The sequence below is a fragment of the Myripristis murdjan genome, chromosome 14, assembly GCF_902150065.1.
Source record: "Myripristis murdjan chromosome 14, fMyrMur1.1, whole genome shotgun sequence".
Taxonomy (NCBI): domain Eukaryota; kingdom Metazoa; phylum Chordata; class Actinopteri; order Holocentriformes; family Holocentridae; genus Myripristis; species Myripristis murdjan.
In genome coordinates this window covers 13,149,593-13,209,184 of record NC_043993.1, presented here as the reverse complement: position 1 = coordinate 13,209,184, position 59,592 = coordinate 13,149,593, and the positions used below count along the sequence as shown (strand labels likewise).

At 41.9% G+C, this 59,592-nt stretch overlaps 1 protein-coding gene across 1 annotated transcript; it reads left to right on the top strand.

Annotated features, from left to right (window-relative positions):
• Positions 1–12,744: 12,744 nt before the first annotated feature.
• On the top strand, positions 12,745–52,560 carry ubl3a (ubiquitin-like 3a). Its single transcript, XM_030068864.1, has 5 exons — positions 12,745–13,461; positions 45,402–45,510; positions 50,072–50,158; positions 51,116–51,193; positions 52,126–52,560. Exons 1-5 carry the CDS (start codon positions 13,435–13,437, stop codon positions 52,176–52,178), a joined length of 354 nt encoding a protein of 117 aa, XP_029924724.1. The 5' UTR covers positions 12,745–13,434; the 3' UTR covers positions 52,179–52,560.
• The last annotated feature ends 7,032 nt before the right edge of the window (positions 52,561–59,592 follow it).

The window sequence follows — 59,592 nt, the reverse complement described above, 5'->3', positions numbered from 1 at the left end:
ATTTATAGTGTCTACAACCTAATTAATAACCATTCATACACCCTTTATAAGAGTAGTCATATTGTAAAGTGGTACCAATGTTTTTGAGGATATGCAACACAGCTGATTGGCAACAGACTGTAGCTTTTGAGTGAAGTCCTCCATTAAAGAGTTAGTCAACCCCAAACCCAGATCTGTGTGATGCCTGACCTGTAGTGGTGAAAAGCAAGGTGCCTGGTGTTTGGTGGTGACATCACAGATCGAAGGTTTCCAAAGATACCAAATATATCCTGCTGAGTTACAGGGAAATGTGCATAAAATAATGCACAAAACATTTATATATTTTTGTGGAGTATATGATTGGACTGAGATTGCGATGCTTTCTTGGTTGTCTGATTCATCCCAGTTGGATTTCAAAAAATGAGATCACACCGTTAGGAGTGGCCTGGAAAACTGGATTTTTTTTCTCATGCATGGACCATCTGTGTATAATTGTCACTTGTCAAAATTATGAAGCAAAGAAGTTGCCCATGGAAGCTTTATGGTATCTGGGGTTTGAATATTTCAGTCACTGTGAGTGTGATGTAGCTTCAGGGAAGTTTTGCAACCAGATACAGAATCTGTATGTGACACTGACGTACAACATGGGAAAAATGACTTCTTTTACTTTGAAGCTACTTAATTTACAGGGCCATCAGAATCAAGTCATTGAGTGAAATAAGATTAAGATGAGGTTAAGTAAGAAGGGATGAAATGAAGCAACATAAGTAGATAAATGAGTTGAGTCTAAGGGTGGGTGTAGCTGGTTGAGTAATGTTCCAGGCTGTTCCTGGAACTGATTTACAGCTGTTGATTGGACGGACCATTTCCTGCACTGTCTGCTTCTATCACGAGGAAGTGATCACTTAATTTGGGATCTATTTCACTGGAGTAATTTCATTATGTCAAATTTTGAAATAAATAACTAAAAAACTAGTTTCTTTGGTTAAGCTCCAAATAAATCCTCGTATAATTTTAGGTCATTGGTGCTTAATCTACTTATGTCTGTGTGTGTGCATGTACTTACACACACAGGCACAGGCAGACAGACAGACAGACAGACGCACACGCGCGCGCACACACACACACACACACACACACACACGCACACACGCACTCTCCTCCCTTGGCTTTAAGCCGGCAAATTTCAGCTGATGGAAACCAAAGCACCAAAGCAGGAAGTGAGGCGCCAACAGCAGAAAGAACACACACACACACACACACACACACACACACACACACGCATTTACACAATGGAATAGATATGGATTTTTTTGTTTATTATTAACCAGTTTTATTGTAACATCCTATAAAATTAATGTCTTGTGCATGTAATAAAATTGATTTTTGACATCTCTGTCATCAGATAGCATACAGTAACTAGGCAATGAGCCACTGAGAGAGAATTAAAAAATGCCGTAGATCAAATGTCAAAAGATGGACTCCAGATCATGGCATCACAAGTTCATGGTGTACATACACTAGCCGGGTTTTGCAATGTGTGAAACTCTGAGTGAAACCAGGGAAGTCTGCTGATTTACTGAGCTTAGCCTTGTGTGACCCTGGAGATTATGTTCCTGTCTGTGATGGTGAGTCAGGCTTGGATTTGGTTAGCCCTCTCGCTGTGTGTTTTTCATTACAGCTCTGCCAACACTTGGTGTTGACGAATCTGCTCTGCCCTGTTTCTGCACAAAACAAATAAATAAATAAGTAAAACTAACAAACAAACCAAAAACGTGCTGTAACACAACACAGCACCCCGACACAAACATCGATTAAGGGACCAACTGAAAAACAATGGCTGCTTGAAAACCACAAACACCAGAAAAACATGCTGTCCAAATATTTACCTGGTAGTTCATAACCTGCCCTTCAGATGATGAGATGCAGACAGTAAACTGAGTGAGCAGATCCCCGAAATGAAATGATCCTATTCAATTCCATTTCTATGGAGCAGACTCAGCCATTTTGCAGTATCAGTAATCTATTTGACGGCTATTGAAAAATGGTGCATATTTTTTATTTTACTCAGCCTTTTTTTATTTTATGTTTTTCCCCCAACAGAGACTTTTTTTAAGCACTGTCTTGAGGACATTATTTTTCAGCAGGGGCTTTAAGGATAAGTCTGACTGTAACTAAGGCAAGGAGGGAAAATATATTTCTCCTCTTTTTTCCCAGCCCGCCCAAGTGGGGGCCAGCCAAGAATACTGAATGTTCCTAACTGGGACCGTCCATGAGTGACACTCATTGTTGAGATGGATAAAAAATCCAGGTGGTACCTGAGGCAATCTGGCCAGCTACCTGGGCACACAAGAGGTAAATTGTAATTTCATCCAGTTTATCGTTTGGTGTGCATGCCTGCTAGTTTGCATGGATTTGTGGGAATATTTTCAGCTATGGATGAAATGCATTTGAAGCATATTTGGTAGAAGTATATTACAATTTACTGTCTAGTACTAATTATACTATGTACATTGTCCTAAACCTGAGTCAATCAGTGGGGGGCCAACCTAGTCACATAATCCAATTACAAAATACGTTACCCTTGAAACGTAACTGAAAGGGGGGGGCATAACTTCCAAATGAATACTCCAGATTTGGTGGGTTGTAGGCCAAAAAACAGGTGGTTATCTTTTCCTGCCCCTTGGCGTGGCAGTGGGCATGGCTTATCACATCGGCAGCTCATAACATCTGAAGGGCTCAACCCTGTCTCCTAAAAATTATAGTCTAAACTGAGTTTTTTATTACATTTAGAGGGAAACATATTTTGTTGCGGATTATTTCTGATGTATTACAAACGTGTCTAATCATCTTGTACATTTTAGTGAGTTTGGTTACCTTTTTAATTACCTTTAACCACCAAAATGTCTTGATTAAGGTTAGAGAAAGGTTAGGTTCAGGCATGAAAACAACTTTGTAATGTAATGTAACGTAACATAACATAATGTAACGTAACTCCATAGGGGGCCTTATGGGGTGATCTTTGACTTGGCGTGTAGCTGCGGACAAGTTGGATGTAACACTGCCCATTCTGGTTGTGCTATTTCTTATAAATCCATCATTGGTAGGGGGATAACATCTTTACTTTTTATTTTTACTGAGGCTAGCTAATTTGCTAACTGGGGCCACTGAGGGCAGATCCAAACATCTCTGCTATTTATTTTCCTAGAAATGACTCAGCTGGTGAACTCTCTTTAACTGTCTTTCTAAACTCCATGGTTGTCAGTGCAAACAAACAAACAAAACATATAACTAATTTAAAAAATATATATTTAACAGTGGCTGAGGGCTGCCATTGAAGGGAAACAGTGTTACTTCCCTCTTGCAGTCCTTTGTTGTGAGCTCTGGGGACAACCAAAGCTCATCTAATTACAGGTTTTCTGCCCCATAATGACTGGCTTCAATTACAGCCTCTCTACCTGCCTGACATCCTCATGATAGTTGTAACACAAGTCATGCATGTTTAGATGCACAGTCAGTTACCTCTGATAAACCTGCTTTACCACCCACTTTACAGCAGCCTAGTCACCATGACAGAGGGAAAGAGAGACTGGAAAGAGGGAGAGATGGAGAAAAGCAGAGAGAGAGGGAGAGAGAGTCAGAGAGAAAGAGGGAGAGGGAGAGAGAGAGGTGGAAGCTGACTCAGGTACATGGAGGTTGGCACCGCCTGTGGTTTGCTCTCATAACACAGCTGTGTGTCCACACCCTGGTACAGCATTACTGGTACTTTGTGCTGAAGTGTGAATGTGTGTGTGTGTGTGTGGGTGTGTGTGGGTGCCAAGTCTGTCTGACGTTGTAGACTGTTACTGCTGGAATGAACAGGGTTGGGACAAATTTACAGCAACGGAAACTTTGATTATGTCAAGTACAGTAGCAGGCAGGCAGGTTAACAGCTGGAAAAGCCGAACAAGCCTGACTGAGTGTGACGGTGACAACTGGCCCCTTTTACGCCGCTTGTTTATTCCTTTACAACACACACACCTCCAGGTTCACTGCCTTCTTGAGGTCATGTGATGAAATCCAAAGAGTTTCTGTGTGACACTGATGAGACAGAAAGGAGGAAATAAAGAAAGATAATCTCTACAAACACACACACACACACACACACACACACACACACACACACCCATACACAGATCCATCAGCCTCCTGCCCTTCAAACAATTACATCTTCACACTCATCCATTATTGACAGAATGGAAATTGAGAAACCTGTTAATCCACTTCATTCCATGACATAAATCACTAAGAGGATGCCTGACATTGCTCCGTGAAGTGTGTGACACATTTATGTATTTGCATGGTGTGTTACTCAGTTCCAGGAATCGCAAGTTTCCGCAGACATAAATGAGAAGAAGCAGGGAAAGCAAACAGAAGGACACAGCTGTATGGTACCCACTAATGTCCTCTAAGGTATTCCAATTGTAAAAAACATATTTTAGGTAAACCAAAATCTACAAAGCAAAAAAAAAAAAAAAATCCATTTTAACTGACTATATTTATCTTATATTCAGCCATATGGCACTTTGACACTCAACGTCTTGCTCAAGGTGTAGCCCAGGGGGAGTTCAACCCTGCTTCCTTTCACAGTTTTACTCTTTTATTTTAAGCCTGGGTTGAAGCAATCTTAAATCCCGTTGGCCATTATCTGGTGATGATTTAGTCTTTGGAGACAAGGGCCAATAGTTTGGGTTTTCTGATGTAGCTGCTTCTCACTTCCGTTCCATTTTTGATTGATTTCCGTTTCTATCATTACACAAGTCAAACGTTTCCTCACACAATACAAAAACATTGACACGTTTTATAGGTGTTAGGTCCAGATGACAGATTAAGGTTGTAGAGACATGCATTTTTAAAAAAAATAGTTATCAAAAATATCAAGTCTAGGTCACTGAGAACAGTGTAACCATAGTAACCTGGTATTAAAGTCTGTCTTTGAATATCTTGACTTTTCGCTTCACAGATATATTAGTTGGGGAACTCCACTGTCAGAACCAATTACCCTTGACATTTTATCGATTTTATTTAGCCAATCAATACCATTATCCAGAATAATGGCTTACAAGCTCATTTGTTGTCCATCAACTACTGGAGCTGCTCCTAATGCTGTAGACATGGGCTGAGCTCAACACTGTTGTTTTTCCAGAATTTTCTTGAATGTAGAGTCATTTTCTTAAAACCAGTGGGCTGATATTGACTTTTTATTTCAAAGATAATTCTGAAAAAAATTGAAACTGTTTTGGAAATGAGGGATTTTTTTAACTTGTGCAAAAACAAGACTTTAAGGCTGAACTTCAGACAAAATACCTTCTTTAAATTTTATATTCTTTGTCTGTTGTGTATTTTTGCACACCTGTTACTATGTTCACTCATATATTTGTGTATAAACTTGTGTAGAATGGTAGATATTGCACCCTTCAAAGGCCAGAGTGCACCAATGTGAGGCCTTTGGATTTGTCTGTTAAACAGGTTCAGAAACAGGCTGGATGATGTTAAAAGGCAGTTAAGTTACACAAACCTGAGCTTAGCTTGGGGCAACAAAAGCACTCTAACACCAGAAACTCTTGCACATATAGATATGCAAACAGACAGACACATAAAATGCAAAAGCCCTGTCACTCACAGCTCACAGAAATAGAAGAGACAAACATTTACACACACAGAGCCTGATATAGATACAGTACAAGTTGTGAATGTGCACTCTGTGCTCTCACTGTAAAAGACAGATGGCAAAAGGGCTCAGAAAAATAAACGTCAGACGATGACACATTATTTTCTCAGCCTAAAGGAGGACACTTAAACCATGACGGGTGTATGAAAGCTGCCACTCTCTCCTGCTACCACCCAACCACTGCACTGACACTAATGCTGCGTTCAAGACAACTCAGAGGCCAATCTCCAACCCGGAGACCCCTGACAACATCATTGTGTTCACGCTTGAGGGCTAATGCGGGGGAAAGTATGGGCAACCTTTTATAGACGATAACCATATATCATTCTTAGCATAAACGCCATGTTTGATGTTGTCACTGATGAGTTCTGAGACGACACCTGAATTTCCAACCTGTAGTTTCTGAATTTGATGCCATTTAATTAATTTTTAACAACTTGGAGTTCATTTTTTCCCCCCAAGTTGCGAGCTGCCTTGAACGCAGCATTGTTCAAACACAGTCAAACAATGTTCACATATCTCATAATTAGTCTCCCAGCGAAAGGCCTTTCAACCAGATCTCTGAGTAAATCCCTGTGTATATTTACCAGTCAGTGTGGGACAGGTGGGCAGATTATTAGAGCACCCCCCTCCCCTTCCCCCTTGTGCTAGATAAGTAAAGGCTTAGTCCCTCTCCTGATAAGCTTGAGCCAAATCTAACTCAGACTTAAGATATCAATCTTGAGAGGGGCCTGATCCTAATAATAATGGCAGTTCTTTGAGGATGGGTGACATTGTACCAAGAGCTGTCAGTCAAGTAAGAATTAATTTTTACACTAGAAAGAGAAGAGTTTATTTCCAATGCGGGCGGCAGATCAGATATGTAAATGCTGAATAAACTGCGATTAGAAAAAGAGGGAGATGTGTCAGTGCGTATGTTATTGATTTGTATCCTCAGTCAGGGGGCTGATGGCAGAGACGGCAGATGAGCAGGAGAGAGAGATAAAACAGCGTGGTGTGGGTTTGGTAGGGAAATGATTGCACGCGCCTCCTGTAGGGGAGCTGAACTGAATTGTCTCCTCAGTCAGGGGTGTTAAGAGTCATGCAGGGTGTTGTGCTGCGTAGGTGGCTCCCAGCACCAACCTTCGCTCCGCGGTCCAAGCTCAAGATACGGCGGGGGATCTCAGAATCACAAATGACACACTGCGTATGCTAATAACCTGTAGGAAGTATGGGCACGCTGCGGAAGCAAAGCAGTGGGGTGTTTCACTACAGCTACACAGAGTGTCCATTTTTTTATATATATATGAGGCAGCAACAAACACCGTGTGTGTGTGTGTGTGTGTGTGTGTGTGTGTGTGTGTTTATGTACTGTCCTTCAAAGCCAAACAACAGCAACTGTGTGAGTGGTGAAAGTGAGAAAAATGCTTCAAAGTTGACCTTCTACCCTCATGAAAGGTTGGTACACAAATGCGGCATATCTTTAACCCTCCTGTTTCCTTCACATTTACTAATGTTTTTTATCCATGGGGTCAGTTTGACACCAGTGATTTAAACCTCCAGGACATGATTAAAATTAGAAGTTTATGTTTATGTGTCAAGTACTTTATGTTTATTTGCTGACTACTTGAATAGGCCTTTGAATAAAACATAACCTTGTACCCTTATACATCACAGTTGTCATGGAAGTCATGTTTTTGCCTCCCCAGTGTTGTGTGAGCCATAAGTGGCTCTCACACTGCTACAGGTATAGTTATGTTAGGTAGGGCCTTAAAACAGAGGTTTTTCCTGAAAATTATAAATTGCTATATTGTTATAGTTCCCTCAATATCATCCAAAACAACCAAAACAAATGTGGGTAAGATGCTGATATTTCTTATATGTTTTACACAGTTAAAACAGCCTGCAGTCAAACAGACCCCAATGAAACACCTACAGGTACCAAATGTGTCCAGGACATAGAAAATGTGTCATCATGTTAATTTTATATTTACTTTGGGGAAAGTCAGTAAACATGAAGAAAAAAAAAAAAAAAGAAAGATATTAAACACTGAATATAATAGGGAGGTTTAATATCTTTTCCAGGTATGATTTCTGATTATCTGAAAGCTAAACTCCACTCATGCCCTTTGACCTTTAAAATGCACAAAAGCAGCTCCTGCTAATCCCCTTGCCGGGGCAGAGTGTACTGCATGTCTCTGTGTGTGTGTTACATGTGTTTGTCTGGTGAATATGTCAATATGTCCTCCACAGGTCTGTGTGTGGTCTGAGTGGGACGGCAGGTGCTCAGATAAAACCTAAATGGGAACATAACCAGGAGACTAAGAGGATTAGAGACTTGTATTGGCTTTACACAAAATGTTGCATTTATATTTGATCAGCAGACCTTAAAGAGGGACTAAGGGATTGCAAAGGTGACCCAGAGCTTCATATTACACAGACCTGCACTGTGTATGAAGCACATGCAAGTGCAGGAGTGGGGCACGCGCGCGCACACACTCACACACACACATACAGCCATTCAAGGCTTGGTGTTGAGTAGATGTCAATGGATTATCGGAACCTGATTGTGTTGGTCATTTTCCTTAATCTAATTTAATTTTGCCTGCTGAATTAATATGTTTGTTGTCACTTTTTATCATCAATATGATGAAATAGAGTGTGGATTTACTTAAAGCATTTTTCTAATTTTATTCTTATTTTTGTTTATTTACGTGTTTTATTAAATTTCTTTTTCGGTGATTTCTTTGGATAAGCCTGTAAAGGGCTGCAGTTACGTTTGACTGTGTGTAGTTATTTATTTTTCTTCATATCCAGGACTATTTATAATGTGTAAATAAATTAAGAAACTCAGCTACCTTTCTGTTTTATTATATGCAAAGATATGAAGTGTCTTATGAAGGAAGAGACACACAAAAAAAGCAAAAATAACCCTCGACAATGAAAATTTCTGGCATTTTCTCTCTCACATGTATGCTGTGCATGGACAGGCACATAGAAACACACACACACACACACACACACACACACACACACACGCTCAGCATGGTGCCAGTCATTGACTTCTCTCTCTAAGCTATAATCTCTCTTCTCTCCTCTCCTTGAAGACGTCTGGCAGACAAAAGCTTCGACTTCATTCAACAACACATTTTCAAGCCGCTGATAGACCCGTTTCTGTGTGTGTGTGTGTGTGTTTGTGTGGGTGTGAAAGAGACACACACACACACACACACACACACACAGAGAGTGATGCAGTGGCCGAGTATGCAGCCTTCTACTACAATATCAGGGACAATCAGTGTGAAAGCCTTTTCTTCAGTCATATTTGTATATTTGCATCATTACTTGCATTGTTACTTTCTGATAACATCAGTGTTCATGGACATTTGCTGTCTCCATCTTAACAAGTCACATAGTCTCATATTCAGTTATGATAGAAATCTGCCACTTGCTTTTAATGCAGTTTCACTTGTTTGGGGAATTTTTCTGGGAACAAGTACAAGGCAGAATATGGCAGATCAGCCCACAAGGATCAAGAAAATGACACTCGGTTCAAGAAAATTCTGGCAACAATGTTGTTAGCACTGGAAACAAGAGAGATCTTTCACTTGTTTTTAGAAAAACAAGATTTTAACACCTAATATGAGACTTAAAGACCTGTTATGATGGAGATTTTTGCACTCCTCAAGTGGAGTGTCTGCTTTGATGATATTGTATTTGCTGCATTTTCATCCTGATACATCATTTAAGACATCCCAATTTAGATTCTTTGAACATCTTGGACTTTAGCTTGTCAGTAAGACACCAGCCACAATGGAGCCCTTCCTATTGTACACAGCACTATGTGTGTGGATCTGCGTGTGTGTGTGTGTGTGTGTGTGTGTGTAAGAGCAAACGAAAAGGGTGGGTGTGGAGCCTTTACTTGCTGGACTTCAAGCACTAAAGAGTAACACCCAAACACTACCCAACACAAATAAACGCTCATCTTAGTCTGTGTGTGCATGCACATGTAGTGTATAAATGTGGTGCACGTGTGTGTGTGTGTGTATGTGTGTGTGTGTGTGTGTGTGTGTGTGTGTGTGTGTGTGTGAGTGTGTGTGAGTCAGACTCATTCCCCCCTCTTTCTAGTCCACTCTCTCTTCACGGGGAGGCATGGTGGGGAGATTAGGTGGTTAATCCTGTAGATCTCAGAGAAAAAGCCACTCCTGATGTCACAATAGATTTCACCCGGTCCCACCCGAGAGAGGACAGACCTGCCGTTAATACACATCAGAGCTGATGGAGACAGGCCCCACACACACTACACACACACACACACACACACACACACACACACTTACACTCATGCACGAGACAGAGTGCTCCATCAATGAGAGGCTTATAGGATATTACATTATGTATGTACTATACACATGGTATAAATAGACCCACAATCATATTGAAGGCATATTATAAAACTCCTATCTCTTCGCTATATCTCCCAGATGATAATACCAAATATATATTTCCTGAAAACAACCTCTCAGACAAAGCACCATCATTTTTGTCTCGTCAGCTCTGTATGACACGCTTCACTCCGCATGACACTGTGTATGAAAATGTGGAATAATGTTGGATGCTGACTGATTAATTGCAGGATAGATTGATTGTATAATTATAAAAAAAGATTAATGGTCGGGAGCCTGTTGCTTTGCCTTAGCATTTGGGTCACCAGTCATTTCTAATGGAGCGACTGCAGAGACGCATCAGCCCTGAGGTAAACCAAATAAACTAGAAACCTAGCAGGGGAGTCACGACACCACAATGTTGGAAGTCAAAAGCAATATTAGGTGAAATCCAACATTTCTCAATACTTGATTCAGTGCCATGTCAAAAACAGAAATCTCCCTTCTGAAGTGTCTACAGGCAAATCGCTGAACCTCCACCAGCTCCAGCGGTCCGTCTGTCCAGTAGTTCCCCCTGACCTTTGACCTTCTGGAGGACCAAGTGAGTGATAAAATTATTCCCATACTGGCATCCGTAAAGTGTTGCATTCTTATGATCACATTGTGTGCTGCCAGGCTCTGACAGAAAGCTCAGAAAAGCTCTAAATGAAGTTGCTCAATTGTCCGAGCCCTCTCTGTAGTTGCATAATGGTCGAAATCAGGGGTGGGAAACCTTTTTCCTGTAAAGGGCCATTTCAAAAAAAAATGTTCAATATTTTGTGCCATTTCAGTAATCTACTCAGTGTCAGGTTCTTCAAAATAATGGGGACACTTTGGAAGAATTTTACTTTGTCCGGCGCGAGCAGCTCTGCTGCACCAACGAGGCACTCGCTCACAAATTTTCAAGGTTTCAGCTTCTTAGTGAATAGCTCACTCACCACAAAAGTTGCCTGCATAACATTGTCTCTGCAAGAATGAAAGCTGCTTGTTGGGCACCTGAACTCCAATGAAGAGCGTTAACTTTTTCCAAACACATTTGTCCTTGCAACTCATCCAGTTCAGCGTGTTTCGAGATATCCCCACAAACTAGGCACACTGTCTTGCCTTTTACTTCAACAACAAAAGAAGTTTGTCTGTCTCTTGGAAATCATGACATTCTGCATGGACATTGTTTTTCTTGACAGTCGCCATGATGCATGTGAGCGATGACACGTACATGTGTGTTTACCCTGACCTTGACCCTAGCTCAGACCATTCAAAGTGCTTCCCGCTTCCTTTCGGCGCCCAAGTTAACCAGTTGGCATGCGATCCAAAACACATTTCAGTGTCTGGTCTGTTTTCTCCATAACAGGCACACAGCTGGAGGGGACCACCCGGAGGGATGTGCTCTATGTTATGTTATTTTCTTCTATCTCAGAAAATAAGTAATTGCTGTCTAGAGCATTTTGGAGTTGCTTTTTTGTATTTATGAATTGCCTCGTGTGCTGGATCAAACGATCTTGTGGGCCGCATGAGGCCCGGAGGCCGGAGGTTCCACACCCCTGGCCAAAATACTGTGATGCTTGTGTTGGGATAATGCAGCACATTGAAAAATCAAAAAGCAGTCTGTCATAGATTAAATTTTGAGATTAATTTACAGTTTTTAGCACTGCTAAGAATGGTCCCATTGATTATTTGGGGGCACGCCACCCCCCACCCTCTCTGCTTCTCTCTCTCTCTTTCTCTGTGCATTCATAAGAGGAAAAATCCCCTTCCCCACTCCTTCAGGAGGCGGGTGCAGTCATTTCCCCACCGAGCTCCACCATTCAGTTTTATCTTTTCCCTTCTCTGACACACACACACACACACACACACACACACACACACACACACACACACACACACACACACACACACACACACACACACACACACACACACACACACCTCTCAACACTCACTTCAACGCCGTTCCCCCATCTGGGAACTGCCGCCATGTTCTTATGGGGCTCCGTTGCATCAAGTCAAGCGCTAAAAGAAAGACTGAAACCGGAAACCCATCTCGCTCGCTTCAAAATAAGATACAAAAAAAAAAAAAATCTGGCTGTGTAGTTTTTTTTTTTTTTTTTGTGAAAATCCAAAACATTCATTGCATTTTTTTTTCGCACTGTGATAAATCAGCCTTTATACTGGAGTGTAATGTTATTGATTTGTGTCGCCATAAGTGTAGTTCAATGTATCTCGACTTGGCACAGGCCGACGCGTCAAACTGGCATTAACAGGTGCACAATCTGGTGCCCTGAATGGTGCCCATGTGGGTAGGAGCTGGACCTGCTGTCTGTTAGTTTACCACACTTCAATGTTAATGTTTTTTTTTTTTTTCTATTTAACGTGGGAGAGTTTGGCAAAGTAATTTAGTCAAGGTGCATTTCTTTTTTTCACCACACACGTCAGATCATATAACAGAGCTAGCACAACATCTAGATATCCTTCTCTATCTTTACAATATATGCTCTTTACTTCTATGCTTCCATGCTTTAGTTTGAATAGCTACAATCAGATCTGAAGAGTTTTATTGGGTAAAAGGTAAATTTAAATGCTTTTCATGTGAAAATCCCAACCGGAAGTCCCATTCCTATTTCCCTGTGTGGCTTAACACAGGATTTTTGAGGCAGGATGACAGCTGAACGGGTCCTAAAGGGACGGGGGCACAATCTGTGACATTAACAACAAGATTTGTAAACTCCGCTCTTACAGAATCCGACCGGCACATTTTTTTTTTTTTTTTTTTTTTTGCAAGTAAGACCTCTGTCCAACGCGGCGAGGCTGCTAGGGTTTGTCAGAAGACGGTAACCTTGCGGATTTCTTTTTCTTTTTCTTTTTTCTTTCTTTTTCTTTTTCTTTTTCTTTTTTTTTTTAACCAAGAGAAAGATCCGTGTCCGGATGTGCCAGCAATATTTGGTTTTTCGCATGGCGTAGGCACCTTTTGTAAAGCAGGATATTCTTCATATTTGGATGGTCGGAAGAGGTCCAAGGGTCGACTTTACACACACCTAACATCAGCTGCATTTTTGAAAAGACAGGTTCGCGTGGAAAATGGTGAAGGAAATGATTGTGCAATAGAGGAAACATTGTGACACTCGTCGGACTACCTCTGTGTTGTGACTGTGGAAAGAGCAATTCCAAGTCACCGGGAATACATTGTGATTTTAATGCGTGCCGTAAACTCCAAACAAACCGACGCATAGTAAGAGCTTGTGAGAGCTAGTGTAGGAGAGGACGAAAGGGGGAATATTTGTGTTTTCTCCTCTTGTGTGTGTGTGTGTGAGTGTGAACCCGTCCGAAGACCGGACTACCTTCAAAATGACGAGCAACACCCCGGCGGATATGGTGAGACAATTTGCATATAACCATTTTTCTTCAAGGTTTAACCACAGTGGTGCTTTATTTATTTATTTATTTATTTATTTATTTAAAAAAAGCCTTTTCTCCAAAACGGACACTCAGCTGATCCAAGTGCTGTCCCGAACTGCTACTTCAGGTCACATTAATTTGACTTGTGTTCTGTCTGCATGCAATGTACCGACTTTGAAGCCCAGTAATGACAGTGCTACAGAATCTATAGGTATTGGCATATAGCTCAGTGGTGCCCAAAGTGGGGTCTGGGGCTCCGCATTGGGTCATCGAGAATAGTCCCCTGTAAAACGTGTTTCATTTCAAAATCATTCTGGTTGTTGTTGTTGTTTTTTTTTTTTTTGGCAGCTCAGTGAAAGAATCACACAGAAATATCTAATTTGATCACAGCTGCAATCTAGACAGTCAAATCCCCCCCACATATCCAACACCAACACTCAGCTCAGATGGTGAGCCGTCACATGAAATCTTGTCAAACGCCGGTCAGTGGCTTAATTGGTATGTGTATAGGAGGAGCTTGACATGAAAACGTTTGTGAACTCCGTGACACAGTCGACACTTTACATTGAGGGAGGCTGGAGCGCGGATAGGAGGGAAGCGTCCACGCCGTCTCGCTGCTTTCTTGAGCGCACACTGCGCGCTACCTGCACTGCCACCATAGCCTCATTATGTCACAGCCACTGTTTGTGGGTGAATTAAACCGTGGGGAAACTGTGACCTCCAGTCGCCGCACGTCATTATAAGGGAAATAACCATCACTATAAACTACAGTCACATTCTGTTTCTTAAAAGCCCGAGTTAATGTTCCTATCCTCCGTCAACAGACCTTTCCCCCATGAAAGTTTTACACCACATTGATGTGTTATCTACTAATGCACATCATGAAGATTTATGTCAGCCTGTGGTGAGTGAACTGTTCCACAAATAAAATGCTGTATAAAGTGAGTTTAGGTGTGTTTACCCTCTGCTGCGGGCCCAAACATATATTTCCCCCTCAGTCTGGTAATTTCAGTGTCTCTCATTTTGGCCACCGTTGTGTTGTGGCTCTATGTATAGAAAGGACAAACCACATAATATGCCCCGTCCATTCAGAGATCAGCTATCCCAGCCATGTCCGTCCTCCTGTACGTCCAAGTTAAACTGATCCGCCTGCGCAGCAGGTCCATTATGCTGTCAGGATGTTGGGATAAAGCCATGAGGAAGCTGGAGGTGAGCTGGCCTTTGCTTGGCCCATGCAGTGCCATAGAGTCTAATTATAGCACATCAAAGAGGAATCTCTGTGGATTACTGGCATAATCATGAAGGGAATCTCCCATTTTCAGACCTGTTATGTGGTTGCTAGATAAGTCCTGCGTTCGAAAGTCTGTTTCATATACAGTAAGGTTAGGCTTACATCACTGGCTGTATGGATGTGGGTTTATGTGGGCTTACAGTTGTGTCATCAGTTATGGCGGTGTTGCCTTGATGATTATCAATACCCCCCCCCCATAAAGTTTTGCATATAGTGGTTAGAGGCACCATTGTACAACCAGAGGACTTAGATTAAAGCCTGTGTGTTGGCCTGCATTCTGCCCTGCACTGAATCCCTATCAGCTGTTTTGTAGCTGACCCAGAGTGCTGTGGACTAAGTATCACGTCATGCATTGACAGTGTCAAAAAGCAAAAACAAAAAGCTCACATCTCCCAGGATGAAGCCTAAAAACACATTTGAAATACTGTTGTTTCTTTGAAACACAAAAAGCTGGTTTCACATACAAGGAAGACTTGTCCTGGGTGGGAAAAAAAAGTCAGTGTAAGTCATCAAAACAATGCTCTCCCTCCGGGGCTCGGACTAATCTTACACGCATTCAGCCAGCTCATTTTTGTGAAGTATTAGTTGCCGTTAAAGTTTAATTTGCATTTAGCTCATTCTGTGCGGTTGAAGTCAGCGGTAGACACGCATTCTTCCTCTCTCTTTCTCTCTGTGTGGAAGGAGAGTGTGAGAGAGTGACTGTGTATATACACACACTTATAAAGGCTGTATAGAGTGGGAGTGAGAGTAGGAGGAGAGGAGAATGTTGGTGCAAAACGTTGTGGGTGAATGAATCTGAGAGAGAGAATAGAAGAAGGGATAGTCGTGCCTCTTGAGTATGGAGGATGGGATTTTTTTTTCTTCTGAGGAATGAAAAAAAAGAGAGAGAGGTTGCAGGGACAGGAAGAATGAAGGAGAGTCAGGGGAGGGAGGCAGGCAGAGGGCAAATTACTTCCCTTCAGGCAGGCCTCAGAAGAAGTGCTGACGGGGTCAAAACTGGTCGCCATGGCAACACTGGGACGCTTGGATCCTAGGTCTGAGAGTATGTGGATGATGAGAGAATGGGGGGTAGGGGTGCAGGTGTGTGTGTGTGTGTGTGTGTGTGTAATGACTAGTGGACTGAAAAGGGCAAGAAAGAAAGAGGGAAGAGGAAGAGCGTAGTACAGAAGCAGAGGAAGAATAAAGCACCTCTGTTCCCATAAAGCCCTGCTGCATAAACACACTCTAGGAAGGACTTGAGAGTCACACGGAACAGAGAGCGGATTTCAGACATCGCCGCTTTCAGCATGACCCAGTGCTGCAGACCAGACAGGCACATGTGGATACACACACTTAAACACACTTATATACACACACACACACACACACACAGAGGGATCTGAGGAAGTGAGAGCAAGGCTGCACATGACTGTACATGTGTGATCTCTTCACCTGGGTTGATTTAACGGGAAGTGTGTATGTTTATGTGTGTGTGTGTGTTTGTGTGCTTGTGAATGTTACATTTCAGAGATGGTGGTAGCACAGTAGCTGCTAAACAAGGCATATACGCACAATAATCCATAATGTCTGCGGTGTTAACACACACACACATGCACACACACTCTGGGTAGTATTCAAACACCCCATCATTTTTGCTGTGGTGAGTATGTGTTAATTTGTGTTGGAGGTGGCAATCACATATTCAAACAGGCCTGTATTTAACCAGACCAGGAAGTGCTGTAGAAGCGATTAACCCCTTAGGCACAGGTGAGAATGTTGCTCTGTGATTGGTTTGTCTGGATAATTTTGTCTTTGTTGAGGTGACAGTAGAGTGGTGAAGTGGGCAGAGTTATGGGTTCTGGAAGTATTTCCCCGATTTGGAAATTGCAATAACTACTAGGCCTATATCACTCAGTAGCACTTGGCATACTGAGCTGTAAGCTTAGTATGCCAAAGTGCCTTTTAGTGCTGTAGTACCCATGAGCCACATTGACTGGTAATATCAGTGGCCTGGTGTTACTCTAACCAGACCTAACACTGCGTATTTTGGCTGTGCACATGCACCAGGCCATCCAGTGTTAATGATCACCTGGGTGGAAAATCGCCCAATCTGACAACATTGTTTGTAAAATTTTCCACTCTAGATCCAGTTATTTTCGGCATGCACTGTCAACCAATCAGTGGCCACCAGGTAGAGCTGAATATGCTACACACATACCACCGGCGGACAGAGAAAAGTCCGGCTTTATCATTAGCCATTGTATGCCTTTATGATAATGTATGATTTATGTGAGTATAACGACACACACAGCACACAATAACAACAATGATTTTTCATTCAAATATGTATTTCTCAATTGGAAGCACAGGAGGGTTGTCACCCTAACGTCCTCAATGGACATCATGTTCCTGGTTACAAGGTGATGTTGCCAGATAAAGATGCAAAATCTGTTCAGATATATTGAATCTCTGCACCGTAGATGCTGAGACAATCCCAGAATGCCTGTGTAACGTTGGTTCAATGCTATAAAGTTCGGCTTCATCAGCGTGGGCAACAGAATTTCAAGCTCCGTGATTGGCTGGTTCTCGAGGCGATGCTCTGTGGGACTCATACTTGACTAAGGGACCTGAATTATTTCAGTGCAGTTGATATTTCTTTGTAATGATTCAACTGGAAGAGTTTCATGCCCATCTAAGTGCTGTAAATGCTCAGATGGGCTTCGTTCAACACCGCATTTGGGAAAATGAATGGGATTTTACTTAGCTTTACTTTACCTGGCTGCCCAAAAATAATTTCACCCACTTCGCAGCTATATTATGAATTCTTTTGAGTAGAATTTATTATTCACTGGCTGTTTGGATAGCCCTTTGCTGCCTTTTTGTCTGCTACAACAATAACCACAAAGAAAACAAGTCGATGACTTTCTCATCCTGTCCCTGTTAGAAACTTAAATGTGCTTTCTATATATTTATATATATATATGTATAAATTACTTCTTAATAAATATATATATCGCTCACTTTTCTGGAATGGTCTAAACTAAATAAGTAACCAATATGCGAGCTGTGCTTGCTCTGCCCACGTTTTACTTTAACACAATGTGTCTGAGCCCTACTTTTCATACAGTGTGCTTGGCTAATTATTGTTTTTTTTTTGTGCTGTGAGAGCAGTTTATAGTTCAGTCTCAAAGGGTTAGACTTGCCTTATTGCGCACAAAAAGGCAGGCACCCACACCCACACACAAAGGGGGTCAAAGGTCGGGGTCAGAGGTGAGTGGTGTGCGGGTCAGGGATAAAAGAAGAATGGAACAGGAATCCTTGCTGCTGAAAACGGCACACCATCACTCTTGTCCCACCCAAGCTTAGCTCAGCAGTTATTATACCAATTAGTTACAGGACAGGGGTCTGCAGCCGCTCCTCTGCCTCACGGGTGGGATGCTAACTGGGCTTTGATTGACACATCCAGACTCAGAGAGAGATAGAGAGGCAGACCTACAGAGCACTATTGAACACCAACAGTGTCGGCTGGACGAAGCATGTCACTGAATGTCTGTGTGTGTGTGTGTATGTTACCGATGCCATGTGTTGTAAGTCTGAATCACAGATCAGGATTACATCACCCTGCCAAACTAGGGGAGCTGATGTATCGACTCTGACATTGTCACATGTAGGCCCTGGAGCTCCACGGAAAGGTCTGGAGGGATTCGAGCTGGGCTCAATTCATGCTCGCAATTCAGAAAGTGGATCTTTCTTTTCAAACACTGAATCAAACATTGATATTTTTGCCATACAATAGCTATTGCATCCATTGTATTTAAGATAAATGAAAAAAAAAACAATATTCCGTCGTTATTGTTGCTCTTCTTCTGGTTGATTATTACAACCAAAAGCGATTGTTCTTTCAGTTTACATTTGAATTGAAAATTAGTTGGCAGACTGCAAAAGCTTACAAGACTGGTATTCCTGCAATGACCCACAAAAGATTGTGTAGTTGTACTAATTATGAAAGCATCATTTCTTTATGTATGAACAATTGTGTTGCATATTGGAATTGACCATTCTTGGCCTAAGTAAGGCTGTTGTCAGTGTTTTTTTTTTTTTTTTTTTTTTTTTTTTTTTTTTTTTTTTTTACATCTTCCACGCCTTTATCTGTGATTGTAGGGTAAAGTCAGAAATAATGGTACATGTCTGCATCACCAAGAGGAAGACCTATTGAGAGCTCATCCATTGATTGCTTATGCAACTGTTTGTGAGTGTGTGTGTGTGTGTGTGTGTGTGTGTGAATATGTGTGTATATGTTTGTCTCTTTGTGTGTGTGTTTATTGAGCATGGCATGTGTCTCCGCATGTGCTTGCAATGTGTTGTTCTCTATGAATATCTCCACCAGCGTTCCCCCTGCCAGGCTCCAGCCAGGTCGGTGCCGTCCCAACTACAAAGAGCCTGTCAGCACTCAGCATTTCCCTTCTGTCTGTCTGTCATTTTCTGCAGTTAATCTCTGATGTTTGAGACCAGTTTCCCATATTTCAGAGCAATTATCAATTGTGGCGAGGCTAGTTAGAGTCTGCGCTTGTGAGTTATTCATCACATGCTGTATGATCACATCACGCATTCCCGCAACTGTTCACGAGATCCCAAAATATCACTGTTGTTGGGTGAAAACTGTATCTCCAAAATTCCTGGAAGTAAGAAAATAATGCTTTGTTTGTAGCCTGAGCACCATGTAGTTTTGAGTTTATTGTATTTGCTTTGAAAAGGGTTCACTAACTGCGGGACTGTAGAATTTTCTGGACGACAGCAGGATATAATGCATCAAAAGAAGTTAAAAATAAAATCACCCAACTCTAAGCTGCAAGGTTTTCACCTGCATCCTGATAGCGGCCATATGTTGAATTCATGGCTGGGAAAATAATGGTCTGTTGTGATAATTTGGGCTGGGGACAAACTTTAAAAAGCAAACTTTAATGACCACCAAGATGTAATCCTCAAGAGGAAGCTAGCTATCAGATTTACTGAACCACCAGACTGCCGGAAAATGAGACTCTATTCTTTTTTTGTTCTCAGTTTGCATTTCTGATCAGCCCAGCTAGAAAAACACCCAGTAGTTCTGCTCTAAGAGTTGTCAGTGTGTGTGTGTGTGTGTGTGTGTGTGTGTGTGTGTGTGTGTGTGTGTGTGTGTGTGTGTGTGTGTTAGGGCTTATTCTGCTGGAAAATCCCCCTCATTTTCAGCAGTCAGTGTTGGCAGGTATAGCTTTGCACAGGCTGAGGAATGTGTTGCACTACCTCACCAGTGCAGGGGCTTCTGGAGCCCCAGCAGAAACAAAACTTGCAGGGAAAAATGCTGCTCTGCACATTGATTCTTGTGTTAATCTCTCTTAACAGTGAATAGGCACTTGTTGTGTTCTGGATGTCCCGCTGCCTTGAGTATTAGCACTGAAGGACGTCAGTAGTTATGGTGTATAAACACACAGCAACTGCTACAGTGCCAATTACTGATCTGTGACTTTGAGCACCAGCGAATGATGGCACAGATTCACCCCAGACTTGAAAAAAAAAAAATGAAATCATAAATTTGCCTTCCTTTTTCTACCTGTGTGGTTGGAATCCTCTTGATTTTAAGACAGTGTTACTGTGCACAGCTCAGGCTCAGTGCTAAAAACCCAGGACAGAAGTGATGCTGAATTCACCGAAACCAATCCTTGGCTTGTGTAGCACTACAAAGAATTAGAGTATGACATAAACGAGAAGGTGTGACTATGACTAACAGGTATAATTCAGATGGAGATGACACAGCAAACTTGTGTTAACTGGATCCCACACGCCCGTAGTCGTGTATATTTTGTTTCTGTGTCTTATGGTTTGTGTATTTTGTGAACGATACATCCTTGTACACGTTTTGAATCATAAAAATCAGCTGAGGTCCAACCTGTTCTTCCTGTTAAGTGTGACACGATACTGTGGGGTTGGCCCGCAGAGAGAACACCCACTCCAGTTTGCACTTGCCCCAGAAAACAGTACAAACTAGAATGCAGTCAAAAGGCCATTGTTTGCATATAATGGATTTGTGCCACTACTGTTGGCACAGTGTCATCTGCTCCCTTATATTCCACTGTTACCTCTAAAGCATGTGTGTCAAACTCAAGGCCCTTGGGCCCAATCAGGCCTGTGGCACACTTGCATCCGGGCCCTGACATGACTTTTGATTTTCTATGAATGCTTTCCCACAATGCAGATACAACAAACCCCAACACACACTGCAACATCATATGCTGTCACCTCCAAAAAATGTTAAGTTGCGTTTCCAGGGACAGCAATGGAATTTTTTACATTTGGTGCGGCCATTTTGGCTTACTGGGTAAAGTTAGGGTTAGGCATAAGTTGGTTGTAGCTAACATTAGGGAAAGGCTGTAGAGAATGAATGTGAGCCAATTAGAAATCTCATCGCTGTGCTTCGAAATGCACACTTGCTCACAAAGCAACTTTGTTCTAGTTGGATTTTTGCATACCAGTGATGTGCATGCATGAGTCATCACGTGTGACTGTGGATTTTTGGTCAGCAAAAAAGCATTCAGGGTAGGCTTGCAGATACAGTATGGCCGAAAATCACCTTCCATGGCATTTTCCACTCAAATGAATCAAATGAATGACCACTTTGGGTCAAAAGCGTTCAATAAGTATAGGCCCTCTTTTGGTCCTTGAATTGGAATTAATATGGCCACTTTAGTGACTGAGTTGCACACCCCTGCTCTAAAGGCTAAAACTCACGCAATCAAAACTGTCTGAAAACAGGACAAATTACAGCTTTTGGAAAAAAAAAAAGGCGCAAGCCACCAAAACCAAACCAAAAAGCGACCACTCCATAAAATATGTGAAAACTGAAGAGATAAAATTCATGGGATGCGGTGAGCTGACTGAACTGCAAAATTGGATGGAGGAAGAGGAACCTTGTAGCACAGGGGAGAGTTGAGACGTGATCACAGAATGACACCTGGAGAGGAGGTTGCAGAGCCAGAATGCATAAAATAATCCTAGAAGAGGATGTAGAGAGGTTTTGTTACTGAAAGGAAATTCGGACTTAATGCCATTTCTCTGCTTCTACAGATATATTCAGCTCATTTTTTTTGCTGCTTGCAACATGAGATGTCACTCAAAGGCTTATTACTGTCTCTATAAACTAGCTCATTGACAGACATTTTTGACAATGTGAAGCGATTAACCATTAATGCGCACCAAGGGGACGCTGATGCTATTAAGAGAAGCAGCTTATCTGTACCTTTTAGCTAATATCTTTCTAATGGCAGTGACTTTCCACATAAGTGATGTTTGAATCAATGTGCTCAGCGCACATATTGATCTTAAATCTTCAGTTGCCACGTGTTAATTGCATCGATGAAACTCGCGATCGCGACACAGTTTGTTTTATTGTAGTTGGCAAATTTCCAACAGATAATGTAAACAGTTTGAAAATGTACTGCCAGTGAAAAGGGCCAGGTTTTTTTTTTCGTTAAGTACAGTATGTATGTTCTGTAGAGTGGGTGCATTTGAGTGTGTATGTGCAGATGTGTGTGTGTGTGAGTGTGTATGTGTTGGAGGAAGGGTGGGGAATGGAGGGGTGGACTATCTCAATAAAAGGAGCCTTTCAGCAGCACTGGAAACAATTTCCAGCTGAGGGGACCTTTATATTAAAGCTACTCCATGCTAACGTTGTCTGTGTGTGTGTGTGCGTGTGTGCAGCTGGCAGGCATAAACTGTCCCTCCCCCTGATACATTTTAGGACAGACTGCAATTTCTAAATCAGTGTTTAAATCTGTCCTGATATTTGAGTGTGCTGTGCCAGTGCAGTCAGACAGACAATACGTACTGAGGGAATTAGAGGGTCAGTGTGAGACTCCTCGGGTCCCAGACAGGGCAGACATTAGCCACAGAGCGGTCAGCCAAAGGTCAGGCCTCATCTACTGGATGTTCCAACAGGATCAGCTGGCCTCCAGCACTCATACACAAGCCCCGAGCCCAGTAAGTTGCAATTTATTAGAACATTGCACCGCTTTCTATGGTTTCTAAATGTAAACAGTAGGGCTCCCCCCCTGAAAGCCAACAAGTTGAATCATCAGTCATAGACCTCTGCAGTCAACTCAGAAGGTGTAGCCGAAGAGCCATGATTTTTTTTTTTTTTTTTGTAAAGATACTTGCCATGCATTTAAATTTGACAGACAGGTGTGCGAAGTCAAGACATACCTACTGTGCCCAAGTAACACTGAGCTGGTGGAGGAAAATTGAGAGGAAAAATGTAAAATTGTGCATCGTGTACGGCTGCAGTAAATAGTCCAACAAGCGTTTCTACTTGAATCCAGGTCAGTATAAAGGGACAATTTACCCAAAACACCAAAAAGATATTTTCCCACTTACCCCCTGGGCAGTGTATCCATACAGATGGTTTCTGTGTGATTAGGCGAGGTTTCCTGTCTGGCGTGACTTTTCGTGTCTCCCTTCAACCAAATACAATGGGGATGGATGGGGATTCATATGAACTGGTACTTCTTGTGGGCGGATAGGTGCAGTTTGCTGGCGTTGTTTAGCAGGAAATAGTTCCTGGTGGAAGTCCTCACCCTTTAGAGCTGTGGGTCATGCCGAGTATCCATGTCATTGTTTTTGGAAAGAGATTGAGATTTTCACATGTTCATTTTTGACAGATAGATTTAAGGAAATACCTATCCAGCCTCATAGCACTCGGGAGCCAGGAGACAGGGAACAATGCAGTAGTCCGGAAATCTCACCAAATAACACAAAAGCTATCAAGATGGATGGATTATACTAGGGCTAAGTGGGAAAATATCTTTTTTTGTATTTTGGATGAACTTCTCCTTTAAGCCCATTGAGACATGTCATGTTTTGACTGGGTTTATGGTAGCGCAGCAACAAGTAGGCAGCCTTTCTCCCAGTTAGGCCTCATGAAACTTTTGGATTATTGCTACCAAGCACTAACCAAACAACAGCTTTAATCCTCAGCTGAGAAACACAGCCATCTTCAGGACTGAGAATGTAGGGTTTAGTCTACATACTGATGATCCTGCTCAGTTTAACTATCTCATGGTAGACTCATTATTCTACTCCCTGCTAGGCACAAGCACAACCATACTGAATGCCATAATGAAGGCACATAATGACAGGATGCTGGATATTATATATATATGTACAGGATGTAGCGTGGTTCATATTACCTAATAACTAACTACAGTCCTTGTGCATGGAGATGGCGTGTGTTGCTCCCTTGATTGTCGACATCCTTGCACCAAAACCACCGAGACACACCTCGGTGAATCAGATGCACTTGGGAAATAAAATGCCGCATAGTAGGATTCAAGTGCATCATCATGTGATTCAAAATTCATAAATCTATGTGGAGCCGTAATGTAACAGTATAATTACAGCATAGAAACATTAAGATTTTTGAGCTTTAATAGACAAGGGAATGGCAGAGGGTAAGATCGCCGACAGAAATTGGTACGTGTCCTTCAGAATACTGATGTATACATGAAAGCTATGTCTATTATCAACGACAGTGAACACCCGCTCCACTGTGAGTGTGTGTTATTACATGCTGGGCAACACTAGAACACTCCTGGCTAACAAAAAGATATAAGGGATCCTTTGTGCCAAGTGCAGTTACTGTAAGATCTTGAACCCACATTACTGATACAACTCTAGGCTAGGCTTACAGCAACTTCTTATTGATATATATATTGATATATATATATATATAAACATGTCCATCAACATGTCTATATGTGTTTACACTTGTGTGTTGCTACCTGCTTTCTATGGTTCAACAAACAACAAAGGTATATGGAAAAGTTGCAAGAAAGCGGTTCGCCCGTTTTGGTGTTTTACATAAACTGATTTTATGAGAGATGTGAAGGAGAGAAGAAGAAGACTTGGAGAAAGATGAGAAACGGAGAAGCCGAGGTCACACAAGAGTTAAAAGACACAACGCAGAGAGGAAGCAGCCAGAGAGAAAGAGAAGAGGAAGTGTGAGTGAGTGAGTGAATGAGTCAATGAGTGAGTGAGTGATATAGAGAAGGAGAGAGGAGTTGTGCAGAGAGGGTATATTTTGCCTTCATGCTGTTTTGCACAAATTTGTCATTGCATGTTGCGTTCTGCTGAGCACTCCGACTACGAATATCACTAATGAACTCAGCAGGGGTTGCGCATGCGTGTGTGGGCATGCGTGTGTTTTAATGTGGCTGTACGTGTGTGTGTGTGTGTGTGTGTCTGTGCCTGCGCGCTTATCTGTGTGAGCGAGCAGTAATGAAGCATTGGACCTTGGACCAGAATGATTGAGGGCTTTTCATCCATTTTATCAGTTTCTGGTAATGAGGAAGCATTGGTTTATCTGCAATGAAGCAGCAGGAACTTGCCCGCATCTCTGAAAGCAGCAGGAACTTGCCTTACACAGAAGATATGTGGAGTTATTGACCTAATAATAGCTAAGTTTTATTGCTCATTTTTGTCAAGTGGCCTCTCTAGCAGATGGAAGTCAGAAAAATGTCAACTTATCAACAGTAAACCACACACTTAACCCAACTTTGCAAAACAGCAAATCCTTGCAAATGTTCACTTACTTAGACGTGTGAGTTTTAGACCCCTTGGATGTTTGTGGGTGAGTCAGGCTTGCACAGTTTGGGTAAATTTAGCTCTCTTCAGCTTAGCTCAGCACAGTACAGCTCAGCCAGCTCATTTCAGCAGAGTACAGTACGATTCAAGGCAGGCAAAGGCCATGCTGTACAAAGATGGCAGGAAGTCAGGTATCGAGGGAGGTTGCACTTTTCATTTGGAGGTCACAGGTTTGATCCCAGCGTCCTTGTCTCTGAAGTGTCCTTAAACAATAAGCCGAGTCAACCCCAGGCTGTCTCGATACTCAGACTCCTCAGGTGAGCTCCGTTGTCCCAGAGTAGGCCTACCCAATATATCAATATTATATCGATATGCTAATAAGAGATTATATTGTCTGGGATTTCGGATATAGTATTATTGTGTTGTCTTTTCCTGGTTTTAAAGGCTGCATTACAGCAAGGTGATGTCATTTTCTGAACTTAACCAGACTGTACTAGCTGTTCTGTTATTTGCCTTCACGTAATTAGCTATCATATAGGCATTACCGATGATTATTTATCAAAAATCTCATTGTGTAAATATTTTGTGAAAGCACCAGTGGTCATGTCTGCAATATGGCCCAGCCCTATCCCAGAGGAGTATGTGAAGGAACAAATAGCTTGGCAGTTCCGTGGTCTAACTACCTTGAAGTTGCAAAGTCTCCCAGACAGCAGGCAGGCTGACCCCAGCCATGCCCGTTTCTATAAACAGACAAACAACACCCCTGGGCTGATTATGTCATCCGGGCATATTTTCTCATTTGCCTTGGCATGGGACAGTGTTTGCAGAAGATCTTGATTGGGTCCCCAAGCAGTCCCCCTTCACCGTTTCCCCTCCCGCCTCCCAACTACCCAGTGCACTGTTCCTTCCTGTTGTTGCTTGTGTAACCAGCTGACTCTCATGTCTCTCCACGGAGGCTGCCTTCTTCCTGTTGTGACAGCACAGCGCAAACACACCCAGTTGCTCAGATCTTTAACTGGACAACAGGCACGAGACGTGTGTGTGTGTGTGTTCATGTTGGAAACACATACACACAAGGTTTCTGTCGGTGTTGATCAGCAAACAGTGCATTGGATGATCATTATTATATTAATTTAAATGGAAGTATATTACTTTTTAGGAGAGGAATGTGCCTCATTTCCAGACACATTACTCAGAGCTGGGCCGTCCCGGACGCTTGGCAGTCTTGGGTGCATTCTCTGCTCTCTCTGCATTGTGTAATTTTTTGGAAACGGCTTTGTTGCATGCTATCCTGTGTCTCTTCCTGTCCTCTGTGCTCCGCCTAATTAATAAAAGCAGAGATTCCATTAAAATGATCCTGAAAACTGAAAAATATGTCAACACTTATTAGATTATGAGAGTAAATTCAATTGTGTTTATGAGTAAGTAGGCATGTGTTTTTTATGTGTGAGGTTGTGGGATCAGAGGTCAGGGGTGAGTGGGGGGGTTGGTTGCCTAGAGCACAGAGTGTTGGACAGTTCAGGGACAAACCAGGATATTGATTTATTTTAGGTTGATCTGTTTTTAAATATACATTACTGGTGTGTTACTGGACTGTCTGCCTCCTTGCTGAATAGGCATAGAAGATGCACTTTGTGTATGTGTTTGTGTGTGTGTGCGTGTGTGTGTGTGTGTGTGTGTTTTTGTGTGTGAGGTAGTAGTAATGCCCCTGGTTGTTTCTGTCCAATGCCATCTGGTAAATTCCAGCACAGAGGGCATTTTAGCTTGCCAGCAACCCACCCCCCGCCCCCCACCCTCCTCTGTCTCTGTCGCTCTTTCTCTTTCCCGTGCGCGCACACACACACACACACACACACACTCCTCTACACACAGAGCATCACGTGGGTTGTGACTGCAGGGCAGTACTCTGTTCTGAAAGAGTGAAAGAAAATACAGCGTTATGGACGTAACTGCTGTCTCCCAGCCATTGCTCCTCTCTAGTCTCATGCTCATTCTCTCCATTTTTCAGTCTCACATGTTACATCATTCTCTTCTTTTAAATGTCTGCCTAACCTTTGTTGTAGTACCTGCGGAGTGAGTAAAGACAAGAAAATGTGTGTTTGTGTGCTCTGTCTGTGGTTGAAAATAGCCTTCAGTTCACACTGGTGCTCATGCACATCTCACAGTATTTGTTTTGAAAGCATTTCTTAAGAGTTGCAAATTTTCCACCAACATTTTACCACCTGACAACAGCAATATAAAAAGACACATACATTTACATATATGCCAGATGAAGGCTGTATATAGTTTTAACTGCATGTAAGCAATAGGTATGTTCAGAGGATAAAGTTAGAGTATGGAGGCTTTTTAATGTACCAAAGGCCCATTTCGACCACAGGACTCTCCCCAGGGACTGGTGACCTTTTGAGGAATTGTATGCGTTTCAGTGGCTGGGACTGGGGTCAAAATGTCAAAATCCAGGGGACATTTTTTTTTTTTTTTTTTTTTTTTTACCCCAGGAGAAATCCCCACGCAGGGGTAGGAACTTTTGAATCACCCAGGAACTTTGGGTGGTTGGGGCTTGCATTGCAGCATCTCTGGATGATCAAACACACACAAAGCGCCACTTCAGCTCGTTACCACTTCATTTCTCTTTGTTTGATAACAATAAAAGTAAAGTTAGACTTTGCTGTCAGCTTCCCGACTCATTTTAAAAAAGACAAAAGAAAAGGAGAGATAGAGAGCGCAGGCAAGCAAGGGAGTGAGAGAGAGAGACAGCACTGGTGCTGTGCATAAGAGAGCCAGTGAATGAGAGAAATAAAGAAAGAAATAAAACTTTATTTTCTGATGTTTTCGCAGCAGTTACATTCTAAAGCACAGATTAATAACCATCAAACACTCAGCAGATGATTAACTGTGGAGACACTAGTTAGTTAGTTTCCTCCTCTGCATCTCTCTCACACACACACACACACACACAGCTGGCGGGCTCTGCTTCTCTCCTGTAGCCAGTAGAAAGTAGGGCTGCTCGCCAGAGAAAAACGCAGTAAAAAGTGTCAGAAAGGGGTTTAAAACAAGTTAAATAGCCTGATGCCTCACGACTGTAAAAATTACATGTAAGACAGGTTTTGCTGTTTCATACGTCAGTGGACTAATTGATCTCATCTTTGTGGGCCTTCAGACCCCGGTGGAAATGCAAACAGCAAGGGGCTGAAGGAACCTTTTAGTTCCTTGAAAAGTTACCCTGGTAATACTTTATCCAGGTAATTTGTGTGGAAAAGCAGCTCAATATCATGAGTGACTGAGCCTAGATATCATCTGTGATTTTGGATATTGTAATATCGTGATATGGTCTAGGTGTTTGTTCCTGGTTTTCAAAGCTGCATTACAGTAAAGGGATGTGATTTTCTGGACTGATATATTTAATATAATGGTATTATAATTTTCTAACTTATATCCACATTACTAATCATTGTTTATCCAAAATTTCTTAAGTGCTGTATCCCACAAAACCATGACCATCCTAACAATGTTGTCACATATTGATATCAAAGTCCATCCATCAAATACATTGTGATGTTTGATTTTATCCATATGGTCCAGCCCTATTTGCTGCTACATAAGTAACACATGACTTTGTTTTAGCTTTAATCATAACTTGTCTATTCCAAGCCTGATGCTTCACGATGTTACTTATGTGTAATAACAGCAAAAATGCACTGATAAAGAAAAAAGAAATCATTACTTTAAATTAATCACGCAAATACATGCTGGATCCAGTTAAGCATTTTGTGAACCACAGTTTTAAACTTGAAAATCTATCTTGTTTCGTTATTGTTTCATCACCAGCAGTCATTCTTATTTTGCTATAAAACTCTCAGTATAATCTAAATTATGGATGCCTTGGGCACAAGGGAAAGCCTGTGCTTGGCTGTGCATTCAAGAGATGAGCTGAAAGGTTACACATGAAGCCGGCCGACTGCAGGAGCAGCAGCAGAGACCACCTAGGAGGGAGGAGGGAGTGGCAGGGCAGAGACAGAGCGGAGGAGGGGAGAGAGAGGCATGGGAAGGCAGAGGTCACTGCAGGGCATGTTGTTCTCTTTGGAGCTGAAGGAGAAGGGGGAAGCCCAGCGGGGGAGGCTTTGCTCGACTCCAGGGGTTTCACTCGGCTGAGCTCAGGGAATCGTGGGGGAAGACAGAGGTTAGACACCCTGTGATGGAAGTGAAGGACAGAGAGGAGGTCAAAGCAAATGGACAGACGAAGGGGTAGGAGGTCGCGTCATCACCACCACCACCTTCATCTTCATCATCATCATCCTCTTTCTGTGTGGTCCCTTCGCACTAAGAGCCTTCTAACATGTGGCATGTTGCCCTTCAGCTCTGTGTGTTTTCTGCCAGCTGCTTTCAGCGCTTTCAGAGCGAAAGTAGCAGAAACACTTGTAAACCTGCAGCAGCGCTCTCACAGGAACTGAGCCGAGGGCACATGGACGATGAAGTGGGAACCGGCAAATAAACATCCAATCTTTCAATACCGCCTTTGGGAAGCAGCGGCATACAAAACAAAACAACAAAAAGTTTCTAGTGCTCTGATTTTGTTAACAAAGCAAAACACAGTAGTTCTCCAACTTAAACCAGCCATTTCTTACCACAGGGTCACACTTCACAGTCATCTATTTCCTGACACCAGGGTACATATAGCAAACACTGTTACATAAAATAGACAGAGATAAGAAACCCATGTAAATATAGTGCCAAATATATCACTGCAAAACAGTTTCCAATGCTTTTTATCTAAATATTTATTTAATATAATTTTGCAAAAATGTTTTGTTTGTTTGGGTTAATTGTAAACTTTGCCACCCCCCGGCAAAGGGTTAACAAGTTTCAGGCGCCACTTCTCGTGTGGGTGTAAGAAGACTTGTGGTTGTCAAACAGATACCTTCTGCCACAGATGCTTGAGGAAATTGCAACCTCATGTTGCTCTACATACAAAATATCATGCCACTTTTTACTGATTACCTTGATGTCGATATTGTAGAGATGACTATTAGTGATTTAAAGAGATATTACCTACGTACAATATATTTTTGACAAACTATCATTAGTAAAGTGGGTATGATGACCAAGCAGGTAGAGACAAATAATACAGCTTGAACAGCCTATTAACTTCAGAGGATTGCATCCACTTTAAAACCAGGAAACGACAAAACGTATGCCATATCTCAATATAATGATATTCAAAATCCCAGAGTGTGTGGGTAAAAGCCCACATGTTGACAAACATCTGCCGTTTTTGTGAGACAGTGAATCCCTACCAGCTGCAGGGGTGCTGCTCTCTGTCCGACCCCACGCTCTGACCTCCCCGTGGCGCAGCTCAAACGGACAGGGAATGCTGCAATCTCAATCAATAAGGTATCAAATTGTTGTCGTTATTTTTTATTATAGCTCATCTGGCAGCACTGTGACCACAGGTACGTCTTCATGTGGGCGTGCAGCTGCGTTTCACCGCGTTACTTCATTGTCTGCCTCACTTCTTCTCTTGTCTTTCAGCGGCAGGGAGGGACAGATAGTCTAGACGCTGACAGAGGGATGGGGAGAGAATCGATTGAAGCATACGAGAGCGATTTCACGTCTAGCTCCACAGCTTCAAAAGCAGAGCCTCAGCAAATACTCAGCAGGCAGCCTGTGTGTGTGTGTGTGTGTGTGTGTGTGCGTGTGCATATGTGCTCTCACGTGTGTGAGTGTAGTAGGTGATTCAACACCACGTAGTTGGATGACCGAAAGGACAACGTGACATTTCTTCCCCTTCTTCACCTTCACGTTTCCTCTTCTCGCCGCCTCACTCTGACCTTCATTGTTCCCTCCTGAAGTCCTCTCTGCTTCTCTCTCATTACCTCGCTCGATCCCCTGGGCTCTTCTCTGGAAGTGTCAGCGTTTCCTCGGCCCTCCTATAGCATCAGACCTCGTCATCACTATCATGGCGTCTCTACAGCATCAGCACTTCGCCTCTGTTGCCTGATACAGAACATTTTGCTTTGTCAATCTTTCTCTCTCGTGCTCTCTGTCTCTTCTCTCACTGTTCAATCCCTCTTTCTTTCTCTCTTTCTGCATCTGATTGTCTCCTGGTGTGCTTCTTTCTCCGTACACCCCATCTTTCATGTTTAATTTCCCTCCCTTGAAAATATTTATTGGAGTTTTGTTCTCTCTTTGGTGATGAGGAGAACGGAGCCTCCCCTTTCCTGAGGTCTGATGTTGAAAGCACAGGGCTGTCTTCAGCCCTTAAACTGTTACAGATGGTAAGCTTTAAGACCCTGGAAAACTTCATGAGAGAAACCAGTGGAAATACTCAAGTGACAGTGGCATCTTTTTGCTGCAAAGTGACATCCTTGCTCGCTTTGTTTCTGAGCGCATACACACGCCACATTTGTGCACACACAGACATGCTTCTGCCTTTACCTCATTTCCTCCGGTAATTTGTAAAGTGTCTTCTTATGGACAGATCTCATGTCTTATAATGTCATTATCTTTACTTCCTGTGTCAACTGTGAAGACATAAAAAGCTCAGACCTTCATCCCATCGACCAGTGACAGGGATGAGTATGACAGTCTCCTTTGTACTATATAAAGGCAGATTTGAACAGCAGTGTGTGTCTTGTGCTGCCAGCAATAATGTTCTGTATTTATTAATAATTGTTTAATTAGGCAGAGGACCTAATTAATCATGGGAAATGATTAATTGGAGGCTGAGTGTGGCAACTACAATCTTTTGTGAGTTTGAGTGTCTGCAATCATTGTGGGACTGTGGGCAATTAAGCGAGATTACTTTGTTTGACTGCGCGTGTGTGTGCGCATGTACTTGTGTTTGCAGGCCGGTTTGTGAACTGCTGCATTGAGTTTTTATCTGTGTGTTTAACAATTAGCAGCAAGCTGAGGAATGTGCGGTGTCGCCGAGTGTTGCGTCCTTAAATCTCAAGAGCGTTGCAGTTAAGTTGATGTTGTTGATGCCTGGCAACAACTAAAACAAGATTAAGATCACACAGCTGCACAGCTTCTGAGCGACTCCCTCGGCTCTCGCCGGACCGCAGTCAGGTAAAGATGTACGCCCGCTGATATCAAATGATCCCGAGATGCACTGAGGACAGGCAGCAGCCACCAGGATGGAGTGTTAAACTGTGTCTCAAACAGTACTCATGATCAGTAGGTAGTGGAGTCAGATGGGGTCTGAAGGTAATGTCAGCTGTTCATACCATGGGAATAATTCTGTTACTTCATGTAAATTCAGTAACAGGCCATCGGTGTCGGGTAACTCATCACTTTCTACAAATTGTAATCACATTACTTTACTAATTACTCTTTTTGACTACTAATTACATCAATTTTGTGTTACTTTCTACAACCCAGATTAGCCCCTATCTGAGGAAGAGCGAGGTACGAGAGCACAAGGTTTCTCTTCATTGCATACCGAGGGTTTTCTGGTTGAATATCATAATTGATAATGGACTATTTTTCAATCACAACTGGAAGCGAGTTCAGTTTATAATTTTAAATGATCCAAAGTGGAGAGTAGTTTCAGTGTTTTACTGTGTGGATTACAGGCTGTTTAAAATGAAACTGCTTGTTACCTTTAGCAGACAGGAGGCAGACCGGTCGACCAGATTAACCTCATCTCATATTATTTTCTCCCCGCTAAGCAATCCGTCCACCTCTGTCACTGCTCTCTTCTCAGCCGTTTACTGATCCAACCCACTGCTGTAGACGACATGAAAGCATGCAGGGAAGAAGAGTCATTTTGATTATTTGATGTGATTTCTGATGCATTCAATTTGCCACAACTCCACTGAAATCCTGCGTTCAAGTAATGTTAGTTACTTGATTTTTATTTGAAAAGTAACTGTAATCTGCTCAGCGAAAATTCAGACCTACTTAAAATGTCACTGCATTACCCCCAACACTGCAGGCATTGTTTGCACAAATTGTGCATTGTTATTAGGAAAAGCAAATCCTTCCCTTTCTTACATGGCATGACAAAAAGGTAGCTTTGCACACAACATTTACTAAATTTGCTGTTAAAAAACATCAACCCATGTCATCAAATCACACCATGAGAACCTTAAAAAATACACTTTGAAAAAGAAATGCTCAATGACAGTCTGATTTAAACATGCTGCAAAGAATACATCCATGCCGTCAAGGTCTGCTTATTTTTTCCAGAAATGATGGCGCAAGTAGCTCATGAGTAAATCGTCTTGGCTCCTTCCTGTTTCTGGTGAACTGTCCAGGGGTCCGCCATTTCCTTGGGATTCCTGTTGCGAAATTTGTTCCAGTTAATCGGAGAGCGAGCTCCATATAAAATTTGCATGATGCACCGTAAAAACAAGTGACACATCTAAGCTCACCATACTCACCTAACGGAGACAACATAATCAAACACTGGCTAAATCTTTCATTGAATAGATGTAAAAAGTGACACGCTTTACATTTTAATTATAAATGTAAATATTATCAGAGGACAACAGCACATGTTTGTGCAGGACAGACACATCAAGGAGGCACTCGTTTATCTCATCTGAGGTTTATAGCCTTATTTATATTGTTTCCCAGAGATACTGTTCAACCACTGTTAATGTTTATGCCACTCATCATGATCATGTGCATCGTCAGTGACTCATCACTGTCCAAATGTTCCTCAGCATATTCAGTAGCCCTGCTCTCTGATTCACAACGTACTGAATTGGGGTGTGGTTTGAGACATAACCTCACCCCCTATTCACACCTGGCTTTAACACACCTCTCAGGTGATCCGAACACACAGAATCAGGCGTTGCGGCACCGTGCGCAGTTTTGTGAGCAACGCAGTGTGACATCGGGTTGCGTGAAAGCTGATTGTAGGTCAACCCCCTGTACCACGCACTGCCTCTGCCAAAACGCACTACACCCATTAAAGTAAATGAGATTCCTTGTGCTTTTTTTCTCGCAATGCCTGATCCTTTGTGAGCGCGGCCTAGGCTGACCACTTGTGTTCGGATTTCATTACTGCCACTTCATTCACTACGTCCTTGTTGGGGAAACATTAGCATTTTCACTACAAATGACGGGGTCAAACGTGTCCCATACCACCGTGCTGGCTCGAGTGATCACAATGTGTCTTTGTGGTTGTTCACACTTGCATGTAGCGGTGTTCACTTGTGATCCAGTCACCTGACATGCATATTAAAACAGGTGTAAACTTACTGACAGATACATTGTGACTCCACTGAAGCCAAGCATAAATACAATAGTTTACCCTTCGTGTGCAATTACAGAAGCAACATAACTAGTTGTTCTGCACTTGGTTCTACTTCCTGATTTGAGTATTGTGTTCTGGTTTTTGGAAAGGGCAAGTAAGTTGCAGATCAGCAAAAACCTACACATACCGCCACTAGCACTAAGATGAAGGGAGCCAACTTGCTGACAGTCGGTGTAAATATTTAGCTGGGCTTGAATCTATAACTCTTTATGGATACTGCTGCCCAAACAGTTGTTAGCAATGCAGGGTGTTAACATGTAGTGTGGAACATGAGCTCCTGCAGGATCTGAGAAACACAGGTCGATCACACCTTTTGCATTCTTCACTGAGTAATGCTAGATAAAGATGCCTTTGATCTCTGTGCCTCCACTCACTTTCCCATCAGTGACCGTGGATGTGTGGATGGATAATGTGGTTCCATCTAGTTTTGGCATCACTCACATTTAGCATGTTAATTCATTTGGTCCCCAAGGGTATTGAACAGCCATTTGAAGTGCAGAAAGAAAGACAGAGACAGACAGACAGAGAGAAAGAGATAGACAGGGGAGGCAGCCATGCATAGCAAACTTGCATCAACTTCTTATGACAGCGCTGATCACGGAGAGGAAGGGGTAGCGAGAACGTTTGATCAAAGGCGCGTACCTGGCATCTGTCAGGAGACAGGAATGCAGCACTGTGTGTATGTGTGTATGTGTGTGCGCAGGTCTGTTTGTGTGTGTGTGTATGTGTGTGCACAGTATATGTGAGCGTTAAGAGGTGAATTTTCAGAGAGGGGGTGAGGAGAGATGACAGCATGAGAGGGACCTCTACCTGTTTCTGGAGAGAGGAGGAACGACTGATGGATTAAAGGGTTATCTGTGAGTAAACGGTGAGAGGGAATGATGAGGAGCGAGGACAGTGAGCAGGGAGCTGTCAGGTGCAGCGACGAGTGTTTCGGTGCCTACTGTAACACAGGAAACAGCCAGTCAGTCTTGTGACAGGAAAGAGAAGAAAGGAGAAATGAAGAGAGGGAGCGAGTTGATTCTCATTTTGAGGAGGAGGTAAACATATGAAAGGATAGACCTTTTTGGGTGTCAGTAAAAGAGGACGAGACCTTGTAGAAAGTGATGAGGTTTGATGGGGCGAGTGAGTGACGACTGACTGAGATGTCTGACTGATAGTGGTGCGAGAAGGGAAAAGGAAGACAGAGTTGTCTTGCTTGATCCAAACTCCAGTGATAACTTCAGCAGCAGAATAATGATGCCTGGGTTTTAAGGACGGTTCTGTCTTTTCACTGCAGAACCTAAAACAGAGAATGCCTCTAGAGTGACATTCCTGAATGGCAATATGGCGTCTGTCATAGAGTCCTTTGCAAGTCTAACAAAGTTGCACATGCAGGAGACAAATAAGGTCAAAGAAATACTCACATCCTGCAAAGTGATGATTTGACCTCATAGAATTACCATAACCCTCAAATAACCTTTCCCTCAACCATTTAACGGCAAATGCCATATAATGTTTGATGATACTGAAAGGGAAATAAACTTTGCTGGTTTTATTACACTTCTAAAAGAGCCATTTTAGCTGCGGGAATGTAGCTTGATACTCCAGAAAGTGCACTTAATATCTGTGAAATTCACACATAATTCTGATTAATAACCTTATTTCTAACCAGGCAGTAAGTTATTCAAGTCCACCTTTTTTAAAGGAGCGCTGAATAGTCCACTCACCTTTCACAGAGAAAGGGAAACAGGAAGGAAAAATTCTGCTGGGATTTGGAGCCATGTGCGGCTCCAGAAGTAGCAGACTTAACAACTCAAATATACAAGCATGCTATTATGCCCGGCTGCCACATACCCGTAGCCTCAAAGCCTGGTAGTTGTCGTCAGTTGGATAATGGCTCAGTCCTCAGGGAGATGCACTGAAAATCAAAGCGACCGGGAAGAAAACCCTTACAAGAAGCCGTCCATAGTTTGGAGATGTTTATGGTTTGCAGACGTGTAGATGACACTACACATGAAACACGGGAGACTGTGCTCTTTTGTGGAATATAATGTCAGTCTGCCCAAGTACACCACTTGACACAACACACTGATTTAAAAAAAACAAAAAAACAAAAAAAAAAAAAACAGGGTGGCAGTTTTATAACTATTCACCTAATTCAGCTAAATTACCCTCAAATTAAAGGTGACATTATGCGCTTGAAACTAACAGTCACTGTGTCAAAACCTACAGCTTCAGCCATTTAGAAAGGAACTGTGAAATACACAAGCAATAAAGATGTGGCCCACAAAGGCTGTCAAAGTGAGCCGCTTTTGAAAGCATATCAGCCTTAGTGTTATGTAAGTAAGCATAAAAAAACATCTGTCATCAGGGTAGAATCCATCGCCTCGGAGATTTTTTCTTACAAATGTAACAAGGTGTCCGTGCTGAGTGTTCACTTCTGCTGCTGGACTTTAAACTGGAGGGCTGATGTCCTGGTACAGTCTGTATGTTTTCACTAAACTGTCCCTATTAAATATTTGTTAAGCCACGTAGTGTGAGTCGCGTTTTCACGTAAGCAAGCCCTGACGTCTAGAGAGCTCTCAACTACCCCTCTGACTCCGGTCTGTGCCTAATGACGGTAAAAATAAATTTGTAACAGCGCACAGATCTGGGGAGAGGGAATGATCAGATCTCTATTAGTGAACTTTCCTCTCGAACTCTGTGTACCGAGTACAGTATGTGATCTATTTTTAGTCACGTCATCCCACTGCTTTTAATGATTCTTCCTCCCACCCCGTTTATACCTGCAACCGTTGTCCCAAAGAGCACCAGAACACTTTTAGAAATACAGATTTCTATTTTGATTTCCTGCAAAAAAAAAAAAAAAAAAAAAACTTTCCTCATTTTCCAGGGTAGTTATTTCACCATGCTTGGTAACTGTGAGATCTGTACAAGCTTTGGCTTCATTTGAGTTGTAGCTACAAAACTGAGCAAGAAAGAGTCAACAAGAACCTCTAAACAGTCCAGCAGACTAATGTAGCAAGCACATTATAGGAGCAGAGCTTACCAGCTTTACTGAAAAAGAACAGGAAAATACTTTTCTTTTTTGAAAACACTGCTGTTCAAGATACATCTTTGTGTATGTTCTCTCATTCATGGCCTTGTGTGTCAACAGTAACATAATGCAAAACCTTCACTTTCACAAAAGTATTAATATCATAATGGAAAGCTACTCCAGTAACAGTCAAAGTCCTCCATTCATAGTCACGCTGAAGAAAGAGTATATATGTATTAGCAGTAAAATGTGCTGAAGTCTGAAAAATAACAGTATGGAAGAATGGCTCCTTTCAGAGTGTTAAGTCATTGATGTAAGAAGCTTTTTTAGTGTTTGAGGTCTTACTGCTTCATATACTGCTTAGTTTCAACTTGAACAGTGCATCATATTTTATGTTTTGCAGGTAAAACCACATTCTGCAAAGTCACCAGTAACTATAGCCGTCAGAAAAATGTAGTGTAGCGCAACGTACATATTTTCCCTTCTGAAATGTGGTGGGGTAAAAGCATAAAGTCTCCAAAAATGGGAACATTTAGACAGATAAGTAAAGTGCCAGTAGCCTAAACCTCCAAACTACATTAATTGGGTAAATGTGCTTAGTTACTTTCCACGTCTGCATTAGGTGAAGATGTTGTTGAAATCTTTCTCAACTGCAAATACGGACATTATATGTGATTTCAGTATAGACTAGCTCCAAAATCTAACTAATGACTGAAATTGCAAAAATCATACCTAGAAGGCTGTCTTTCAGCCACACTGGAGTGTCTGTAATTGCGGCAGAGAATGCCTCCTGTTATTATGGCATTGTGTCTTTTATGCGATGATCACCAACACGTGTACTGTCTAAAAGGATTTCCACGTGGTGCACATGGCCTACACAACAAAAAACAAAACAACACAGGAGAAAACAACATAGATGACTAACTAGCGCCCTGGTTACCATGAGAGTTGGCATAGCAACCAACAGAGCATGACTATGGGAATTATCAGTGCGGTTGGAAGGCGTCTTTGACCAGTCAGATCGCTTGGCTGAAACTACCTGTTGTATAACACTGAAAGAGACTATTTATCTGAAGATCAAAACGTGGAGGAACAGTGGATTTGCTTGCTCTCACAGCCAGTAACATTTTCTCTCTCTAGGTGTGTTTGACTTAGCTTATTATCGTGCCTTACTATGTACACTCTACCTCTGTAGATTAGTCATGCGCTTGTGCATAGTTGTCTAAAGGCTTAAAAACTTTCTTCAACCTGTTTTCTCCCTCTCGCTCATGACATTCAAGAGGAGAACTCGGTCAGGGATCGCTGCTTTCACCTGACCTGTTTTTGTCATGAAAACAACAGGTTCCTAATGTTGTCCACACCCTTTGTCTGTAATACACGCTGTTGGCAAGTGGGACAAAAACAAAGCATGACACACAGGCCGCTATCGATAAGCGCCCTGTGAAAATGGTTAATGATAGTCGGAGTGGAGCTAGGTCAAGGTCCTACTGTTTATTTCTAGATCTTAACTACAGTGGAAAGGTCTGTCACGTCCCTTGGCGGACTAGAGTGAGCAAGATGTTTGGGCTACGCATGCATGAGTACTGTATGTGCCTTGACAGCAAAGCTATATTTGGACAGTGTAGCCTACAAAATGTGCTCTTTTTCTGCCTACTTGTTTTTCTTGACTCCTAAAATGGAAATTTGATGTCTTTATTGTTTACCCCTATGATGAATGTTACCGCGCTTGAAAAAAATGATGTTAATCTAAGTCTCTACGTATCTCTTTCCTGTGTCTGTGCTGCCAATCTATCTGCCAATATGTCATCCAGAGTGAGAACTAAATACAAAAACACCAGAGTGAGTCATTTATAGGTGAGCTGCCAGATTATTGTCACTTCTTTGGCCTGAGCCGTAGCCGTTCAGTAATAAACACTCCCTCCTCTCGCAGAGACACAGACTGTGCAGGAATCTTTGCCTTGGGAATTGTTTCTCATATCAGACTCTCATCAATCAGCCACTGTTTCGTAACTGCTTTGTCTGTGTGGTTGTGTGTGTGTGTGTGTGTGTGTGTGTGTGTGTGTGTGCACAAATGAAAAAAAAAAAAAAAAAAAACTTGCACAAGTGAAGAAGCTTAGCAGTCGGCAACAGACAATATAATATCACATATGATGAACTCAGAACTGGGCTCCATCATAACAGTTGATTTTCCTGTGGGTGTGTGCTCACAGCAAAAATATCTGTGGAGGCGAGGTGAGGCCACAGGTGCTTCTGTTGCCACACGCAGTCGGCTTGCAGATCCATCACATATGGTCAAGCCCTTTTTTTAAAAAAAAAAAAAAAAAATCGAGTTTGCAAAATCAACATCAACAATCGGCCGCTTTCCAGTGAGCAGAGACATAGGAGCGCCAATAATGGGTAATAATTTGTAAGCTTGCTAAAACCAGTGCGAATAAATCCATAAACGAGTGTGTTTTCTGGCAGCTCTGTTTCTTCCTTTTCACTCCGCAAATTTGGTCTAATGAAGCAAAAAGCAGCGCCACAGTAATATGTCTGTCTTGCTGTCTACACTGATGTGCAGCCAGTGGACAAAGTGCCTTCAAGTACACATCGGCGAAAGCATCTGTTGACAATTCATGTGGGATTTATGCTTTCAAAACGGAGCGCTCTTCAAACTAAAAACATCACATTTTTAAGTTCACAGTTGAATTTTACAGTTTGCCCTGGATGTATTGGGTAAGATGCACCCAAATCGCTGCTTCATCCAGCCTATATCTCTTTCAAAACAGACCACAGTCTTGCCAGTCACCCACCCCCTCTCTAAATATTCATTCATAGAATTAGACTTCCATATTGACAGTAGCAGCTAACCTTACTGTGTAAACTATGCATGAGGCTGCTCTAATATATTCCCACAGGAAAGCTTCCCACTCTATAATTTGTTGACTGCTAGAGAGGGTCTAAAGAGCAGCAATATTCTTTAATGCTCTTGTGCGTGCACACAAGACACACACAGGCACCAGCGAATGCACACAACTACACAGACTCATACACACACGCGCCTGGGATTGCCTCGAGGTGAATTTGAGAGTGGTACTCAAGTAGAATAATTATAGATGGCATTGGGTATCCCACTCTCCACCGTGTGATGTGTGCAAACAGTGTTTAGCCGTGGAGTGATTGCTTACTTCACATGTTTACATCATGACTCGCCGCTGTAATCAGCAGGCTCACGTCGTCGTAGCTCAGAGTATGTCTAAATGTCTGCTCTTGGAGGCTTGGCAAGCAGGCAGTCGAAGCGCCACGACTCCGCGCACAAGCAGCGTGTTTGTTTGTCAGGGTTTTTCAGAAGTGGCCAAGAATAATGGCTACTGCACCAGCAAGTTCCAACATCCTGTTACACATTAGCATATCTCTGAGACACTTTCACATCCTCTCTCGCAAAGCTGTGATACAGTGCCGTCAGAGAATAATCTGTCCTTGAGAAGGCACATCGGAGAGGAGGCATATTCACCATGTTGTTGATTCCAATTCTCCACAAGCACAAAATTGATCTTGGCTTCTTAGAGCTGATCTCAGACTAAAGTCTACACACCACGAGATCACAGTGGCAGCTGGAACGTGCTGTGTATGTATGTGTGAATGCATGAGGAAGTGCATGCTTGCCTGTGCGTTTGTGTGTTCGGTTGTGTGCATGTATGCATCCCCGGAGCTGATGTATCTGTTTATAGGGAATGGATCGCAATTGAATAGACTTCCCTGAGCTAGCTGTGAAACCTCGTTACAAGTCCCTCTGTGGATGAGGGAACAGGAAGAAGGCATAGTGACCCTCAGGGAGAGGGGGAAGGGAGAGAAAAAGAGCAAGAGACAACCAAGACCTTACCTCAAAGGGGGGAAAAAATGAAAAAGGGTGACATGAAGAAATGCAAGAATAGTAGGCAGCAAAAGCCCACCCTAGAGATAGGAAGGAGAGAGAGAGAGAGAGGGGAGGGTGGCCTGTTAGGACAAAGAGTGCACAGAAGGACAAAAAGAGGGACAGCGCAAATAAATGGAGACTAAAAGTTGGGCAAGGTGATGATAAAGAGAGAGGCTACATTTACTTCATCTAATTAAAGCTAGATCAGCGCGTGCTGTTATTCTAGCCTCACGTGTTCTTTCTTATGCCGCATATTGTACAGAGTGGGAGATTGACAGGGCGGGACGGAGAGAGAGAGAGAGGCAGAGAATCAGAGACAGAGAGGGAGGGAGGAAGGGGATGCAGAGAGTGCTGCAGGAGTGGAAGAGAATATAAAGGGATACAGTGAAAAGGTGTGTGTGTGTGTGTGTGGGGAGGGAGGTGAGGGGCGCTGTACTGTTGCATCTTGTAGGTGTTATCAGGTTAAACCACCCACCACTGGCTGTTGTCATGGTGACACCATGGTAACGACCAGGTGTTCATCCAGGAAGACGGAGTGAGGCTTTCCTTACGGGGCGAGGGGCTCTCCACACGTGTCATTTTCCACCACAGCTCTCGATTTTTGCTTGTGTGAGCACATTAAACGGGGCCGGTGTTACACAAAACAGGTTTTCCCTATTTTTTTTTTGCATAGATTTTGCAGTGTAGGATGTTATTTTAAAGGGGGCTTTTTTTTTTTTTTTTTTTTTTTTTGTTAACAGGCCATTCATTATTACTAAACCACTGGCTGTTGATTGGCTGTTAGTGTTGTCAGCCCCGCCTACCTCCTGTCTGCTGCCCCACCTGATTTGTGAAAAGCTCGGTTGGACTGATGCAAATTTAAAATCCTAAATGACTGACTGATTTTCGAGGAGGCCCAGTTATGACAAAGCAGCTGCAGCCATTTCTGATTCCCTTGTGTTTCTGAAATTATTCTCGCCAAAACTAGTAGACACTTGTTTGCTGTAATGCCCTGTTTTTAAAGGATTTTAAAAAGATGGTGGCAGTACTCCTTACTATTTCACTTGGTGCGCTGTGGGAAATAATGGAGCGTATCAAATTACCTAAAATATTTCCTCACTATTTTCTCTCATTTAACTGTCACATATGTGTTTTTTTAGACAACAGCTCATCACATAAAATTGCCCAAAAAAAATGATAACCCTCTTTCCCCGAATCCCGCTTTAAATATAAGTGTCACAGCAGATGTGATCATGTAATTCTTCGAGCCACTCATTACGTTACTGCAGCCATATTCCAGATCGTAAAGCAGCTCCGAGTGGGATGACAGGTGAACTGCTGGCAGCTGTGAAGTGCAGCGCATATGATGCTGAGATAGCAGCAGACACGCCGCAATTACAGGTAGACAGACAAGCCAGAGCAGAAGAAGCAATCCCCAGTTAAAAAGTGATGTTTATTGTTTATGTCAGTTTGAAGAATGGAGTGTCAGAAGTTGTTGTGGGTAACAGCTGATGGGGTTGTATGTGTGTGTGTGTGTGTGTGTGTGTGTGTGTGTGTGTGCGTGTGTGATGTATATGTGAATGTGTGTGTGTACGGAGGGCAGCAGTGGTAGCAGCAGTGCCATATGTTAGCAGCTGACTCTGTACAGTGCATGTGTGTGTTTGTGGATTTGTCTGTGCATTTACTACTGTGTATTTATGTGTGTGTGTGTGTGTGACTGCCTGCCTGCATGTGTTTGCATACAGTGTTGTCCTGTACGGCCCAGATCCTGTGTGTGCGTGTGTGTGTGAACGGTTCTAAAGAAAGCCGAAAAGTATCGAGTGATCTTTCCTGAGCTGCTTTAGCTCGCTGTATACTATGTACTGTATGTGAGAGGGTGTGTGGGGTCGGTGGCTAGGTCAACAACTGTTTGTTTTTTTCCCCTGCATATCAGTTGGTGTGTATGTATGTGTATGTGGCGCTGTGTGTGTATGTGTGCGTCTGTGTATGGCTCTCCCATCCTAAGAACTATAAGCTGATTTGATAACATGCTTAGAGAGATCTCTGTTTCAATCCGTTGGTGTTAGCTCTCTTACATCACTGCAGTGGCTGTGTGTGTGTGTGTGTGTGTGTGTGTGTGTGTGTGTGTGTGTGTGTGTGTGTGTGCGTCTGTCTGTGTGTGTCAGTGTCACTCACAGGAGTCAGGGGTGGTGGTGTAGAGGGCCGACAAAAGCTAGGCACATGGGAACACACCATGAACAATGTCACACACGTGCCTGTGCCATGAGCACAGACAGCAGGAGCTAGACACACACCACACACACACACACACACTGTACACAAAAGCAACACACAGCGACCAGACAGACCTTTGCTCTGGCTCTTAAAGGCATACTGCTGTTAAACACACATCAGGCTAGTTAAGAGATAAGCTTAAAATAACCTCTGTTCTGCATTATAATGCCAGGCAGTGCTCTGCAGTGGATGATATGCAAACACTGGTTGTAAATGCTGAACAACACACGACGTTTAGTTCACCTCCGTGTTCTCTAAGCTGTTTTTGGGCGATTTGAAGGCAGCAGGGATAAATGCAGAGATGTGTTGTTAGGCAAACCCGTCTTTGTACTCTCCTGCCCTGTATGGCCATGAAAATGACACCAGTGTAAAGGGTTTTTTTTTTTTATTGTTTAAGAGTAATAATAATAATGATACTCTGTGTTGTTGTTGTTATTATTATTCTTGTTATTGGTAGTCATAGTAGTAATAATATTATACTGAATACCAAATTATCAGGAATTAGTTATTTAAGATATGTCACTGCAACAGAGTGGGCTGAGAAAGCCGGGCTGAGAAACATAAAATATATAATCAGGAAGGTCCTTGAATGCAAAAATAGTATTTTAATAAATGCCACTATTTTTGAATTCGAGACTTCCAGACTGTATATTTATATATATTTATATATATTTTTATTAAGGACAAGGTTGGTAATGCTACCCTTTTTTAATGGCAAACCCAAAATAGCATATTCATATTTTGTGTTATTTCCACATTGCCAACCAAATGTGCTGCTGTCGAAATTTTGAAGGCACTCATTCTCTGTCTTAATAACACAAATTAACAATCTGAGTGCGCCTTATGTCTGCCAGCCTGTTTATTATTGGGATTTCAGAGTTCACCCAGTTCAGGGAAATTAACTAGGTTGGACCTGGAATAAAAAAAAGTGCAGTGAGCAAGAGCAGCAGGTCCTTTGAGTGTTGTAAATGACGGTGCGTAGGAGAAGACCAAGTAGCCTGCAAAACATGCAAACAAACTGCTGCATGCTCTCTCTTATTTTTGGTCAAAATATTTCACTGATAGAACCTACATGTTAGTCAAATTATCCTCAAGTGGGTCAAAAATATTTGCAGACAGTTACATGAATAGTTTTTATCTCCGGACAGATCCAAATAAAGTGAAGGAACAAAAAAAATAAGAAGTCACTTGTGAGTTGTAGAGATGAGAAGGTGAGAAATTACTAGGGAGTGACAGAAGTTGAAACCAAACAGAGAGACAGAGGGATGAGAGAAAAATAAAGAGGAAGCGAGAGAGACAGATGGGGGTGATCCTGCAGAAGGAGGCCCATCAGCCAACACGGATTTCTGCAGGGTCCTAATGTCCCGCTTTATTTCTGTGCTGTGACATTCTCACTGTCGACTCCGCATGTGAGCTTTATTGTCGGAAAGCGCATACAAAAGGAAATTGTTGTGGCCTACTTAATTGTCAGCATCAATGTATTCCTAGATTTACAACATTAGGATGTGACATAAACAACATGTGTTTATATAATATGCTGTTTGATGTGTCCGTCAATGTGTTTCCCATACTAATGCATCCTCTGTGTGTGTCGTCTGTGTTGCAGATTAATCTGCGGCTGATTTTAGTCAGCGGTAAGACAAAAGAGTTCCTCTTCTCTCCTAATGACTCGGCAGCAGACATTGCCAAACATGTCTATGACAACTGGCCGATGGGTGAGTAACTGTCCTCAACTACCACAGCACTTATTACTGCTAATGGCAGTGATAATTATAAAAGTGTCAGTAATTATATCCAGTGAGGCAGTGGAAACTGCATTATATAGCACACTTCATGTGAAGCTTTGTTTTTTTCCTGTATGGTGTGTGCAAATATGGGTAGAAGTTATCCAGACAAATTCCTTTCATTTATTTTATTTGGTAAAAAAAAATCTGTTTTGATACAATCATTTCTTTTTCTTCAAGATGCAAATTCAGGTCACTTAGACAGGATGAGACGCTTCATTTTTCTATCCCGAGTGCCATCAGACTCCATCACATTCACAAAACCACATTCTACTAATCATATCTGTTCTTTACTCAGCAGTATCTATGTAACAAAGCAAAACAAGACAGACAAAATGACCTAAGTTTTACATTTTTACACAACTTCCATAATCCTCACATTACATGGCAGAAGCATTCATTTGGTTGCACAGCTAGTTTTCATGCACTAATTCACTGCCAGTCCACATTTCCCAGGGTAAATCTGGTGAATGTGTACATTTTTACACCCTTGCACTTGTCTCACAGTGGCTCTCTCACAGTCTTGTGACTATGATTTTTTTTTTTCATGGGTATGGCGAACCATGTGGCCAAACGATCTCTTTCAAATTGGCTTCTGTGGTAAACTGCGATCTGTGAAGCGTGGGATATTCATTCATGTAACACCACATCAAATGATGAAACACATCTGAAGCCAATACTTCTGTATTTTTTATGCCAAACTGGTGCATATTGGCATATATACCTCATCGCTGTTGGTGGACAGATAAGGCGTTGCTGTGTTAATAGCCTACATATTCAGTGTAGATGTAGTTTGGTCAAGAAATCAATGCCTGATTGATCTAACATTTTAATTCAGCTGTGGATGCACCAAAATACAATTCTCCTTTACATCCATGTGTAAAGCAATGGAGATGTACAAAACATATTTGCCTCTCAACTGTATTCTTTAAATGTGATATTTGAATCTGGTGTAATGTAACTCCATAAAGCCAATAACCTGTTCTCAAGGCCCTACTCCATCAGTTACTTTTCAGTCTATGTCCTAATCTCATTCATTGAAATTGAGCGAAGTGAAATGCTCTCTCCGATGGAAAATAGTCCCGGAGCCACTTCCGTGATTAATGAAAGGGGACGACTTTGTTAGCTGCAGAGGCGAGGCACATGGAAGATTTTGATTATATGTTTCAAAATCTTTAGTACGCACACGTGATTTGCAAAATGGTTTGTTGGAGTGTAAAATGTGGGTAAATGGGTCAAATAAAGGGTATGCTCATTTAAAAACAAAATCCCACACCCAAGCAAGTTGCTGGCCATTGGAAAAATCACACAGCTAAAGACTGAAATAGAGCACGCTTCTCTATAGGGATGTCACGAGAACTGATACTTAGCTGCCAAGTCAATAACAAATTTTTTAAACAATACCGACACCAGTGTTTTTAGTGTCAATACTATTAACACAGCTTTGCCAATGTTGCACTTGTAACTTAGTGTTCCTATTCTAATGTAGACTGTATGTTTAAATATTTGACACAGATGAAGTTTCTGTATACTTGTTAATGCAGACTTTTTACATAAAGTGAAAGAGTGTGTGCTGCATGGGATTTCTGCTTTGCTGTGGTATAAAGTCAGGCATCTAAAATTGTGAAATATCACAAGTGTTGGTGTCAGCTACCTACAGTAAATTCTGTTATCATGATTTCCCTACCTCTCTAGCCAAACATGTGGGAATAAACCACATCTTTTATTCACTCCAGAGGAGTGTGCAGCAATCTCTTTCTGGCTCTTGAACCATTTTTCCACATTTTCTACACATACATATTCTGGCATTTTATGATAAATCTCACTATTGCATAAGCAGTGCTGCTGTGTGTATATGTAATATACTCCAAGACAAGGTGTGTATGTTTGCTGGTGGAGCAGTGGACATGGGACATGGGACTGGGATGCTCCATAGAAGAGAGTAAAGCAGGAAAGCACCTGATCAGCTTGGGTGCCAGGGAAGTCATATCATATTCAAATAAACCTCTAATTAATGAGGTCTACATTGCACTGTGGGACTGCACAGAAACTTTACGTGCTGCGGTTAAATGGAGTGCACTCACCTCTCTGCCTGATTGCTGTTGGACTATCCATACAGGATTATGAGCTCACAGTGCAATGCCCCTGCACCCCTGTAATAACACCCACCTCTTCAGCTACCACTACTCCACTGGCAGCATTCATTCACTACTGTGTTGCTACTCTTCTGCCAGCCTGCATGTGAGCAGACTGTTGCCTTTTTCTCCACATGTTCTCCAAACAAATTTCCATCTGCTGCCGTGACTGTGCTGCAATTAGATAACACATTGCAATAAAAGTTGTAGGTCAGAGAAGAACGCAGACATCCTTTCCATGCGCGGTGTCCCACAGTTCACAGGAAACAGGATACTGCAGTAGAGTCTAACGTCTACAAAATGTATACTCTTCATGTTTTTCTGATAATCTTTTCCCGAAGCAAGCAGTCGTGTTTTAGATCTTCAGCATCATTTTCTTGCCTTTTATCCAGCCATTGGTTTCTACTCATTCCACTACGATATGAAAATGAACTTTCGTGTTGAAATTTGTCAGAGTGACACGGTCTCTCTCCCAGAAAATAGTCCCCAGGGAAATGTTTACTTTACACAGAGAATTATCAGTTCCATGGCTTATGAATGGCAACGGCTTTGTCAGCCGCAGAAGCAGAGCACTATAAGGTGGGTGTTTCAACCAAATATTCAAATTGAAAATCAGACAATTTTGATTATATGTTTTGAAATCATTAGAACCCCCACTTGAGTTGCAAAATGGTTTGTCGCAGTGTAAAATGTGGGTAAATTGTAGTAAATGGGACAAACATTCAAAATAAATGGTGTGCTCCTGAAAAAAACAAAACAACACCCAAACAAGTTGCTGGCCATCAGAAAAAATCACAGAGCTGAAGAGTGAAATAGAGCACGCTTTTCTTTAGAATGGATATTCAGGTGTCAAGTCAGTCGTGGAAGTTTTAAATAATACCAGTACCAGTGTTTTTAGTGTCAGTAGCTTTAACACAACTTGACAGCTCACTCTGTAACTCAGGGTTGATAGTCTGCTTCACATTCTGGAGGGTAAAATCTACTAATAGAGTGTAGGTAAAATATAGAACACAGACAGGGTCATTCACCTCTGCTTTGGGTCAGTTTCGTTTCATTCCAATTAGTTAAGGAAGAACCCAAAGAAAGCAGATCTGAACCTTGGAGGACCCGGAGCCGGCTCAGCACCAACACCTTCTGCTGCAGTCGGAGATGCACATCTGGCCGCCAGACTCTTCTGCCTCACAACTCCTCCCTCTGTTCTCTCTCCCATGAAATACTCTTTTTTTTTTTTTTTTTTTGTCTTTGGCTCTTCAAGCGTCTCTTCTCACGTTCTTTTTCCTCTCAGTCTTTCTCTGTTTGGGGCTTTCTCACTGTTCTATAACACATCCTGTAAAGCACACATATGGTGTAGCAGGGCTGAGTGACATGGTGAAAAAAAAAAAAAAGCATATTGCAGTTATTTTGACAGACATCGTGACTGCTTTATGATCATTTTTGCTTAATGAGTTTCATTTTTCACCGACAAAACTTAAAATGATGACGTGATTTTCACTTGGGTCTGTACCAGGCAAACATGTTTACTCACATGTGGAGAATACAATTTTGTAGGACCTCGTCATTTATATTGCTACTCCATGTATAATGCTGTTCTGTCACACATTTTACCTTGATCAAAAAATTGCAGCTTGTACATTGTGGGTATTTCACTATATTGCAATTCTGATACTGTTTTGATTAATGTTCACCCTTGCTGTGTAATTTATTGATGCAGTGTGGCGGTGAAACTGTTCTTATACCATTCTTACATGGCCTTTTACATTTTTTTACATTCATCAGCTATGTTCAGTTGGAAGTATCTTTGTTTTGTTAGGTTTGGTTCTTTATTTTGATTTGTAAATGCAATTCAGAATTACTGAGGGCTCATTGAAGTAAGGACCATTAAGGCTCAGTTAACAAAAAAAAAAAAAAAAACAGCAACAGCCATGGAATAAGTTGACTGTTGAATCTCAACAGCCCTCACTTCATTTGACCCTCGCAAATTGTGTGTTGTGCACCTTTAATTGGCCTTAAAGTCCATCTCAGGAATCATTAAAAAGGTTTTCAAAAGGTCTTAAATTTAGCTGTCTGGAACCTGCTCATATCCTGTGAATGAAGATGATCATCATCCATCATCATCATGATAGGAGAATGCAGCATGTGAGACAGATGAGAGGACTGTGACCATGAAAAGGAAAATTAGACTAAGAGAATGATGACAAGAATGAAACAGAGGCAGGACAAAGGGAATACCGTACATAACATTGCCTGTCCCTCTTTCTCCATGTAATTTTTGCGTTCAACTCTCTCTCTCCCTCTCTACCCCCCTTCTCTCCCTCTCTCTCTCTCTCTTCCTCTCTATGTATGTTTTTTCTTCTCAGATTGGGAGGAAGAGCAGGTCAGCAGTCCCAACATTCTGAGGCTGATCTACCAGGGTCGATTTTTACACGGCAATGTAACGCTAGGAGGTGAGAAAACACACTTGTGGACACACACATGCACAAAAAAAATACACCCAAAACCCCCCGATATACTCATAGACGCACAGAAATACACAGCAGTGTATTGCTGGAAAGTTCTTTGCCGTTCCCGTCTTTTCCTGAGCCGCAGAACAGAGGTACCTCAGTGCTCTGGACAAGCCCGCTTTGATGGGGAGAGGGAGGAGAGAGGAAATACAGAAAAAGAGAGGAAAGAGATCGGTCAGAGAAGGGGGAAGACCGGTGTTTGAGTAGACCTCAGGCAGCAGACCGAGGGAGGGAGGGAGAGAGAGAGAGAGAAAGGAGAAGAAAAAGAGAGGGTGGAGGCGTGACAATGAGAGCTGTAAGTGAAAAGAAAAAGAAGATGGTTTCTTTGGAAGCGGCCCGCTTCACTTCTCCCTGGCTTTTAGGCTTTTTGTCTACTTAACCCAATTTTCATTTGACCGTTTCGTTTTGTGTGGTTAATGGGGATATGGCTGTGCTTAACCCTTTTACACTCATCCCATTACTGCCATCTATCTGATAAATCCCTTATCGTTGGTTTAACATGTTTGCACGTTTGATACAGAATCCTCTTAAAGTCGAGCCAAAACTCCCTGTGGAAAGATAAAGCCCAAAATTTCTGACAGAGTTGTTGCCAATATGAGCAGGCCGTTCAGGATTATATTACTCCATAGGGGTGAATTTCAAATGGTAGCATCCCTGGAACACAAGGCAAGTGAAAGCACTGCTTATCAGGGTTATAGTGGGATGAATATGGTTTTGTTGGTGTTGCAATGCAAACACACACAAACGCACGTAAGCACACTTCCCTTTATTGTATGATTGATGAGTCAGATGATACTGATGGACTATGACTGTGTGACTTCGTAACCATGGATATGCTTCACTGAATAACCTGTACACCTTTTCTCTCTCTTTCTCTCTGTGACTTTCTTTCCCCTCCAGCTCTAAAACTGCCCTTGGGGAAGACCACAGTGATGCATTTAGTTGCCAGAGAGACTTTGCCTGAGCCAAATTCCCAAGGTAACCGGCTCTCCATCCAACCCCTTCCCTTTCAGAAGGCCTTTCACACGCTAAACAACTCTAAACGTCTTGGTCCCAGCCATTATTTATCTCTACACACGGCTTCTCTTTGAGAAACAGCCACTGGTGCAAATAATTGGCTCCCTCAAGTGCATCCACAGGACACAGCGCGACGTGTAGAGGATACTGCTAATATAAGTCATATCGTGTGATAGGTCTTTGGAAAGCAATTTTTATACAAGCACAGTCGTAGGTAGGGCTGAGCAATATGGACAAAATGAAAGACCTTGATATCTTTGACTAAATACATCATTTTTGTTTCTTGATAATCACTGGTAGGCTGTATCAAACAGATACTGGAACAGCTTGAACAGTTAATAAGTTGAGAAAATTGCACTCCTTTACTATAAAGCCTTTAAAACCAGGAAAAAACAGCACATATGCCACATAATGACATTATGCTTAGGGCTGGGTGTTGACAAGTACCTCACAATTCAATACAACACGTCAGAATACATGGGTCATGATACAGTTTGTATCCTGATACGTTGCAGTGCTCCACAGAATTTACTGAAAATGTAGAAATAGATGCTAATTACCATTCCAATTTAATAAAATAGAATTAACATGATGCTTGACACAATACCCTAAAATATAGATCTGTATAAATGATAGATATTGATACAAGGTGCTAGAGAATAGATACAGCATTGCAAAAAATAATGTTGTGATATTCAGCTGTTATTTTTTGCCCAGCTCTAAATCATTGTGTCTAATCCATGTTCAGTTTAGTTGATAAAAGTCACTTGATTTTTAAAATCCATCTACTGAGCTGCCTTTCTGTCTACGAGGTCACTGGGTGACAGAGAGGAGCAGTTTGGGCTTTGATTCTGATGCTGTGTGTGTGTGTGTGTGTGTGTGTGTGTTCTCAGGTCAGAGGAACAGAGAGAAGACCGGGGAGAGTAACTGCTGTGTCATTCTGTAAATACACACCTCCGCCGTCGGCCCACTATCCTACTCGTCCTCTTTCTCGTCCTCGCCGTCCTGGACCTAATGAGCTTGTCCCCTGTCCTGGAGCCTGTCCACCATGCAGATACACACACACACGTACACACACACACACACACACACACACACACACACACGCAAAGACAGCAGGCTCAGGCTAATCCAGGACATAGAGAGAGTAGGATATTGATTATAGAATTGATTCTTTTACTTGAGTAATTGTCATAACAGAAAATTAGAGGAAGGAACTGGATCATCAGACTTTTGCATGTTTTTTTAATGCACACCTTTTTAAGCCTTCTGCCATACTCTTTTGCTCTCTCTCTCTCTCTCTCTCTCTCTCTCTCTCTCTCTCTCTCTCTCTCTCTCTCTCTCTCTCTCTCTCTCTCTCTCTCTCTCTCTCTCTCTCTCTCTCTCTCTCTCTCTCTCTCTCTCAGACACACACACACACACACACACACACACACACACACACACACATCTTGTCCACTCAACCCCAGCCAGTCTGCTGGTCTGACAGTTCAGCTCAGTTTCTGGCTGGCTCCTCGTTCTAGCTGGTTGTCATAGTAATGCAGTGCCCAAGTTTGTGTGTGTGGCCTTGTTCTCTTATATAGACCGCAGAGAATTTTAACCACTAGCAGCTCTTTCGACGCGCACACACACTCACACAGTGTTACACTATGACATTTGTGTAAGTATCCAACCATATGTGCTTGTGTGATCTCCCTCGGCGCCGCAGATGAAGCTTAGATGTGCCTGATCAGAGTACTCATACCAATGCGCACACACACACACACACACACACACACACACACACACACACACCAACACACACCTGTGTCATTTTTACTGCCCTCCTCTGCATGTGCCCTTAAAGTGCACAATAGAGTGATGATTCCTTTTTGCTGGGAGTGTGTTGCAGAGACCGAGCAGGCTCTTGCTTTTCATTCATAACAGTCTGGCTGATGCCTCGCAAACAAACAGATACACAAACAGCCAGTGTTGGTGGTGTTGTTCTGGTTATTTGTTTGTCCATGACATTTGTGACTGTGTTTTGACAGTCCACGCATATTACTGACCAACCAGTGTTGTGATTAACAAAATCTCCCCAGACGCCCCGTCTCCTCCATCTCTCGACTTCCTAAACTGTCCCCAGAGGAGAAAAGGAACAGCTCATTGTGCTCCTTTTTTTTTCTTTTCTTTTTTTTTTTTTTAATACAGTGTTGTGAAGGATCTCACTGACAATAGCTATCACAGCTGGGAAATGAACTTGGAAATTTATTTTTTCTTAATTTGCTCCATCCCATCTCCTCAATTCTTATTCTCCTAGTCTCTCTGCATTAATAAGTCCATTTTGCACAACCGAAGCATGTGCTCCTTCATCAGAATAAAACAAAATGTATAAAAAAAGTTTATTATTTTATTTTATATTTTTCCAATGGGAATAATGTTCCAAACTAAGGTAACATGTGTAGAATATATTTAATATGAATCTTATATAGAACATGATGACTCTAGATCTTGTTGATATACAGTATATTGGTGTTTAGTCTATGATTGTGTATATGGTTAGCTTCTAGCCAGTTCACACTGTCACTTGCTGACAATGTCCTGTACTTAACAGCAGCAAATCCTCCCTAATAATTGACAGACTGTATTTTTATTTTCTCTCTTCTGTGCTCTTTTTTTTCCAGTTGTTTGTAATTTAATGTAATCCTTTTTCTTTGTGTTTTTTTTTTTTTGTTTTGTTTTGTTTTGTTTTTTGCTTTAAAGAATTGCTTTGTAACAGCACTAGGTCTTAAAAATATTGTTTATATTGATCAGGGTTCAAATCTGTACAGAGATAAACGTTTTCAAACCAATTGTAAATAGCACTAATGCTCCCCCCTCCCCTTCCAAACTTCAAATGGAATACATCTGTAAACTAAATAAAGATTATTGAAGTGCACAGCCTCTCTGATTACTTTTTTTTGTTTTTGCATGAAAAAGAGCATGTTGGTAGTGAAGTCTTGTACTGCGTTTTTTTTTTTTTTTTTATTGCCGGTCATGAACTACTTCTCTGAAGAAAACACAGTCTGTTCCATTCATGTCCATTCACCCACTCAACTCACTCAACATTCAACATGTAAATAACCACGTTCACATTAACCTCTTCACCTCTGCTGCTCCCATGGGTGGGTTCATCATTGCTGTGCTGCAGAACTTTATTTTAATTTCTAGTGGAGCTCCAGAGGTTTGCAAAGATATCAAAAATGTTCTGGGGAATTACAGGGAAATTTCAATAAAATGCCGAAGACATTAAGATATTGTCTGTTTTGATGTAATGGTGCAGCCATAAAACAGTGGCATCTTGGGTTGGAATATTTAACTCATGATAAGTGTGATGCAGCTTTAATGAGGCCCTGCAGCCAGCAGATATACAATAAAAAAGGAAAATCAGAGAGTTTAAAGGCCCAAATTCAAGAGAAAATACCAAAACAAATTGCAGCTAAACCTTTTTTTCTTTTCTGTGACAGCAGTGTTATGCTCTCTAGCCGTCTGTCCAGTTTGCAGAACAATCTGCAGGCTCAGAAGTGCAGCAGGAAGAACATAACACATTCAGCGTCCTGACTCCAGTAGCATGTGGTTTTCAATTTTGCAATAGCGCCGTGCCTCTCGACTTCCTCAGTGAAACACCACACAAAACAAGAGATGTCAAATGAACGAGTGGGCAGTTTCCAATAAGCAGATAATAAATTAGAGGCTCTGTGTGTGTTAAAGTGTGTGTGAGAGACCGAGAGATTCTTTTGATTTGCTAAAAGATGATGAGTGGACTTGAGGGTTGATGTGTAGCCTTCAGCTGCCTTCAATGAAATTCTCTTCACCTCCATGATTTCATCCCTCTCTCCTCTCCTCCTCCCTGCCCAGTCTCACTGTGTTCACACAGTAACTGTAGTGTGGGCCAGTTATTGGTCATGAATACAACTATTCTTCTGCTACACACATACACACGCACATACACACGCACACACACAGTCTGGGAGCAGACAGAGTGGAGCGTGGTTTGTTACAGTACCACTCAAGTCCCAGGACAGCACATTTCTGTGTGTGTGTGACATTAAACCACTCATCCTTGCTGCTGCCTAGCCATGAATGAACAACAGTCTTGTCTCCTAATACAGACAGATTACTGTTTAAAAAGTGGACTCAGTTTACAGCGTGTTTACACTTTGCCCTTTGAGATATTCTGCACAGACAGTTACATTTTAAGTAGATTGCATCTTTAAATATCAATCAAAAAGATGATGTAAAGCAATTGGGCACTGCCATTTCAACACAGTATCAGATGTGATCAAATGGAAAATTAGGAGGTTCAGAGCAGACATAAGAAGAATGACCAATTTTACACTAATCTCTTGCTGAAAAAGTTTTTTTTTTTTGTGTGTGATTCATTTAACAGAATTGGTTTTATCTCCTTTAGCACACACAACTTGCTCTGTCAATCTGGTGTAGAATGAATGGGTGTGTATGTGTGTGTATATGTGAGAACGCATGGGAAACCTCTTTCATAGAGTGACACTTGTAACTCTCCCGTGGAATTGTTTGTGTGGATTGTATGGGCTAAAATGTGATTATGGATTATTATCCTCCAAACGCCACTGGGGAGCACTTGCCAGCAGCTACACAGCAAAACATGGGATGCTCCTCCCAGTGTGTGGTCCATGTGGTACAACAGTGGAGCCTGTGAAAATTATAATTCTGTATATGTTGCCATCTACTGGCAAAATAGCTGTATAGCAATACTATACTATACCATACTATAATATAATATAATATACAAAAATGTATTCATGGTGCCCTAAGGTGTTTTGGATAAAAGCAAAGGAATATTCATGCTAATGAAAATTTTGCTTCCATCAAGATGAATGTAAATATCTACATCTTAAACTACTTTAGATATCCGATTATTATAATGTGTTTTTTTTTCCTTCTGTGTGCATGTCCCATTTTCCCAAAGCCTATTTACAAGCATTGATTAGATTGGGGAAAACTATTGATGCAGAGGCTATTTAGGTAAATTTAGTATTTCATTCACCTTATAATTGATTAATTGAGAGCCTCTTTAACATATGCATCTACCTTGAGTTCTTTGGTCTCCCTATGACTGCCTGAATTGTAACTGTGGACTACTCGATTTCTCCAGTCTAACCTTTTGTTAAGTAGTCTTTGACACTATATTCACATTCAACACAGCCTCAAGGGAACCCCAATGCGCATCATTTATATAGATCTTTGTATTTCAAATGTGTTTGTGTTTTGTTGTGCTTCATCCCAATCCGCTGGGATTATTCAGCATTCTTGCATTCAACCTCTATATAATTAATCTGGATTTCCCATTCAAACAGAGATAGCTTATACCCAAATGTTTCTATTATGCCTATGTCAAATCTTATAATTAGCTCTGTTGCAAATCAGAAAATAATAAATTGAATTAACTGAGTAAGAAGAATAGAAATGTGTAGCCCTGATGTGAAGGTCAGACATTTCTCCAAACACCTGTCATGCCCATCTCCTGCTATAATAATATTGATTTTTCTCCAAATTTTGAAGTGTGAACCTTTATGAGATTTACACGTCCCATGACACCTTTTGATGCATGTACATTATGTTTTGTGTATTTTAAAGGTTTAACATCATGACTTTGGGTCATGCCACTTATTGCAGGGAGCAGGCTGTTTGCCTACATCAGAAGGCCAGACCTCCTCAGGTAGGACAGTCACTCCTCATCAACCATCGCTCAGTGTTTTTTGTTTGTTTATTTGTTGTTTTATTTGTTTGTTTTGATGCTATCTGTTGCCAAAACTGGGGGAAAATGCTTATGTTAGCATCTTTGAACATCATGCTGACATTATTGTCCTACTACAGGATTATGTCACATTAACTAAACAAGTAAACCTAACATTAAGGTCAGATGATGTGAGAAAGGGTTAAATGCTATTACATCTAAATGAGATTATGTGTATAGATAAAATCACCAAATTAACACCAGACATATCAGTGCAACATGTCAGCTGCAGTTACAGTAAAATCATTTTATTAATGTCTTACTGACAGCTGATGTTTTCTCCTGCCCAAAACATCTGATTGTTCTTTAGTTTTTTTGGAGCTTGATCCCTGATGGTCCAGTTGTGACAGTGTATTTCTGCAGTGTCAGAACATAAACGTCTCATCTCCTTCTATATAGTCAAGTTTCATCAGGAACTCTTCCTTTATGCCACCTAGCTGGATCCCAACATCGTCTACGATGAATAAATGCAGAACAAGAAAGCACTCAGCAGAGTGCAGGCCTCTACTTAAGTGGGAAATGGAAGTTATGGCTGTTTCTGTGCGAAGCCACAAATATGACTGTTGTCATATTTGTCATATTTGTTGTCATATTTAGATGCTGACTATGTTGTTGTCACAGGAGACACCCCTTTCAGCCAATGAGCACTGGTGAGTGCCACCTTGATCCATGACTAACCTTTCCTCCCTTCCCACCCATTCCCTGTGGACAAATTGGCCTGATCTTTTCCTTGCTGGCCCGTGACCAGCCTCAGATAAACCTACCTCAAATCCATCCAATAATTATTGCACTGATTGACAGACTGAGAGGGGCGATTGCATAACCCCCTCCTGGAGGTTTCACCTCCTTGGTGGAGGTAATGATTAAATATGTGAAATTATTCTTGTGAAATTATTATTATGATATAATTACTGTGCCCACGCAGTCTGAGACTTAAACTAAACACTAACTCTGTTCAAACAAAGCCACCTGCCATTCCTTCCAACCCTGGTAAGACAATCAACTAACCTTTTACTCAGCTGCCATTTTGTCATGACATAGCAGGTTACACACAGGTATCAATTAAGTTTTTCTTTTCTTTCTTCATTTAAATGTCACAGAACTCACATACAGAAAATGTATTTATTAAATGATGAGGCATGACAATGGGTTTGACTTTTGCAGACTAGATCAGGTTTTTTATTATTATATTATTTGGTTTCATAAATCGCTGCTGCATATACATAATTTGTAGCCACCGTCCCACCCATTTCTAAGCAGGTGAAGCTGTAACACATGTGGAGCAGTGCCAGGGCAGCTGGACTACCAACCTGTCAAGGTAAGTTGACATGACATTTAAAGGGCTTTGAATTTAGGGAGTGAGATGATGATTGGTTAACTATAAAAAGTGTGCCAGTTAGGAGCCAATCAGCTGATAGTACCTGGTTTCTTCATGGAACAAGCTCTGCTCATTGGTATCACATATCTTTACGCTGTTTCATGTTTTTTTACACCTGACGATGCGATGATGGCGATAAAAACATTTAAATGAAATATTACATTTTAGTTTACCAGCTTTTTCAAGGTTACCTAATACCTGCTTCCTTTCTCTTTCTGTGACAAATAACCTCTATCCTTCTCCATTCATCGTTCTGTCTGTCTGTTGGTGTGTATTCCAGGAACCTCTGCACACACTCCTCCAGAGTGATGTAAGCATGGATGCTACGGTGCAGGTGCAACCACAGTGTGGCAGCAAGGGGTGGTGCTCTATAGGATGCTCTTTGTATACGTCCTTTTTGACACCAGGACAGAAATTTATAGCGACCCTAAAATTAGCAGTGAGGTGTGCTATTGTAAGGCAGGCTCACTCCCTCTCTCATGCGTGCGCACACGCCCATATGCAAACACACAGACAGTTTATGTAATAATCTTTGATCCTTGTCTCTCTGTCCAAATTGTTAAAACTTTCTTCTTTTTAAAGATAGTTTTTTTTTCCTGGCATTTCAGCTGTCATCAATACTGACAGTAGAGAGAGACAAGAAAGACAGAAGAGAGTGAGACAACGACATGCAGCAAATGGCTCAGTCCAGTATCAAACTTGGGCTCAGAGGTCATCGTTGATACTTGGTGCACGCTCTGCCAGGTGAGCCACCAGGGCGTCACCAAGATTGACAGGACTTTCTGTTCAGGTGTCTGAACACAATCTCAGAACACAATCAAATGTAGCCTATTTTTTTTTTTTTTTAAATCCTGTTGAAAAAGAATCAGTCCAACTTGATGAAATCTTGACACATTGGTCATTTTCTGTTGAGAGTGATACATCTTTAAAAAATAAAGCATTTCCCATTGAGCAGGACAAGTCAGCTGTCCAGTCTCAGAAACATGGCAGTCTTTATGTCTCCCACCAGACACTGGGCTTTCATCATTTCTCTATTTTGTACTTCCTCATCTCCTCTCTCCTCCATCCTTCTGACTTGACCTGGAAATCGATCTCAGAACGCCATCTTTAATGATGTCTCAATTCCTTCCTGTTAAGAAGAAAAAACACTGACTGTCTGCTGCTTTTGTCAGCCTCTGGGTTTCTTTC

Excerpts from the sequence above, each read along its gene's own strand:
- ubl3a (XM_030068864.1), top strand. The coding sequence starts at position 13,435 with ATGACGAGCAACACCCCGGCGGATATG. Across the intron at positions 50,159-51,115 it reads CGGCAATGTAACGCTAGGAG|CTCTAAAACTGCCCTTGGGG; the intron begins GTGAGAAAACAC and ends TTTCCCCTCCAG. Across the intron at positions 51,194-52,125 it reads GCCTGAGCCAAATTCCCAAG|GTCAGAGGAACAGAGAGAAG; the intron begins GTAACCGGCTCT and ends GTGTGTTCTCAG.